Source organism: Melanostigma gelatinosum (assembly GCF_949748355.1).
Source record: "Melanostigma gelatinosum genome assembly, chromosome: 9".
NCBI classification, from domain to species: Eukaryota; Metazoa; Chordata; class Actinopteri; order Perciformes; family Zoarcidae; genus Melanostigma; species Melanostigma gelatinosum.
This window is the reverse complement of record NC_136642.1, coordinates 9,788,151-9,842,883: the sequence shown is the minus strand read 5'-3', so window position 1 is coordinate 9,842,883 and position 54,733 is coordinate 9,788,151. Positions and strand designations below refer to the sequence as shown.

General features: G+C 46.5%; 1 protein-coding gene across 1 annotated transcript; it reads left to right on the top strand.

The window, feature by feature from the left end:
* The first annotated feature begins 43,789 nt into the window (after positions 1-43,789).
* Positions 43,790-50,832, top strand: LOC306781862 (ubiquitin carboxyl-terminal hydrolase 54-like). The gene is made up of 4 exons (XM_079274920.1): positions 43,790-43,910; positions 44,171-44,298; positions 44,395-44,556; positions 50,707-50,832. Exons 1-4 carry the CDS (start codon positions 43,804-43,806, stop codon positions 50,736-50,738), a joined length of 429 nt encoding a protein of 142 aa, XP_079131046.1. The 5' UTR covers positions 43,790-43,803; the 3' UTR covers positions 50,739-50,832.
* Positions 50,833-54,733: the final 3,901 nt, after the last annotated feature.

The window sequence follows — 54,733 nt, the reverse complement described above, 5'->3', positions numbered from 1 at the left end:
GCTGATCACAGCCCATATGAGGAATATAAGGACATGCTTGCAAAGAGCAAGCTGGGATTTCATCGCGGATGCCGTCCAAGCGCATCGGAAGAAGATACTGAAGCCTGCAGCTGATGTATTGAGGGCTTCGTCTCTGTTCACGGAAAAGAGACCTCTGTTCGTGGACATTGAGATTAAAAGACGAAGGTTCTAACTCTCCCCACCGCTCGCCTCTTAAACATCTGGACAACTGAGAAGCCGCAGCTGCCTGAGAAAGACTTTGTACTGAGTTTTGGGGACTGCTGAACGGGCTCCGTTGCGGAGCGGGAGGATCGAGGGTCCGGCCGGCCCTTCGCTCCTAACAACTCCAAAAGAACTTTTTTCATCGCACCATTGAAAATCCAGCTCCAACCGAGCCGTCTCGGCAACTAAAACTAATGAGTATAATCAGAGAAGAAAAATAAATTAACGAATCAAGTGTAGTGACATTTTATGTGAGCTGTAGCTTTAACCCTTGCAAACTAACCAAATATAACCTGCAATAAATATCTAATCTGCATTTAAAGTAAATTTCTCAAGTGCATTCATTTGCTCAAGTAGTAAAAAGTTCCTCGTGGCAGTAAAAAGTTAAAGCCATTGTATGTCTAACAACTGAGTTCTGAAAGGTTATCCTAGAGACTGAATCCACTTAACAATCCCTTACGGTTTTAGCAAGAAGTAATCCTAGCCGTTAAAACCTAACCTGGCATTTACCAAGAGCACGGATCCATAAGAGGGAAGCTGCCATAACCGACGCGACTGGTAGGAGCGCCCGGGGTCAGGGTGGCCCCTCGACCGAGTGCACTCAGACCGGAGGAAGCAGGGTAGACGTCGGGAGTAACGGCAGTTAGAAGAGCCAGGCGAGTTCCCTCGCAAGAACACCAGCTCGACAATCTTTTAACAGAGAGCTGAGTCAGTAAGTAGCCCCGTATCGGGCCAGAAGTATACCAGGATCTAACATGTGGCGCCCATAACGTGGGGCTCGACGGAAAAGGAGTACGTTGAGTCCAAAAGAAGAACCCCGGCAGCCAAGAGAGGCTGTCGTTCGTGTACGAAAAGACCTGAGGTGAGGCGTTGGGTAGAAAGTAAAGCTGCCCAAGCCACAAAGAAGTCCGATGGCGAGACATCCACGCATCGAAGCTGTGTGTGGTATTTACAAGCCAGCACAGGAGAAGCCGCAGGCGACGGGGAGCATCGACCAGACTCGCCCGACCTGTAGAGGGGCCAGAGCCTGATCCCATCCCTTCCTCAACGCGCGACGAGAGGCTTTGGGAGGAAGGCGACTCGAGACAACAAAGACAAAGACAAAGTCCAAGATGCAAGTGCAGCAGAACAGACCAGATGTTCCAGGGACCGGCCGGCAGACGGAGGCGACCCAGCGGGACGAGCCAGCGGCCCTGATGAAGGAATCGCCACCGGACGGCAGAGAGGACCCGATGGCGACGAAGGCAGCCCGCAGACGACGACGACTCAGCAGGACGTGCCAGCGACATCGACCCAGGACCCGGCAGCAGACGGCAGCGAGGACCAGGAGGAGGACGACGCTGGAGCACGCAGAGCGGCATCGGGAGGACCGACGCTGGATAAAGACGACAGAGGCAACGTCCCACATCAGGTCATCCTGTACGGAAGAGGATGGACCACCTGGGACGCTGCCATCCAACAACACCTAACCGACCTACATCAAGAAGAAAGTAGGGCATCGGTTAAAGGAGAGAGCGCTAAAAGTAAAAAAGTGGCTCATCAAGACCTATGGAGAAATATAGCCGAATTACGGCTAAGCATGGAGCTCGAAGTGGTGCACCAGAAGGCCCACACGCGAGAAGAAATTCACTGGCAAGGAAACGAAGAAGTGGATCGTTTCGTCCAGATGACACAAATTGTCTTTGTTGGGATCGAGAAGTGGGAAGAATTGCCCAAAGGAAGGGTAGTCCCAGAAGAGAGCGTGGAGGAGGTGGTGCAGGCAGTGCATGGCGCACTAGGATATGCAGGCACCGTTCCAACGCAAAGGGAACTGGAAAAGCAGCGACTCTGGATTCCTGAAAAAGAAGTCCGCAGAATCCTAAAAAAACTGTGAGTTGTGTGGTCGATACAACGCAGGAAGGAGAGGACAAAGGGAGGGGAGGACTCACCATTAAGAAAAGAGGAATCCAAGGAGTGGGGCAGCTGAAGCCGGTTCCGCATTAGGAGAAAACCAGGAACTCAAGAATGGCCACCAACATACAAGATTTACCACCCTACGTCAGAGTGGCCAATGTCAAAGGGGTGGTTAACATGAGAAGGAGTACTACGGGGCTCTGGGCAGGAAGAGCCCTGAAGAAGTTAGAATATGCGAAGAAAGGCTTTCTCTCGGAAGAGAAAGAAGTTTTAACATGGAGAGAAGTCAAGAATAACTGTGTGGTCTGCATGGAACCGACCACCCTGGACCTGATATGGCAGGGACCCGGAAACCAGAAACCACTCCGGGTCACAGGCCGAAGAAAAGAATTTTACCATATGACCCATAAACCAGTGAAGGTTTTGGATGCATATGTATGCGGTTTTTGTCGTATAGGCATATTACCAAGGTTGCACTTCGTCGTCCAGTGGGATCTACGTGGGACGAAGCTGAACCTTAAGGACTGTGTCTGCCAATGGGATGGACACAGGCTGCACCTCTGTGCGTATTGTTCCGTACTCCAGCAAAATGGAATGCTGGTGCGTGCTGGAACAGCCGACGGATGGCAAGTGAGGAAGTTTCTTCAGCCAATACAAACCCTGGCTCCCGCCTCTTGGGAAGGAGAGGGTGCTGCCGCTCCGGTTGACATGATTCCCGACGCGGAGCCTGGGACACCATCGGCACCATCTATGAGCCCACTCGACGGTGACCCACACGAAGCGAGTGGAACCCGTAGTGATGTCCCCATGAGATCCTGGTGGGAATCAGTGCAAAGGAACTGGCCATACAGCCCAGATCAGGCTGAAGTTACCAACCCACCGCTGGCTTCCGTACAGATCCCAGCGGCCTTCAGGGTCTTTCGCAACCCTGATGACCCAGGCTACGCAGCCACTGCTGCATCCTTACCCGATTGCCGCTTACAGATGGCAACGAGAGAGGGATGGATGGGGCCCTGGGAACTTACAACCTGGCGTCTGTTAATCGAAGATGTGTTTTGTGATCCTGATGTGCCAATACATGAGCTTGCCCCGGTGCCAACAGAAGCTGGTGCTCACGGCACAAATCTCCAGTATACCATCACGGATCTGGATGCCTTCCACCACACCGGGGCCAGGACCAAGGAAAAGAGTAAGATTTTCACGGTCACCCCAGAGGGGTGGCGCAGAGACGGTGTTATGCAACTACCGGGCTCCTGGGCGGCCAGAGCGCCATCGCCTACATGGGAGGCCAGCACGATGCGCGTCATGGTGATGCTGAAAACCGTGATGGTTCCATTCGACGGTGTGTACTCCGTCGGGGTGGAGCTGACCAGAGCGGATGAGGCGGTGCCTCCTCCAAACCCACGCGCAGACGCAAAAGGTTTGACCGCTTGGGCACGGAAGTCATTTCAGAAACTGCAGCGGGGTAGAAAGCCTCGCAGTAGCAGCACTTAGAAAAGTATAGCTGCTGGAAAAAACGGAACTTGATTGTCAACATGTCGCTGCCATACCCACCAAACAAAGATTGCAGGGAACTAAAAAGTGTCTCTCTGTCTCTCCTCGAACAAAATAGGCCATTTCTGCAATTGCCTAACGAAAGTGTCTGTTTAGACAGACCCCAACGCGATTTTGCATACCGAAAGGGCCTCTGTGGATCCGGCGCCTATTTCTGCAGCAATGGCGAATATAGGCGCTCGTTTGACCTGTCAATACCCGGGAAGGCGGAATTACTGACTGCTTTTCGCACAGGATGGCAACTCCAATATGACAGAGCCATGGTCAATTGGACCCATCCGTGGTGGCTGCAGCCAGTCCTCCCTTGTCCTGACCAGTCCCCCTGGATCCTGAATACCGTTTTCATCACAGTTATGGGTCTACGATTGAAGTTGCGCTGGGGTCCTAACTATGCTGACTATTTGCAAGACGACTATGTTGATCTTTGGCTCGGTGAGAACTTACTCTGGACCACCAGCCCGGTCATGCAGCGTCTCATAGCGCTCCACGTGAAAAACAGCGCGCGCTGTGTGATTGAGAACCAAGACATGCAGTTGCATACGTTGCATTACCGCCTGCCAGGCCTTGGCCCACCGAACCCGGACCCATGCCTGAACATGAGGGCATTGCCTCCTTCCCGATTGCGGTCTTGGGGGTTTGCCCTTCACGAACCCTCTGCAGCATGGGCTAAAGTAACAGAGCTCCAGACGGACGACGGCCAGCCATTATACGCATCTCTTGCCAAAGTCCGGAACCTTATCGACCCGGTGGACAGGCAGGTGTACGCATGGCTGCGGCTCCAAAAAAATGCTGGGAACGAGGGTTGCTTTGGACCCCCCCCCTGCTCCCCCTCGTTAATCGTCACCTATTACCAATGGGTGTGGAGGGGGCTGGACTTAGCCATTGGCAGATACCCATCGGTGCTATATCACCAGCTACTGAAGGGCAGGATTAGTCAGTGCGATCCTGACTCTCCCCCGCGCCTCAGCTCCGGATGCCTAGCTCCTCTTCCAGAAGTGCTGCCGACCAGAGCACTGCAGAACCCGAGACCATGGATCTCCCGCTACTTCACGGGAGAGTTCATGAATTTAGGCGATCCTCAACCTTTACCCCCGTCTCATTAAGACGCCCCGGCAAGCGACTGGACCAATCAAGTGAACGACCTCGGAATGGAAAACGACTATGGCTTTGCTTAATGGCTAAAGTAGTAGCAGTATTAACAGGACTATGCCTTGTCCTGGCTATACTGTACTACTATGGTAGTATCCCATGGGCCCTCACCCATGTGAGGGTGTCCTACACTACCACAAAGAAGTTCGACCAGACATGCTGGACGGTCGACTCTGGAACGATCGTTCTCTCTCAACTCGCTGGACAGAAGCGCGCCTCGCCCTGGTTGGACCTTGAGGTTGGCTCTAATGCAACCCGTCAAGTCCAAGAAGGGGGTGGGACGGCTCCGAACCTGACAGCTACTATCATCGCGTGGATGACTATCTGGGAACAGAAAATCAACGATTCGAAAATCAACGACACGGGTGAAGAAACAGACTGGGCAGGCGAATTCCAGAAGGTAATAGAGAATTCGACATGGAGGATAGATGAAGTATCTACGCTGGGAGCGGAGATGAAGATTACGGTAATGATGAAGAAAGCACAAGAAGAAAAACGGGCACAGTGTAATTGGATCTACCCCGAAAACGGTGTCCCAGGCTGGTACTGTTCATGGGCATGTGTCTCATGGGCAGAGCAAGGGAACGAGGGATACTGGAAACCCGAGGTAACCTATGCAGCGAGCCATCGCAATGATACGTGTTTGATGATTTTACCGGCAGACGGAATGTTCTGGGGACACTACAATCTCACCTGTGAGGCCACACAACCGCGGCGAAAACCACGACGGTTTAAAGCTAAAGTGAGGCCACTAGGTGACACAGGAAACACCACACTAGGTAACTCCACCGACTGCCAGCGGCACAACCTCACCAGCCGAGCCGTGAATGTCACGCAGGAGAAGGAAGAAGAAGAAGAGGAAGTACAACCTACGGCTCAAGAGGACAAAGAAGAGCAGCCGCAGCCGCCGCCGCTATTCAAGTCAAGTGACAGTCTTCGGAGAAATAGAAGCAGGAAATGGACGCAGCATTGTAAGAAAAGCAAGCTCCCTCTCCTAGATAAGTGCTTCTGGAATGTGTTCTTTTATTGCGAAGGTCAGAATTACTTCGTAATAACTCCGGTAAACAAACCACAGTATCAGGCTCATAAGTTCATCTATCTACCCGAACCTAATGCACGGCACGAGGCCTGGCTCAACAACACCCTGCCGTGGATATGGATAACCGAGCTGAAGCATTTCAAAGGAGCCTTCACGGAGGGATACTCCAGAGCCAGCTACGGCCTTTTGGGACCAAGGACGACCGACATGTATGTACAAAAGCTGCCGAAACCCGAGGATTTAATGACAGCCCCAAGAGGGGATTTCCAAAAGATTGACACTTGTGTGACCAACAAAATGTTCATCGCTCTGAACGGAACAGAGTATCTAGCCGACGGCGCCTCCCCGAGATGCACACTCTGGCAAGAGTGGTATCGGGCTTGGGGAACGTGGCTATATGACTGCACAGGCCTGAAGACGAACAAGACGATCAAAGGAACCCTGCAGGCATGGAAAGAGGCCCACACCCGGGACGACAGTTCAACCTGGTGGGGCCTACAGAAGGATGAAGTGTTAGAATGGGTGGTGCCATGTCTAACTCAAACCGACAACTACTGGGTGAAGTATCAGTACCTGGCCACAGTGTACTCGAAAGAAAGAGACATCTGGCCTGGTGCTTGGAGCCGACCAGAACCATATGTGGGCCCGCGGCCCTGGAAGATGGAATGCAATCGAGGAAACACGACCTGCAACATCAGCCTGGCCGGGGGACATTGTGAGACTGTGCCAGGATGGGAAGACCATTGCCAGACCCACTATGGAGCAGAATATGAAACCCACGTGCAAGAAGTAACCTGGGTGAAGGATAAAGACAAGAAATGGAGACGGTCAGGGCCTCTGACCAGCAGCTGTACCAACTTAATCCTGGGCCATCGCATGAAAGACAGAGTGAACGTGAACGGCCAAATCATTCCCCCAGTAACCGACCCTACAGTCTTTCTAGCTGAGGGCCACGCCTTCAGGAAAAGCCTCTGCGAGGGTAAAGAAGACAAAGGATTTGAATGGGTAGGAGCTAACCGCCTCTACGGGAACGGAACATGCTACGAGCCAGAAGAACACTGGCTGAGTTGCGGGAGCGGCCGACGAGAACACGAGTGCAGTTGGATCGAACTAACGGGCGCCTCCATAGCCGGGACCGCAACCATCGTAGTGGAAGAAGTGGCAGGGAAGATTGGAGAAGGATTCTCGGTCATAAAGGGATGGATGGGGAGTTTGTTCTCCTGGCTTTGGCCTTATTTGTTGATGATAGTTGGAATTGTGATCCTGGGCCTGATAATCTGTGCCGCCATTAAGGGTGGGGTAGCAGCCACTGTTGCCTCGTGCTTTAAGGGGAAGTTGAAGGAAAAAGGAGAAGTGAAGAAGGGACTCCTCCCACGAAGGAAGGAGGAGTCCACCCACCTATAAAGGGTGAACAACAGGAGCGCCATAGCCATTGCAGACCCGGGACCTCAACCAAGAGCCTCATACTGAAAAAAGAACGAATAAACCTAAGAAAGCCAAGATGACCAACATGACCAACACCACAACCATTGCACCTCCAGGCATGAACACCACTTATCCCCCAGGCATGACCACCTTCGGAGTGAGTATGACCAACACCACAACTATTGTACCTCCAGGCATGACCACCTTCGGAATGAGTGTAACTGAAGCGTTACAGAACTCCTCCGACACAGCACGCAGATGCAGGCCATTTATTCGCTTAACCGACCTGGACTTTTGGGTCCTTGAGATCATATGGTTCTTCTACTGTTGCATGGGCGAATGGTCCATGAATCAGCCGCTAAGAATACTGGCCCTGGCTGTAGGGTGTCTGAAAACAGCGATTGAAAACATCTATCGAGGATCACTGTGGCTTACCCTGACATGGTTCGCTACATACCTCCTGGGGAGAATCCACATCGACTCTACTCGCTGCGGTCTAGTAAAAGGTGGAATGGTGATCATCTGGCTGGGAATCGACGTCGCTGCAGTTTTCTACAACCCCCTAAAGATGGTCTCGGCAATCGTCGAGGCCTTTCTGGCGGTTGCGGCCCTGACATATCTCGTGGTCATGACCATGGCTATGAAAGAAAGAGGAAGAGGGCGTTGGCTCCACAAGATCGGCGCCATTGCTCTTTGGGGCATAGGTTGGGGCATAACTGTCGCCATCTACTGGTCGGGTTCTGAATCATCAATCGGGATAGCAGCCTGGCTCATGCTGTATGAGCCTTTGTTTCCAAGAAGGGTTAGGCCTACAAGCCCAGGCCTAACACCTCCTCCAATGGTGTTGGCATCTCCATGGCTGCATTCTCTGGCTCAACGGCGCTCTGCAAAGCGCTCCAATACTGAGAGGGGGCCTTAAAAAAGAATGAAAATAAGACCACCCCCTGCTTGCTAAAGCTTGGCTTGTAAAAATTGCGCTGAAAATGTAATGATTAATGAAGTCTTTGTGTTCAACAACATTCAGGAGGAGGTCTGCTGTGTCCGCTGTGGGATTCCTCCGGAGCTAATGTTGCACCTGTGGGAGGTAAACCAAGCCCTATGGTGCACCCAATGCTACCTGGGGCAATTCCCGGTAGGAGCAGCCAGCGGCCTCTTCTGCAAAGGAAGTACCCCTTATATGCCTGCGATGAATGTAGTCGACTGTATGGAATTAGAGGCTAAAGCAAAACCAGTGTGGACTTCCGCTGGAAGAACCCCACCGGAGGTCCTGCTCTATGCTGATGGTGTATACTGCCCAGTATACACAAAAATATGGGCGTATCCTGATGGCATCCGGGTGTCCAGCACCCACCTCACCGATGGCCGCTTCGTCGTCATTGGACCACGCCTGCCCGCCCTGCAGTATCCAGTACCAACTCCAGAAGAAGACAACGACACGGCAAGCATCACGGGTGTGGAACACCGAGACGTGGGTAGCCAGACGATGCTCGCAGGAGTAGTACCAAATCTAATGGGGATGTGGGGATACGACGAGGACTGCGGCGAGCTGGTGGAGGTAATCCCTGAAGGATTGATAGTTCCAGGCGAGGATGAGGACAAAGCATCAACCAGCCCCGTCCCTACTCCGGCCTCCCTCTCCCCTGACAGCATTCTGAACCAGAATGTGTTGGCCCTGGTGCTGAGCCTGGACGAGCAGATGAAGGATGCCATAGATGACGAGGAAGATGACAACGCCCTCCTGGATTTCCAGCCACCAGGTCTGGAAGGCCTGGTGGTGCTCGACAGCTGGCAACACGAATCCGAGCCGGAGGACGACGTTCTCATCATCACCGCCGAGGACGACGATGAGTTCCTAGAGGATTACCTGGGGCACGGTGCGGCAGCTTGAGACCTCAAGAAGGGGGTGTCAAGAAGGGTTGACCTCTCAGAGCTGCCTCGGTAACATGTCGACACATTCAAGGGAGAAGTAGTCAGGCTATAAACGCACAAAGCATATATTCAACGTTGAAGTGTAATCAAACAGATAAAAATGTATGAATAATATAACGAAATGTTCTAATCAATTGTGTAACAAATGTTTAACTGCATAGAAGTGATTTAAACAAATGTAATGAATGTTTCTGTGTGTTCTGTGGAGCTGAGATAGATGTATTGGGCAAGAATGACATTGCTGTAATCAAGACCAGATGTTGGGTGTAGTCAAGAGAAAGATCTAGAAACTGATGTAATAGTTGAGTCATACAGGCAATGTTCGGCTTAACGCCCTTTCCAGAGGGAGGGGGGATGAGTAATGGACCAAACAGGTGGGGGCTGATCACAGCCCATATGAGGAATATAAGGACATGCTTGCAAAGAGCAAGCTGGGATTTCATCGCGGATGCCGTCCAAGCGCATCGGAAGAAGATACTGAAGCCTGCAGCTGATGTATTGAGGGCTTCGTCTCTGTTCACGGAAAAGAGACCTCTGTTCGTGGACATTGAGATTAAAAGACGAAGGTTCTAACTCTCCCCACCGCTCGCCTCTTAAACATCTGGACAACTGAGAAGCCGCAGCTGCCTGAGAAAGACTTTGTACTGAGTTTTGGGGACTGCTGAACGGGCTCCGTTGCGGAGCGGGAGGATCGAGGGTCCGGCCGGCCCTTCGCTCCTAACAACTCCAAAAGAACTTTTTTCATCGCACCATTGAAAATCCAGCTCCAACCGAGCCGTCTCGGCAACTAAAACTAATGAGTATAATCAGAGAAGAAAAATAAATTAACGAATCAAGTGTAGTGACATTTTATGTGAGCTGTAGCTTTAACCCTTGCAAACTAACCAAATATAACCTGCAATAAATATCTAATCTGCATTTAAAGTAAATTTCTCAAGTGCATTCATTTGCTCAAGTAGTAAAAAGTTCCTCGTGGCAGTAAAAAGTTAAAGCCATTGTATGTCTAACAACTGAGTTCTGAAAGGTTATCCTAGAGACTGAATCCACTTAACAATCCCTTACGGTTTTAGCAAGAAGTAATCCTAGCCGTTAAAACCTAACCTGGCATTTACCAAGAGCACGGATCCATAAGAGGGAAGCTGCCATAACCGACGCGACTGGTAGGAGCGCCCGGGGTCAGGGTGGCCCCTCGACCGAGTGCACTCAGACCGGAGGAAGCAGGGTAGACGTCGGGAGTAACGGCAGTTAGAAGAGCCAGGCGAGTTCCCTCGCAAGAACACCAGCTCGACAATCTTTTAACAGAGAGCTGAGTCAGTAAGTAGCCCCGTATCGGGCCAGAAGTATACCAGGATCTAACAATGTATATCCTTCAAATGAGCAGAAAGTAATTGTTAATGATGAAGTCTGGGAGACTAATCACGATATGTGATGAATTACATACGTTCATGGAGCATTTCTGACAAGTTTGACAAAGAGGAGAAGATATAATATATCAGCTATAGTCTCTCAGATCCATAGTAATGTGCTTTTAAGCAGATTAGTGTTGATTAGTAGCATTGAGTAGTTTGTGTGTTCAGAAAAGTGACTGAATTAATTTAATGCAACAAAATGAAAAGTAATTGCAAACACTTGAGATGGTTAATTCGACACACAAATTGAAGGAAGAAGCTGTTCACTGCTGCACAAAACCTGAGATGAATTGTAGATTGTGGTGAAACAGCTCCAGAGAGATCACAAAAGAAAACAAAAATAGCATACAACATGAAGTATTATATATTTGTGACATTTATTTGACAGCGACATTCTTATTGCCAGTTACACTCGGAATGATGTCCGGCGGTTTACGTATTGTACAATTTCCCTTTAATGCAAAATGGTGTCATATGTTGATTTTGTGAATGCTTATTTGAAAACGTGATCATTGTTATCAATGAGACAATGAGAATGAAAATCTGAAGTCTGTTTCCAATCCTCTGCTCTGTGTTTATTCTGACCCGCAGGGCTCTCTGGAGTCGCTGGTCACCTCCAGACAAGGAGGTCTTCCACATACCCGGCCTGTCTCCGGACATGATGCAGCTCATCATTGAGTTTGCGTACACCGTGGGGGTGACCGTGGCGCACTGAGTTAAGAGGTCGTCCGTGAACCGGAAGGTTCACGGTTCGATCTCCCACTTGGATGTGTCAGATGTCGAAGTGTACCTGAGCAATACACTGAACCCCCGGCTCCCCGGGCGCCTGTCATTGGCAGCCCACTGCTCCCTATATACAGGGATGGGTCAAATGCAGAGACAAATGTCCCCCTTAAAGGGATAAAGATAGAATGAATTCTATTCTATTCACCGGCTTGGTCTCTGTGACGGAGGAAGACGTGCAGGAGCTGCTGCTGGCAGCCGATCAGCTCAACGTCATGGGCGTTGTGCAAACTTGCTGCGACTTCCTGGGCGAGCAGCTCTGCCCAGAGAACTGCATCGGCATCTTTCAGGTCACCGACACCTGCTTGTCCATCGAGCTGCGGCTCAAGGCCTACCACTTCATCGTTGACCACTTTGAGAAGGTGGTTTTGTCCGAAGAGTTCCCGCAGCTCTCCGTGCAGCAACTCGCCGACATCCTCGGTAGAGACGACCTCAATGTGAGCGAAGAGAGCCATCCTGTGCTGGATCTGCGGTGCTGAGTCGCGAGTGCCCGTCAAAACCTCCCGTGGCGTAGATGCACTCGCCCAGCACAGCGATGCTCACGTAGCATCGGCGGTGGTACATGGGTGGCCCCTCGTGCCAGGTGCACGTGCTCACGTCAAACCTGCGCACGCTGTTGAAATGATCTACCCTGTTGAAGCTGCCGACGCAGTAGATGCTCCCGTTGAGGACGGCGGTGCCGTGGTAGGCGCGAGGACCCACGTCTTGGTCTGTCACCTGCATCCAGAGGTCGGTGCTGACGTCGTACGACTCGATGCTGTTCGTTGGATCGGCGCCGCTCCAGCCCCCTATGGCCAACAGGAGGCCGTTTGCCAGGCGAGGGCGGACGAGAGGGTTGCTGAGATGCGCAGAGGGTCTGAACCTCATGATGGGACTTAGGATTTCGATGACTGCCCTGACCATGTGCAGGCACTCAGCGTTGTTCTTCACCAGCTCATTGGACATCACGTTCAACCTCAGGTAGTCCTTACTCAACACCAGTCGCACCTACACAGAGACCGCAGCACCGCAGCGAAAAGCAGACATCGCAGTGCTCTTGTCTAAGGTATATGTTAACCTTCTGTCACCAGATTTAGTTAAGACCATATCCTCACTACTCCGTGTCTAGTTGGCTGGTTACATGGTTGAAAAAGATACAGTCCGCAGTAGTGCGGTCATGGTGTTCTTTTTGCTGATACTGTTTCTTGCGTACCGTCTCCTTGGTACAAGGCTTTAGGAAATCCAACCTTGTCCGGATATGTCTGTGAAGAAACAGATCAGCCGGGGACTGTCCAGTAGTGCAGTTAGGCGTAGTCCGATATTGTAGCAGGAACAGTGAGATCTTGTCCTCAATGTTCAGTGAAGCAAGCTTTTTCATACCTGTCTTGAACGTCTGAACATATCTCTCTGCCAGACCATTTGTTGCTGGATGTCCAGGTGCACTTGTGGTGTGCAGAATCCCATTCTGCTTGGCAAAAGTCTGGAACTCGTCTGATGTGAATGTCGTCGCATTGTCTGTCACAATTTGTTCAGGGAGACCGTAAGAGGCAAACAGTCTCCTGAGCCTGGTGATTGTTGCTTGAGAGGTGATCTGTGACATACGAAACACTTCCATCAGCATTACTGTGCTCTTCTGATTTGCGATAGACAATGTGGTAGTCATACGCTGACAATATAATCGCCCACCTCTGAATGCGTGCTGCGGCCAGTGTAGGCAGGCTCTTGTTCTCCCTGTATGTACCCCGTGAAATGATACTCCTTGCAGCCCCAGTATCTATTTCCATCTCTAACCTCACCTCAGCTACAGTGAATATTTCTTTATACAGGTCAGCATCTTCACTTGTGACAGTCAAAATTGTGAACACACCCAATTCAGCGTCTTCTTCAGCTTCCACATATTTTGTGTGTTTCTTTCTTCTGCCCCATGAATGCCTTTCACTCTCTGCCTGTGCCTTGGACCGACATGCCTTTTTAATATGCCCAGTCTTGCCACAGTTATGGCGTTTAGTCTCTTTAAAACGGCACTCATCTGGCTCGTGATTCTTTCCATTGCACCTGTAACAGTTCCTTGTCCGCTGTGGCCTCACCTTGTGAATGCTTGCCGCCCCGACACTTTCACTTTCCATCCCTCTCAACTGACGTGCGTCTCTGTCGGCAGTCTCCATGTTGAGCACGATCTCAAAAGACTTTGCAAAAGTAAGATCATTTTCCGAAAGTAGTCTCCTCTGGCAGCCCTCGTTTCTTATTCCACTGACGATCTCGCAGTGATGCGTCCAAGTTGGCGCCGAACTCACAGTTAGATGCGCATTGTTTCAACTCTGCTACATACTGAGCCACCGGCTGGTTAGCTTTTTGGTTACACCGGTTAAAGCGAAACCTTTCAGCTACTAATAAGGGCTTGGGCTCATAATGTTCCTTTAGAACGGCCACTATTTCGTCAAACGTCTTATCTTTTGGCTTCCTGGGCTGCACCAGATTTCTCAAAAGCCCATAAGTAGCCGCACCCATGACACTGAGAAGCGTAGCTACTTGCTTATCTTCGGCTACGTCGTTAGCTTCGAAGAATTGTTCCATCCGTTCAATGTACGCGGACCATTGTTCATTTTCTGGCTTGAATTCGTCAATTCTCCCAAACAGGGCCATCATACTCACTAGTACTGACACCGAGTGTCTCTCCTACCCTGCGAGAACGTAGTTTTATCCTCGTCGCCAATTTCTGTGATGTATTCTCGAGGCGGACACACACGTAGCGTTGTTACTTTTATTTTTAATGCTGAAGATGCAAGTCTAAACTAAATCTGGTGACAAAAGGTCAACATATACCTTAGACAAGAGCACTGCGATGTCTGCTTTTCTGTGTAGGTGTGACTGGTGTTGATGAGTAAGGACTACATGAGGTTGAACGTGATGTTCAATGAGCTAGTGAAAAACAACGCTGAGTGCCTGCACATGGTCAGGGCAGTCATCGAAATCCTAAGTCCCATCATGAGGTTCAGACCCTCTGCGCATCTCAGCAACCCTCTCGCCCGCCCTCGCCTGCCTAACGGCATCCTGTTGGCCATTGGGGGCTGGAGCGGCACCGATCCAACGAACAGCATCGAGCCGTACGACGTCAGCACCGACCTCTGGATGCAGGTGACAGACCAAGACGTGGGTCCTCGCGCCTACCACGGCACCGCCGTCCTCAACGGGAGCATCTACTGCGTCGGTGGCTTCAACGGGGTCGAGCATTTCAACAGCGTGCGCAGGTTCGACGTCAGCACGCGCACCTGGCACGAGGGGCCACCCATGTACCACCGCCGATGCTACGTGAGCGTCTCTGTGCTGGGCGAGTGCATCTACGCCACGGGAGGTTTTGACGGGCAGCGCTACAGGCCCGAGACCAGCCAGTGGAGTCTCATCGCGAGCACGAGCATAGGGGGCATGTTGGAGCTGTAACGGCTGTAAATGAAATAAATGTTTATTGTGCATTGAACTGCTGTTCCTCCAGAGATTTTCTTTTCAACTTCTCAGTTTGTGCAACTTCTAAGTTTTATGTTCTGTGAGGGGGGTGCTGTGTTCCACCTGCAGACACACACGGGTTGATCCAGAGTGCATCATTGTAACATTAACGCCTTAATACGACAAATACGAATTGCTGTGTTTCATGCGTTCAGGTTTTCACATCGGCCACCGTATTTCTCCTACTCGCTTGGCACAGCTTGAAAAAGTTTAGCTGGTTGCAATCTGCATCCTCCCCGCTTGATGTCGGCAAATCTACCAAATGCACAGAGTACCTTTTCAATACATTGTATTCATATTTGAAATCACCTTGTTCTGAGAAGTCAAAAAATTGCCTTTCTGCAGTGTAATCAAAAACAAAATTGGTGTTACAGTACATCTAATATCAGTTGTCACATCATTTCAACACTCTTTTGTAGTTCTCATCGGGTAAAGTATAAAGCAGGGGTATTCAACTCAAATTCCAAAAGGTCCAGATTGAGAAAATCTCCTCGGACAAAAACATTACAATAATATCGAACTCGCGCTATTTACTGCCATATATATATATATATATGAATATATTCAAGAAGCCTAATAGTAGTAACAACGTCTCTGTCTGGTCAACAACTGTCAAATCAAAAAAAGTACACATCAATTATATTTTCACAAGTTATTACTCTCAGTTTTCTAATTCAACTGGATGGATTATAAATAACACATAGACATACATAAATAACTGTTCTTCTCATTTAAAGTGAAATGAGGTCTGGATTAAAGGATATGAATATGTGTTTGACTCCGTAAGTGTGTGTCGATGTGTGAATGAATGGCTTCATGCAGAGATGCATGCATGTACAGCACTGCAAACTTCAACGTCAATAATAAACACACAGTTGAATCAACACCTCTGTGAAAGTTTTTTACAAAAACTAAACATTGATATCTGAGCTGTTGTAGTGGATTGTATTAGATTATATAGTGCCTAACAAAGTGACCAAGGAGTTTAAACTAACAGTAAAATGACTGAGTTGCTTATTTTACTGGTGGACATCTGTAATACATGTAAAACATAATATGTTTTACATATGTTTTTTACATTATGTTTTACATATTATGTAAAACATAATGTAAAAAACATGTAAAACATAATATGTTTTACATGTGTTTTTTACATTATGTTTTACATATTATGTAAAACATAATGTGCACCATTCAGTGAAATGGCTTCTGTCAAAAGCAAAATGACACTGTTTACAGTGTGGATTATATGCAAAACATAGCAACATTTATCATGTTTTTGCCACTTCGGTGAAACACCACTGTCAGATTGATGTAGGCTACATGTAAAACACAAAAAGAAAACTAAGTTACAGCAATAAATACTGCATAACTTTATGCTTGTATGACAATCGCATGGTCTACAGGTTGAATTGGAGGATGTCAGTTCATCAGTGATGTCATAGGTCCAGGATTCCATTCAAGAATGGAATCCTGACTAGAATTCTAGCACCTGACCGTGATGTGTGGTCAGTGTCTCTCTTTTGACTCAAAAGACCTGTTGAGACCCTTGAGACAAGTCATCGACCAAATAGCTCTCTCAGAAAATGAAGATGAGCTACTGGAACGAATCTTCACTCGGGTCAAGCGCATTGTTGATTTCTCCCCGTCTGGAGGGAAAACTTTGCGACTCAGTCGTTAAAGTCGAGGACGTAACGTTTGAGATCAACAAGGTCTTCCTGTGTCGAAGAAGCACGTACTTCCAGTGAGTTGGCTATCTGATGTATATATACTGTGAATATATCCTTCAAATGAGCAGAAAGTAATTGTTAATGATGAAGTGTGGGAGACTAATCATTACATACGTTCATGGAGCATTTCTGACAAGTTTGACAGAGGAGAAGATATAATATATCAGCTGTAGTCTCTCAGGTCCATAGTAATGTGCTTTTAAGCAGATTAGTGTTGATTAGTAGCATTGAGTAGTTTGTGTGTTCAGAAAAGTGACTGAATTCATTTAATGCAACAAAACGAAAAGTAATTGCAAACACTTGAGATGGTTATTTCGACACACAAATTGAAGGAAGAAGCTGTTCACTGCTGCACAAAAGCTGAGATGAATTGTAGATTGTGGTGAAACAGCTCCAGAGAGATCACAAAAGAAAACTAAAATAGCATACAACATGAAGTATTACATATTTGTGACATTTATTTGACAGCGACATTCTTACTGCTAGTTACACTCGGAATGATGTCCGGCGGTTTACGTATTGTACAATTTCCCTTTAATGCAAAATGGTGTCATATGTTGATTTTGTGAATGCTTATTTGAAAACGTGATCATTGTTATCAATGAGACAATGAGAATGAAAATCTGAATTCTGTTTCCAATCCTCTGCTCTGTGTTTATTCTGACCCGCAGGGCTCTCTGGAGTCGCTGGTCACCTCCAGACAAGGAGGTCTTCCACATACCCGGCCTGTCTCCGGACATGATGCAGCTCATCATTGAGTTTGCGTACACCGTGGGGGCGACCGTGGCGCACTGAGTTAAGAGGTCGTCCGTGAACCGGAAGGTTCACGGTTCGATCTCCCACTTGGATGTGTCAGGTGTCGAAGTGTACCTGAGCAATACACTGAACCCCCGGCTCCCCGGGCGCCTGTCATTGGCAGCCCACTGCTCCCTATATACAGGGATGGGTCAAATGCAGAGACAAATGTCCCCCTTAAAGGGATAAAGATAGAATGAATTCTATTCTATTCACCGGCTTGGTCTCTGTGACGGAGGAAGACGTGCAGGAGCTGCTGCTGGCAGCCGATCAGCTCAACGTCATGGGCGTTGTGCAAACTTGCTGCGACTTCCTGGGCGAGCAGCTCTGCCCAGAGAACTGCATCGGCATCTTTCAGGTCACCGACACCTGCTTGTCCATCGAGCTGCGGCTCAAGGCCTACCACTTCATCGTTGACCACTTTGAGAAGGTGGTTTTGTCCGAAGAGTTCCCGCAGCTCTCCGTGCAGCAACTCGCCGACATCCTCGGTAGAGACGACCTCAATGTGAGCGAAGAGAGCCATCCTGTGCTGGATCTGCGGTGCTGAGTCGCGAGTGCCCGTCAAAACCTCCCGTGGCGTAGATGCACTCGCCCAGCACAGCGATGCTCACGTAGCATCGGCGGTGGTACATGGGTGGCCCCTCGTGCCAGGTGCACGTGCTCACGTCAAACCTGCGCACGCTGTTGAAATGATCTACCCTGTTAAAGCTGCCGACGCAGTAGATGCTCCCCTTGAGGACGGCGGTGCCGTGGTAGGCGCGAGGACCCACGTCTTGGTCTGTCACCTGCATCCAGAGGTCGGTGCTGACGTCGTACGACTCGATGCTGTTCGTTGGATCGGTGCCGCTCCAGCCCCCTATGGCCAACAGGAGGCCGTTTGCCAGGCGAGGGCGGACGAGAGGGTTGCTGAGATGCGCAGAGGGTCTGAACCTCATGATGGGACTTAGGATTTCGATGACTGCCCTGACCATGTGCAGGCACTCAGCGTTGTTCTTCACCAGCTCATTGGACATCACGTTCAACCTCAGGTAGTCCTTACTCAACACCAGTCGCACATACACAGAGACCGCAGCACCGCAGCGAAAAGCAGACATCGCAGTGCTCTTGTCTAAGGTATATGTTAACCTTCTGTCACCAGATTTAGTTAAGACCATATCCTCACTACTCCGTGTCTAGTTGGCTGGTTACATGGTTGAAAAAGATACAGTCCGCAGTAGTGCGGTCATGGTGTTCTTTTTGCTGATACTGTTTCTTGCGTACCGTCTCCTTGGTACAAGGCTTTAGGAAATCCAACCTTGTCCGGATATGTCTGTGAAGAAACAGATCAGCCGGGGACTGTCCAGTAGTGCAGTTAGGCGTAGTCCGATATTGTAGCAGGAACAGTGAGATCTTGTCCTCAATGTTCAGTGAAGCAAGCTTTTTCATACCTGTCTTGAACGTCTGAACATATCTCTCTGCCAGACCATTTGTTGCTGGATGTCCAGGTGCACTTGTGGTGTGCAGAATCCCATTCTGCTTGGCAAAAGTCTGGAACTCGTCTGATGTGAATGTCGTCGCATTGTCTGTCACAATTTGTTCAGGGAGACCGTAAGAGGCAAACAGTCTCCTGAGCCTGGTGATTGTTGCTTGAGAGGTGATCTGTGACATACGAAACACTTCCATCAGCATTACTGTGCTCTTCTGATTTGCGATAGACAATGTGGTAGTCATACGCTGACAATATAATCGCCCACCTCTGAATGCGTGCTGCGGCCAGTGTAGGCAGGCTCTTGTTCTCCCTGTATGTACCCCATGAAATGATACTCCTTGCAGCCCCAGTATCTATTTCCATCTCTAACCTCACCTCAGCTACAGTGAATATTTCTTTATACAGGTCAGCATCTTCACTTGTGACAGTCAAAATTGTGAACACACCCAATTCAGCGTCTTCTTCAGCTTCCACATATTTTGTGTGTTTCTTTCTTCTGCCCCATGAATGCCTTTCACTCTCTGCCTGTGCCTTGGACCGACATGCCTTTTTAATATGCCCAGTCTTGCCACAGTTATGGCGTTTAGTCTCTTTAAAACGGCACTCATCTGGCTCGTGATTCTTTCCATTGCACCTGTAACAGTTCCTTGTCCGCTGTGGCCTCACCTTGTGAATGCTTGCCGCCCCGACACTTTCACTTTCCATCCCTCTCAACTGACGTGCGTCTCTGTCGGCAGTCTCCATGTTGAGCGCGATCTCAAAAGACTTTGCAAAAGTAAGATCATTTTCCGAAAGTAGTCTCCTCTGGCAGCCCTCGTTTCTTATTCCACTGACGATCTCGCAGTGATGCGTCCAAGTTGGCGCCGAACTCACAGTTAGATGCGCATTGTTTCAACTCTGCTACATACTGAGCCACCGGCTGGTTAGCTTTTTGGTTACACCGGTTAAAGCGAAACCTTTCAGCTACTAATAAGGGCTTGGGCTCATAATGTTCCTTTAGAACGGCCACTATTTCGTCAAACGTCTTATCTTTTGGCTTCCTGGGCTGCACCAGATTTCTCAAAAGCCCATAAGTAGCCGCACCCATGACACTGAGAAGCGTAGCTACTTGCTTATCTTCGGCTACGTCGTTAGCTTCGAAGAATTGTTCCATCCGTTCAATGTACGCGGACCATTGTTCATTTTCTGGCTTGAATTCGTCAATTCTCCCAAACAGGGCCATCATACTCACTAGTACTGACACCGAGTGTCTCTCCTACCCTGCGAGAACGTAGTTTTATCCTCGTCGCCAATTTCTGTGATGTATTCTCGAGGCGGACACACACGTAGCGTTGTTACTTTTATTTTTAATGCTGAAGATGCAAGTCTAAACTAAATCTGGTGACAAAAGGTCAACATATACCTTAGACAAGAGCACTGCGATGTCTGCTTTTCTGTGTAGGTGCGACTGGTGTTGATGAGTAAGGACTACATGAGGTTGAACGTGATGTTCAATGAGCTAGTGAAAAACAACGCTGAGTGCCTGCACATGGTCAGGGCAGTCATCGAAATCCTAAGTCCCATCATGAGGTTCAGACCCTCTGCGCATCTCAGCAACCCTCTCGCCCGCCCTCGCCTGCCTAACGGCATCCTGTTGGCCATTGGGGGCTGGAGCGGCACCGATCCAACGAACAGCATCGAGCCGTACGACGTCAGCACCGACCTCTGGATGCAGGTGACAGACCAAGACGTGGGTCCTCGCGCCTACCACGGCACCGCCGTCCTCAACGGGAGCATCTACTGCGTCGGTGGCTTCAACGGGGTCGAGCATTTCAACAGCGTGCGCAGGTTCGACGTCAGCACGCGCACCTGGCACGAGGGGCCACCCATGTACCACCGCCGATGCTACGTGAGCGTCTCTGTGCTGGGCGAGTGCATCTACGCCACGGGAGGTTTTGACGGGCAGCGCTACAGGCCCGAGACCAGCCAGTGGAGTCTCATCGCGAGCACGAGCATAGGGGGCATGTTGGAGCTGTAACGGCTGTAAATGAAATAAATGTTTATTGTGCATTGAACTGCTGTTCCTCCAGAGATTTTCTTTTCAACTTCTCAGTTTGTGCAACTTCTAAGTTTTATGTTCTGTGAGGGGGGTGCTGTGTTCCACCTGCAGACACACACGGGTTGATCCAGAGTGCATCATTGTAACATTAACGCCTTAATACGACAAATACGAATTGCTGTGTTTCATGCGTTCAGGTTTTCACATCGGCCACCGTATTTCTCCTACTCGCTTGGCACAGCTTGAAAAAGTTTAGCTGGTTGCAATCTGCATCCTCCCCGCTAGATGTCGGCAAATCTACCAAATGCACAGAGTACCTTTTCAATACATTGTATTCATATTTGAAATCACCTTGTTCTGAGAAGTAAAAAAATTGCCTTTCTGCAGTGTAATCAAAAACAAAATTGGTGTTACAGTATATCTAATATCAGTTGTCACATCATTTCAACACTCTTTTGTAGTTCTCATCGGGTAAAGTATAAAGCAGGGGTATTCAACTCAAATTCCAAAAGGTCCAGATTGAGAAAATCTCCTCGGACAAAAACATTACAATAATATCGAACTCGCGCTATTTACTGCCATATATATATATATATATGAATATATTCAAGAAGCCTAATAGTAGTAACAACGTCTCTGTCTGGTCAACAACTGTCAAATCAAAAAAAGTACACATCAATTATATTTTCACAAGTTATTACTCTCAGTTTTCTAATTCAACTGGATGGATTATAAATAACACATAGACATACATAAATAACTGTTCTTCTCATTTAAAGTGAAATGAGGTCTGGATTAAAGGATATGAATATGTGTTTGACTCCGTAAGTGTGTGTCGATGTGTGAATGAATGGCTTCATGCAGAGATGCATGCATGTACAGCACTGCAAACTTCAACGTCAATAATAAACACACAGTTGAATCAACACCTCTGTGAAAGTTTTTTACAAAAACTAAACATTGATATCTGAGCTGTTGTAGTGGATTGTATTAGATTATATAGTGCCTAACAAAGTGACCAAGGAGTTTAAACTAACAGTAAAATGACTGAGTTGCTTATTTTACTGGTGGACATCTGTAATACATGTAAAACATAATATGTTTTACATATGTTTTTTACATTATGTTTTACATATTATGTAAAACATAATGTAAAAAACATGTAAAACATAATATGTTTTACATGTGTTTTTTACATTATGTTTTACATATTATGTAAAACATAATGTGCACCATTCAGTGAAATGGCTTCTGTCAAAAGCAAAATGACACTGTTTACAGTGTGGATTATATGCAAAACATAGCAACATTTATCATGTTTTTGCCACTTCGGTGAAACACCACTGTCAGATTGATGTAGGCTACATGTAAAACACAAAAAGAAAACTAAGTTACAGCAATAAATACTGCATAACTTTATGCTTGTATGACAATCGCATGGTCTACAGGTTGAATTGGAGGATGTCAGTTCATCAGTGATGTCATAGGTCCAGGATTCCATTCAAGAATGGAATCCTGACTAGAATTCTAGCACCTGACCGTGATGTGTGGTCAGTGTCTCTCTTTTGACTCAAAAGACCTGTTGAGACCCTTGAGACAAGTCATCGACCAAATAGCTCTCTCAGAAAATGAAGATGAGCTACTGGAACGAATCTTCACTCGGGTCAAGCGCATTGTTGATTTCTCCCCGTCTGGAGGGAAAACTTTGCGACTCAGTCGTTAAAGTCGAGGACGTAACGTTTGAGATCAACAAGGTCTTCCTGTGTCGAAGAAGCACGTACTTCCAGTGAGTTGGCTATCTGATGTATATATACTGTGAATATATCCTTCAAATGAGCAGAAAGTAATTGTTAATGATGAAGTGTGGGAGACTAATCATTACATACGTTCATGGAGCATTTCTGACAAGTTTGACAGAGGAGAAGATATAATATATCAGCTGTAGTCTCTCAGGTCCATAGTAATGTGCTTTTAAGCAGATTAGTGTTGATTAGTAGCAGTGAGTAGTTTGTGTGTTCAGAAAAGTGACTGAATTCATTTAATGCAACAAAACGAAAAGTAATTGCAAACACTTGAGATGGTTATTTCGACACACAAATTGAAGGAAGAAGCTGTTCACTGCTGCACAAAAGCTGAGATGAATTGTAGATTGTGGTGAAACAGCTCCAGAGAGATCACAAAAGAAAACTAAAATAGCATACAACATGAAGTATTACATATTTGTGACATTTATTTGACAGCGACATTCTTACTGCTAGTTACACTCGGAATGATGTCCGGCGGTTTACGTATTGTACAATTTCCCTTTAATGCAAAATGGTGTCATATGTTGATTTTGTGAATGCTTATTTGAAAACGTGATCATTGTTATCAATGAGACAATGAGAATGAAAATCTGAATTCTGTTTCCAATCCTCTGCTCTGTGTTTATTCTGACCCGCAGGGCTCTCTGGAGTCGCTGGTCACCTCCAGACAAGGAGGTCTTCCACATACCCGGCCTGTCTCCGGACATGATGCAGCTCATCATTGAGTTTGCGTACACCGTGGGGGCGACCGTGGCGCACTGAGTTAAGAGGTCGTCCGTGAACCGGAAGGTTCACGGTTCGATCTCCCACTTGGATGTGTCAGGTGTCGAAGTGTACCTGAGCAATACACTGAACCCCCGGCTCCCCGGGCGCCTGTCATTGGCAGCCCACTGCTCCCTATATACAGGGATGGGTCAAATGCAGAGACAAATGTCCCCCTTAAAGGGATAAAGATAGAATGAATTCTATTCTATTCACCGGCTTGGTCTCTGTGACGGAGGAAGACGTGCAGGAGCTGCTGCTGGCAGCCGATCAGCTCAACGTCATGGGCGTTGTGCAAACTTGCTGCGACTTCCTGGGCGAGCAGCTCTGCCCAGAGAACTGCATCGGCATCTTTCAGGTCACCGACACCTGCTTGTCCATCGAGCTGCGGCTCAAGGCCTACCACTTCATCGTTGACCACTTTGAGAAGGTGGTTTTGTCCGAAGAGTTCCCGCAGCTCTCCGTGCAGCAACTCGCCGACATCCTCGGTAGAGACGACCTCAATGTGAGCGAAGAGAGCCATCCTGTGCTGGATCTGCGGTGCTGAGTCGCGAGTGCCCGTCAAAACCTCCCGTGGCGTAGATGCACTCGCCCAGCACAGCGATGCTCACGTAGCATCGGCGGTGGTACATGGGTGGCCCCTCGTGCCAGGTGCACGTGCTCACGTCAAACCTGCGCACGCTGTTGAAATGATCTACCCTGTTGAAGCTGCCGACGCAGTAGATGCTCCCCTTGAGGACGGCGGTGCCGTGGTAGGCGCGAGGACCCACATCTTGGTCTGTCACCTGCATCCAGAGGTCGGTGCTGACGTCGTACGACTCGATGCTGTTCGTTGGATCGGCGCCGCTCCAGCCCCCAATGGCCAACAGGATGCCGTTAGCCAGGCGAGGGCGGACGAGAGGGTTGCTGAGATGCGCAGAGGGTCTGAACCTCATGATGGGACTTAGGATTTCGATGACTGCCCTGACCATGTGCAGGCACTCAGCGTTGTTCTTCACCAGCTCATTGGACATCACGTTCAACCTCAGGTAGTCCTTACTCAACACCAGTCGCACATACACAGAGACCGCAGCACCGCAGCGAAAAGCAGACATCGCAGTGCTCTTGTCTAAGGTATATGTTAACCTTCTGTCACCAGATTTAGTTAAGACCATATCCTCACTACTCCGTGTCTAGTTGGCTGGTTACATGGTTGAAAAAGATACAGTCCGCAGTAGTGCGGTCATGGTGTTCTTTTTGCTGATACTGTTTCTTGCGTACCGTCTCCTTGGTACAAGGCTTTAGGAAATCCAACCTTGTCCGGATATGTCTGTGAAGAAACAGATCAGCCGGGGACTGTCCAGTAGTGCAGTTAGGCGTAGTCCGATATTGTAGCAGGAACAGTGAGATCTTGTCCTCAATGTTCAGTGAAGCAAGCTTTTTCATACCTGTCTTGAACGTCTGAACATATCTCTCTGCCAGACCATTTGTTGCTGGATGTCCAGGTGCACTTGTGGTGTGCAGAATCCCATTCTGCTTGGCAAAAGTCTGGAACTCGTCTGATGTGAATGTCGTCGCATTGTCTGTCACAATTTTTTCAGGGAGACCGTAAGAGGCAAACAGTCTCCTGAGCCTGGTGATTGTTGCTTGAGAGGTGATCCGTGACATACGAAACACTTCCATCAGCATTACTGTGCTCTTCTGATTTGCGATAGACAATGTGGTAGTCATACGCTGACAATATAATCGCCCACCTCTGAATGCGTGCTGCGGCCAGTGTAGGCAGGCTCTTGTTCTCCCTGTATGTACCCCATGAAATGATACTCCTTGCAGCCCCAGTATCTATTTCCATCTCTAACCTCACCTCAGCTACAGTGAATATTTCTTTATACAGGTCAGCATCTTCACTTGTGACAGTCAAAATTGTGAACACACCCAATTCAGCGTCTTCTTCAGCTTCCACATATTTTGTGTGTTTCTTTCTTCTGCCCCATGAATGCCTTTCACTCTCTGCCTGTGCCTTGGACCGACATGCCTTTTTAATATGCCCAGTCTTGCCACAGTTATGGCGTTTAGTCTCTTTAAAACGGCACTCATCTGGCTCGTGATTCTTTCCATTGCACCTGTAACAGTTCCTTGTCCGCTGTGGCCTCACCTTGTGAATGCTTGCCGCCCCGACACTTTCACTTTCCATCCCTCTCAACTGACGTGCGTCTCTGTCGGCAGTCTCCATGTTGAGCGCGATCTCAAAAGACTTTGCAAAAGTAAGATCATTTTCCGAAAGTAGTCTCCTCTGGCAGCCCTCGTTTCTTATTCCACTGACGATCTCGCAGTGATGCGTCCAAGTTGGCGCCGAACTCACAGTTAGATGCGCATTGTTTCAACTCTGCTACATACTGAGCCACCGGCTGGTTAGCTTTTTGGTTACACCGGTTAAAGCGAAACCTTTCAGCTACTAATAAGGGCTTGGGCTCATAATGTTCCTTTAGAACGGCCACTATTTCGTCAAACGTCTTATCTTTTGGCTTCCTGGGCTGCACCAGATTTCTCAAAAGCCCATAAGTAGCCGCACCCATGACACTGAGAAGCGTAGCTACTTGCTTATCTTCGGCTACGTCGTTAGCTTCGAAGAATTGTTCCATCCGTTCAATGTACGCGGACCATTGTTCATTTTCTGGCTTGAATTCGTCAATTCTCCCAAACAGGGCCATCATACTCACTAGTACTGACACCGAGTGTCTCTCCTACCCTGCGAGAACGTAGTTTTATCCTCGTCGCCAATTTCTGTGATGTATTCTCGAGGCGGACACACACGTAGCGTTGTTACTTTTATTTTTAATGCTGAAGATGCAAGTCTAAACTAAATCTGGTGACAAAAGGTCAACATATACCTTAGACAAGAGCACTGCGATGTCTGCTTTTCTGTGTAGGTGCGACTGGTGTTGATGAGTAAGGACTACATGAGGTTGAACGTGATGTTCAATGAGCTAGTGAAAAACAACGCTGAGTGCCTGCACATGGTCAGGGCAGTCATCGAAATCCTAAGTCCCATCATGAGGTTCAGACCCTCTGCGCATCTCAGCAACCCTCTCGCCCGCCCTCGCCTGCCTAACGGCATCCTGTTGGCCATTGGGGGCTGGAGCGGCACCGATCCAACGAACAGCATCGAGCCGTACGACGTCAGCACCGACCTCTGGATGCAGGTGACAGACCAAGACGTGGGTCCTCGCGCCTACCACGGCACCGCCGTCCTCAACGGGAGCATCTACTGCGTCGGTGGCTTCAACGGGGTCGAGCATTTCAACAGCGTGCGCAGGTTCGACGTCAGCACGCGCACCTGGCACGAGGGGCCACCCATGTACCACCGCCGATGCTACGTGAGCGTCTCTGTGCTGGGCGAGTGCATCTACGCCACGGGAGGTTTTGACGGGCAGCGCTACAGGCCCGAGACCAGCCAGTGGAGTCTCATCGCGAGCACGAGCATAGGGGGCATGTTGGAGCTGTAACGGCTGTAAATGAAATAAATGTTTATTGTGCATTGAACTGCTGTTCCTCCAGAGATTTTCTTTTCAACTTCTCAGTTTGTGCAACTTCTAAGTTTTATGTTCTGTGAGGGGGGTGCTGTGTTCCACCTGCAGACACACACGGGTTGATCCAGAGTGCATCATTGTAACATTAACGCCTTAATACGACAAATACGAATTGCTGTGTTTCATGCGTTCAGGTTTTCACATCGGCCACCGTATTTCTCCTACTCGCTTGGCACAGCTTGAAAAAGTTTAGCTGGTTGCAATCTGCATCCTCCCCGCTAGATGTCGGCAAATCTACCAAATGCACAGAGTACCTTTTCAATACATTGTATTCATATTTGAAATCACCTTGTTCTGAGAAGTCAAAAAATTGCCTTTCTGCAGTGTAATCAAAAACAAAATTGGTGTTACAGTATATCTAATATCAGTTGTCACATCATTTCAACACTCTTTTGTAGTTCTCATCGGGTAAAGTATAAAGCAGGGGTATTCAACTCAAATTCCAAAAGGTCCAGATTGAGAAAATCTCCTTGGACAAAAACATTACAATAATATCGAACTCGCGCTATTTACTGCCATATATATATATATATATATGAATATATTCAAGAAGCCTAATAGTAGTAACAACGTCTCTGTCTGGTCAACAACTGTCAAATCAAAAAAAGTACACATCAATTATATTTTCACAAGTTATTACTCTCAGTTTTCTAATTCAACTGGATGGATTATAAATAACACATAGACATACATAAATAACTGTTCTTCTCATTTAAAGTGAAATGAGGTCTGGATTAAAGGATATGAATATGTGTTTGACTCCGTAAGTGTGTGTCGATGTGTGAATGAATGGCTTCATGCAGAGATGCATGCATGTACAGCACTGCAAACTTCAACATCAATAATAAACACACAGTTGAATCAACACCTCTGTGAAAGTTTTTTACAAAAACTAAACATTGATATCTGAGCTGTTGTAGTGGATTGTATTAGATTATATAGTGCCTAACAAAGTGACCAAGGAGTTTAAACTAACAGTAAAATGACTGAGTTGCTTATTTTACTGGTGGACATCTGTAATACATGTAAAACATAATATGTTTTACATATGTTTTTTACATTATGTTTTACATATTATGTAAAACATAATGTAAAAAACATGTAAAACATAATATGTTTTACATATGTTTTTTACATTATGTTTTACATATTATGTAAAACATAATGTGCACCATTCAGTGAAATGGCTTCTGTCAAAAGCAAAATGACACTGTTTACAGTGTGGACATTTGTTTTCTGTCTGTTTTGGATGTGAAGCCGCACAACTGCTCTGTAAAATACAAGGCTTTATTCCCCACTTGTTTTCGGCTGCCTTGCTTTCGTTCTGTGCATGTAAACGTTACATCCTGGTTTTCAGACACCTCGGTTAAAACAGCTCGAGTATTCTGAGAGGAACCAGGAAACTGACAACCTGATCCAGGTTTCTGATGTTCTGGTGTTCCATGTGAGGATGATAACATGTAAATGCTGTGGTGTGGCATTTGAGACGGTTTCTGGTTGACTTTTCACCATCAATTAGTCACATGACAGCTCTGGAATGCTCTGCCTGCAACTCTACGCCGCGCAGATACTTTTAAGAACCAGCTCAAAACCCACCTGTTTAGGCTGGCGTTTGAGTAAAAAGTAAACCCATGTCCCAGACCTGCTCTTAAAATATGTTTTACATTTATTATTTTTTATTATTTTTTATTTTTCTCTGTGTATGTAGTTTATTGACCCTAGGGTCACATTGTGTTTTTTATGCTTTTAAATGTCTGCTCTGTTAAGCACTTTGTGATACTATTGTCTGTGAAAAGCACTGTATAAATAAAATTCATTCATTCATTCATTCATTCATGACTGGAGAAGACTGTAGACAAGAGGAACATAAATTACCATAAATACAAGATATACAAAACCATACAGGTCTTTCTTTTACAAAATAAAATATCACGTTTTTTATCCATTATTGGGTAGAAAAGGTTGAACCCTGTTCATACAATAACAACAATAACTTTCACTGCTCTTTAAATCTAAGTTTGTGGACAGTTGAAATTGAATTGAATAAATAACGGTTCACCTGGAAACATCCCTATTTTGATGAAATGCACTGTACTCACTGTATGCAACAGATACCCCCAAACAATATGCTGATGGTAGAATATTTTTGCACACATGTTACTGAAGTCAATTTTGTGTGGATTTTCTATATCATATTCGATATATCTTGCGCTCCAGTCCTGTTCTGGAAGAGATGTTTTGGTGTGATGTCAAATCACATTACCAAGAACTTTACGTTCAATTTCAGCCACATTTAAAAGTTCGCAGAGATAAATTAGAGGACATGCCTATAAAATTATATGAAATAAAAGACATTTAATTGATTCAACTGAAATGGTGCAGCAATAAACATGACATCTTGTGTTTAAGCAGTTCACTCAACGAGTGTATCGGTTCGGCGAATGTTCTACGTTGGAAACGTCAGTGTTCTAGTGAAAAGCTTCGACCGAAGAGCACACGGCATGCTGTTTAGAGCACCAGTGGGTTTGTGTTTGGACCTTCTGTCGCCCATCAGAAAGGCTCAAGTAGTTTAACCCTTGAACCTCTCAAAATGTTTGAATTTGAGGCGCACCTTCATGCTGATGCGACCTGTTGTCTCCTGTCTCGTCTCAGGAGCTGCCGGGCAGTGCGGGGAGTTTCTGGCTGTGTCTGACGGGCGTCAAGCTGTCTTCTGACCAGAGTCCCGCTCTGCTTCACTAATGTCTCACAAGCGGCCACCTCCGTGTCGGGGGGGGGAGGAGGGGTCAGCAAGCAGCGCCGGCATCCTGGACGGGGCCTCGCCTTGACGGACCTGGAATCGGCTCGGGAGGATCCAGCTCGACTCGTATCCTGTTCCTCCTCCTTGTCCCCGCAAACAACATGCACACGCAAACACATGCACGCACACATGCACATCTGCACTGACGTAGAGCCTCCCTCAGCGCCTGCAGCACCCCGCTTAGCCTCTCCTTGCCTCCCTCCCTCCCTCCCTCCCTCCCTCTCTTGACCTACTATTCTGTCTATGCAGTCACTCTGACCCCCAACTACAACCTCAACCTTCCCCCCTTACTTCCCGGGACTGTTGTTTCTTGTCTCCCCCCCTGGGTTTTTAAGAGGGCTTCCCTATGCAGTCAGCCTGGCGAGCATGCCGCTGTCAGTGGTGTCGTCGGCTTGGCCGCTCACTCGGCCGGGTCTGACGGGGACCTGAGCTCCCGGCAGACTTGTCCTCCATCCTATGGGACCCTCAGCTCAGGGGGGGAGGGGACTCTTACCAAGTAGCTACGCCTCTTCCTCTTTCTTCACGGGCCTTTCCTGTTGGACGCACACATAGCAGAACTGGGTCTATTTCAGATGGACAGCCATATTTTTTCGTTTCTTTCGTTTCTTTCTTCCTGTGTGCGCGCACAGTAAACCCGCCCGAGACCGAACTCACTAATTACTAAACGTCATGTGCAGAAACACTCATGTATGAAACCTGTATGTTAATTAATAAGACCTTATGGAATGTTGACAATGATAATTAACAAATATTGATGAACTTAAAGTGGTAATTCCTCATGTCTGCATTTCAAATAGGAGTGGAGTGCACTTCACAAGTGTCTAGCAGGAGTTTCCACCCCCCCCCCCCCCCCCCACCCCCAAACCGCTCGCCGACCTAATGACAGCTCTCCCGTTTCTACCGGGAGATTAAACAAGAAAAGCGCTTTCTTTTTCTCTGCTTCTTTCCTCGTTCCCTTTTTTCCCTCTTTCTCGCTGTCGTTTATTCGCGCTCTTTCTTTATTATTTCCAAACAGGAAACGGTAGCACTAGAAATAGGCCAACAGGGGAGGAAAGTCACGACGGAATGAGACGTATGTAGGTTAGGAAACCCTTCTCTTAGGCTTTGTCAATGAATGAAAGAGATGACTCAAGTGCGCTTTACAAGGTTACTCGGCAGAAGTGCACTTTCCGAAGGCTATTTGACTGAGAAGCAGCTGGAGAGAAGTCGATGGCGTTTGTTTTACTTAACGGCCTCAGGTGAACTTTAGTGGCACTTATCAATTCACACTTTATTATTTCTCCCTCAAACTGAAACTGGTTTTGAGACCTCAGATGTGAATAGAAAATGCTCATCTTCAGCCGGACAGTGACATGTCCAATATGAATATGCTTTATATGATATATATGTATTAGAGGTATATTTTCAGCCAGTGAGCTATCTTCTTCAGAGATGTCAACCATTCCTCAGTTGTATGAACAGTTATTATAAAGTGTCGAACAGTTATAACTTAATTCACCCCCTTTACTGAGGAGCATTTTGACATGTGTAGAGTACATTTATTATATACTTTATTCTAATTAATATAATATAACAGAGTCCTTATACAACAATTGGCCAATATAAAGTTCTTTAAGAATTTTAATGATGTTGATTGATCGTTGTAACTAAACCAAAGGTTGGCACTTAACTCAGAGAGCGTATTTAACATTGCTGTTTTTATTTTAAATTTAGGTTCAGATTTTGTTGTTGTTGTGTTTGTTTGTTTGTTTGTTTGTTTGTTTCTTGGGTTCTGGATGTGGGAGAATGTAGCCAATTGTAGCGCATGAGTCCGCTATGCAAATCAACCTTCCCTCACGATCCTGTATCAGAGACAGTCAGGAGGCAGACACACCCACCCACGGGCGCTCTCATGGACTCTGGCAATGGCAGGCAGAGGTGCAGGAGATCTCATGTTTAATGCTGCTGGGGAACTTTGTTGTTCTGCAATCTAACTGCTAAGTTTCAACCGACGGAATGCAAAAAGAGAGCAACAAGTAGGGAGCGAGCAAAAAAAGGGAGAAAGAGAGCGAATGAATGTAAGCCAAAGGATGAAAGTGTGTGTTTGCGAATTAGTCCTGCGGCATAGCAGACCAATTGTTCAAATTGTTCTAAAAGCACCAAAATTGGCACACATGTAGATTAATATATTCTAAACATTTTTGGATATGGAGGCATTCAAGATTAGCCATGTGGAAGATATGGCGCCCATTGTTCAAAATGGCCGCCATTTACCATTTATTTTTTTACATCAGAATTAACATCAATAAGTGTTTAACAGATATTTAGATGAATCTTCTCAAAAATGGCTCCCAAACTTGCCGCCATTTTGTGGAAAAAGTAGACATTTGATGAAGATTTCAATACTTTATTTCAAAATTCAATTTTTTTTTCAAATTGCTGGCAAAATTGCAATGGAATGGTAGTCAAAATAATACACAGAGTACGGGGAGTTTACAGTATGGTCAAATTGTAGTTATATAGTCGACCAGAAGCCGTCTCTAGGCACAGTACTTACAGTTATACATTTATGGATAGATCTAATATAAATGAACAAATCTAAGTGGACACAATAAACAGTTGCCAATACAATAACTTTCAGTATTGTGTAATCCTGCAGTACATACATGTAATACAATAACGTAGATTTTGCCACACTGATTCTGAACTTTTCAAATCTGGTCACCAGGATTATGAATGTCTACAGATCATAATGTTGGCTAACAAGTTTTCCGACTTTGTTTGACACTGTTGAACTTGAGAAGCTGCGCAATGGAAAGAGCTGCTTGTGTCGAAGAGGAATGGCTTTGGTTCTTGATGTTGGGGCCATCCAGCACCATATTTACCATTGCAACTAGTACGTTTGGCACAGAGTCCTCCTGACAACCGCCCGGGAATGATCCACGGAATCGGCCAGTGTCTTCAAACATATATCGACGAACTATCTGTGCAGCACGCGCAAGGTGAACTGCCTCAGTGTCACAGTCTTGCTCACAGGCTTTGCCTAGCGCTTCAGCAATGTCTTCATCAAACGCTAGTAGAACATCCCGGCCTTTGCTCTGGGATCTCAGGCCTGGTAACTGGGCTAACAGGCGCTCTTTCAGCCTTGTGCTATTAACTTTCTTGCACAAAGCAACCCCGAGCTGTTCCATTCTTGTCGTGTATAGCTTTGCAAGATCTGCGAGTCTGAAGACTGGGGCGGTGCCCTCTTCTAGGTGGGTTTCCTCGATATACAGGACCAGTTCAGCCAGTACGATTCTTGACATCACACCTTCATGGTCAGTTTTCTGCTCGGCTTCTACAGTGGTCTTTGCACGATAGTAAAGAGCCAACAAACACTTGGAATGGTACTTGGCCTCCAGAGCCACCATATCACCCATGCTGAGCCTGGCCATGAGTTCATTGTCCCCAACTTGCGCTGCACACTTCCGTACGCGTGTGTCCACCTGGAAGGTTGCTACTTCATGTAGGGTCTCTGTGCCAGACTTTCCACAGAAAAAGCAGGAGGTGTCGCTGGTAGTAGCTTCTGAAGAGTGTGTTCTGGCGCGCTTGCCTGGGACATTGTCAGTACTACCAAATGCTGAGCTGCTTGCGATGAGTCTCTTCTCTGCTCTTCATAGCATTGTGTTATTGTATTTGAGCATACATGTTTTATGCCACTTGGCCTGGTGGGCAACCATTGTCGCCTCAACACCTTGTCCTTCATCTAGTCTCTGTAACTGAACAGTTCTTGGCAGTTTTCCTAGTTCATCAAACTTGACCAAGTTTGCAGCCATTGTCGTGTATCCACTCCCAGGGTCTTGGCGTTTAGACAGTACTGGGCAGACAAGTGACTCTGATGTCTCCTCTTGACATACAAGACACAGCTTCCAGTTTGTCTCAGTAGGTGTTGTGGGAGTACGTCGCTCAAAAGTATCGACCAGTTGGAACTTCTTTGCCATGGCTGCAGTCTGGAACAACGCGTCTCTGATGTCAGGTGGTGGTGCTGCTGCAAGGTGGTGCTGCTGCTGCTGCTGTATCAACGCCTCACCTGCAAAGACACAAAACAACACCATGTTAACACAAGCTACTACTACAAGTACCATGACTATCAACACTCAACACTATACTATTACTGCAGCCGCCGTCACTGCCACCACCGCTGCCGCTGCAAAGTAAAACTCATTTTTCTTGTAAAATGGTAGCCATTCTATTTGGTAAGCACACAAGTATGTGTAATTGTACAATACTTATCACCTCTAGCACACTTATCACCTCTAGCATCCACAAAAAGACAAATTATGGTACATATTCAATGACGCTAATGGTAAATAGCGGCCATTTTGAAAAATGGCCGCCAAATGTGCTACGGGGAGAATCTTGAATGCCTCCATATCCAAAATTGTTCAGAATGTATTAATCTACATGTGTGCCAATTTTGGTGCTTTTAGAACAATTTGAACAATTGGTTTCGTATTTTTTACTATGCCGCTGGACTAAATGCTGTGGTGGTCAGAGACGAGAGAGGTTTGGAGAATGCAGACGGTTCACCGTATGTGGGTGTGTGTAGACTGTGTGTGTCAGTTGTGGGGTGGTGTTGCTCGGGGAAAGAGGGAACCTGTATTTTTGCAATAAAGTTATTACCAATGCACTCCCACAGGGGGCGTAACCACCGTACAACGTCTGTCTCGTCATTTGTTGGTGGAAAGATCAGGAGTAAAGATGATGTCCACCTGTTTCAGCCTGAGAACTGCAGTGACCTAGTACAAGACAAACAAGCATGTTCCACTTTCTGTTTGTGATCATTTATAAAAATCAATGACTTTATTTCTGCATGGAATGTTTACAATACTGCATTTAGTTTATTCTCTGAGGAATCCTTTAATACATTGTCATGGTGTTTGTCATTTCACACCACACAGGTTACTTACATTCTAGAGCTCAGAAAAAGCTCCTGCCTAAATATTTGAACAGGTGTCAGCGCTTACACATGAAAAATTACCTAAATTACATGTCACATCACTCATTTCTGTAGAAATAGTATGTTAGAAATGACAGGTATTAGAAATGTAAAATTAAAGAAAGCGCTCGGTTGTGGGCTGTCTCAAGGGCCTTGTGTCGTGATAAGAAACAATATCAATCATATCTTTGAAAAATGCACATGCACACAAAATATCCAGATGTTTTCTTAATTAGCCATTGTACTTAACTCCTATTGTATTCGGGGAGTGATGGCTGCTTGGGCAAAGACATACAATTCTAATTTAATTACATAGTTTTCATGATACAAGTAATGCCATTTATACTTTTAATTGGACAAAATGCAACATGCTGAGTCCTTTTCTTCATCCTCCACAGCTGAGCCACCCACGCCCGCCACCACATACTCTTTCTGACGGGACGTACCTTCCAGATTTTCCTTTTAGTTACCATCATTACAAATATTTGTAGCCCATTTTATTGCAGTGTCACCTAATTTAAAGTGCTTGCAGGTTCATTAGTAGCAATTTGATGAACAGACGTTGGCGTTAACCGTCTTTCTGCAGCAGGTACGCACAGTAGAGCAGAGCTGCTTTTTAGCGGAGGACAGGAGGCAGAGCCTGGAGGACAGATTGCAAACTGTTGATAAGGTTGTGAAGGAGGTCAAATGCTGCGTCCTTACCCAGAGTAAGGGAACTGGTTACAGTGAGACATTGTGGTGTATCTTGAGATTCATATTTCTTAGGATATCAGTGATTTCAAAACTGTGTGCATTTGGTATTTGTTTCAGTGCAGAAAAGTATCTCATTGATTGTAAAATATATTGTATGGAGATCACTGGCTTATAATTTAGAGCAGACCTACTGTGTAATTATGCACAATATTTTTTGAATTATGAAAAAACACAATCGGCAACTGTAGTTTAAAAACAAAATGTCAACAGTTTGCAAATGTAAACAACTTTATTAAAGCGTGCTGCAGACTTTATTTTCCAAGGTTAATTGGAGCATCAACGATAGATATTTTGCTTGATCTTAAGCATAGTCCGTGTATATACTGGACATAATGTTGGTCTAAAGCAGGGGTATTCAACTAAAATTCCAAAAGGTCCAGATCGAGAAAATCTCCTCGGGCAAAGGTCCGAAACATTACAATAATATCTAGCTTGCGCTATTTACTGCCATATATATATAAATATAGTCAAGAAGCCTAGTAGTAGTAACAACGTCTCTGTGTAGTCAACAACTGTCAAATCAAATAAAGTACATCAATTATATTTCAACAAATTATTACTCTGTTTTCAAATTCAACTGGATGGATTATAAATAACACATAGACATACATAAATAACTGTTCTTCTCATTTAAAGTGAAATGAGGTCTGGATTAAAGGATATGAATATGTGTTTGACTCCGTAAGTGTGTGTCGATGTGTGAATGAATGGCTTCATGCAGAGATGCATGCATGTACAGCACTGCAAACTTCAACGTCAATAATAAACACACAGTTGAATCAACACCTCTGTGAAAGTTTTTTACAAAAACTAAACATTCATATCTGAGCTGTTGTAGTGGATTGTATTAGATTATATAGTGCCTAACAAAGTGACCAAGGAGTTTAAACTAACAGTAAAATGACTGAGTTGCTTATTTTACTGGTGGACATCTGTAATACATGTAAAACATAATATGTTTTACATATGTTTTGTTACATTATGTTTTACATATTATGTAAAACATAATGTAAAAAACATGTAAAACATAATATGTTTGGTCCCCCAATCGCATGGTCTACAGATTGAATTGGAGGATGTCAGTTCATCAGTGACGTCATAGGTCCAGGATTCCATTCGAGAATGGAATCCTGGACCTATGACGAGAATGACGAGAATGACGAGAATGGAATCCTGACTAGAATTCTAGCACCTGACCGTGATGTGTGGTCAGTGTCTCTCTTTTGACTCAAAAGACCTGTTGAGACCCTTGAGACAAGTCATCGACCAAAAAGCTCTCTCAGAAAATGAAGATGAGCTACTGGAACGAATCTTCACTCGGGTCAAGCGCATTGTTGATTTCTCCCCGTCTGGAGGGAAAACTTTGCGACGCAGTCGTCAATGTCGAGGACGTAACGTTTGAGATCAACAAGGTCTTCCTGTATCGATGCAGCACGTACTTCCAGTGAGTTGGCTATCTGATATATATATATATATATATAGATATATGCTGTGAATGTATATCCTTCAAATGAGCAGAAAGTAATTGTTAATGATGAAGTCTGGGAGACTAATCACGATATGTGATGAATTACATACGTTCATGGAGCATTTCTGACAAGTTTGACAAAGAGGAGAAGATATAATATATCAGCTATAGTCTCTCAGATCCATAGTAATGTGCTTTTAAGCAGATTAGTGTTGATTAGTAGCATTGAGTAGTTTGTGTGTTCAGAAAAGTGACTGAATTAATTTAATGCAACAAAATGAAAAGTAATTGCAAACACTTGAGATGGTTAATTCGACACACAAATTGAAGGAAGAAGCTGTTCACTGCTGCACAAAACCTGAGATGAATTGTAGATTGTGGTGAAACAGCTCCAGAGAGATCACAAAAGAAAACAAAAATAGCATACAACATGAAGTATTACATATTTGTGACATTTATTTGACAGCGACATTCTTATTGCCAGTTACACTCGGAATGATGTCCGGCGGTTTACGTATTGTACAATTTCCCTTTAATGCAAAATGGTGTCATATGTTGATTTTGTGAATGCTTATTTGAAAACGTGATCATTGTTATCAATGAGACAATGAGAATGAAAATCTGAAGTCTGTTTCCAATCCTCTGCTCTGTGTTTATTCTGACCCGCAGGGCTCTCTGGAGTCGCTGGTCACCTCCAGACAAGGAGGTCTTCCACATACCCGGCCTGTCTCCGGACATGATGCAGCTCATCATTGAGTTTGCGTACACCGTGGGGGTGACCGTGGCGCACTGAGTTAAGAGGTCGTCCGTGAACCGGAAGGTTCACGGTTCGATCTCCCACTTGGATGTGTCAGATGTCGAAGTGTACCTGAGCAATACACTGAACCCCCGGCTCCCCGGGCGCCTGTCATTGGCAGCCCACTGCTCCCTATATACAGGGATGGGTCAAATGCAGAGACAAATGTCCCCCTTAAAGGGATAAAGATAGAATGAATTCTATTCTATTCACCGGCTTGGTCTCTGTGACGGAGGAAGACGTGCAGGAGCTGCTGCTGGCAGCCGATCAGCTCAACGTCATGGGCGTTGTGCAAACTTGCTGCGACTTCCTGGGCGAGCAGCTCTGCCCAGAGAACTGCATCGGCATCTTTCAGGTCACCGACACCTGCTTGTCCATCGAGCTGCGGCTCAAGGCCTACCACTTCATCGTTGACCACTTTGAGAAGGTGGTTTTGTCCGAAGAGTTCCCGCAGCTCTCCGTGCAGCAACTCGCCGACATCCTCGGTAGAGACGACCTCAATGTGAGCGAAGAGAGCCATCCTGTGCTGGATCTGCGGTGCTGAGTCGCGAGTGCCCGTCAAAACCTCCCGTGGCGTAGATGCACTCGCCCAGCACAGCGATGCTCACGTAGCATCGGCGGTGGTACATGGGTGGCCCCTCGTGCCAGGTGCACGTGCTCACGTCAAACCTGCGCACGCTGTTGAAATGATCTACCCTGTTGAAGCTGCCGACGCAGTAGATGCTCCCCTTGAGGACGGCGGTGCCGTGGTAGGCGCGAGGACCCACGTCTTGGTCTGTCACCTGCATCCAGAGGTCGGTGCTGACGTCGTACGACTCGATGCTGTTCGTTGGATCGGCGCCGCTCCAGCCCCCTATGGCCAACAGGAGGCCGTTTGCCAGGCGAGGGCGGACGAGAGGGTTGCTGAGATGCGCAGAGGGTCTGAACCTCATGATGGGACTTAGGATTTCGATGACTGCCCTGACCATGTGCAGGCACTCAGCGTTGTTCTTCACCAGCTCATTGGACATCACGTTCAACCTCAGGTAGTCCTTACTCAACACCAGTCGCACCTACACAGAGACCGCAGCACCGCAGCGAAAAGCAGACATCGCAGTGCTCTTGTCTAAGGTATATGTTAACCTTCTGTCACCAGATTTAGTTAAGACCATATCCTCACTACTCCGTGTCTAGTTGGCTGGTTACATGGTTGAAAAAGATACAGTCCGCAGTAGTGCGGTCATGGTGTTCTTTTTGCTGATACTGTTTCTTGCGTACCGTCTCCTTGGTACAAGGCTTTAGGAAATCCAACCTTGTCCGGATATGTCTGTGAAGAAACAGATCAGCCGGGGACTGTCCAGTAGTGCAGTTAGGCGTAGTCCGATATTGTAGCAGGAACAGTGAGATCTTGTCCTCAATGTTCAGTGAAGCAAGCTTTTTCATACCTGTCTTGAACGTCTGAACATATCTCTCTGCCAGACCATTTGTTGCTGGATGTCCAGGTGCACTTGTGGTGTGCAGAATCCCATTCTGCTTGGCAAAAGTCTGGAACTCGTCTGATGTGAATGTCGTCGCATTGTCTGTCACAATTTGTTCAGGGAGACCGTAAGAGGCAAACAGTCTCCTGAGCCTGGTGATTGTTGCTTGAGAGGTGATCCGTGACATACGAAACACTTCCATCAGCATTACTGTGCTCTTCTGATTTGCGATAGACAATGTGGTAGTCATACGCTGACAATATAATCGCCCACCTCTGAATGCGTGCTGCGGCCAGTGTAGGCAGGCTCTTGTTCTCCCTGTATGTACCCCATGAAATGATACTCCTTGCAGCCCCAGTATCTATTTCCATCTCTAACCTCACCTCAGCTACAGTGAATATTTCTTTATACAGGTCAGCATCTTCACTTGTGACAGTCAAAATTGTGAACACACCCAATTCAGCGTCTTCTTCAGCTTCCACATATTTTGTGTGTTTCTTTCTTCTGCCCCATGAATGCCTTTCACTCTCTGCCTGTGCCTTGGACCGACATGCCTTTTTAATATGCCCAGTCTTGCCACAGTTATGGCGTTTAGTCTCTTTAAAACGGCACTCATCTGGCTCGTGATTCTTTCCATTGCACCTGTAACAGTTCCTTGTCCGCTGTGGCCTCACCTTGTGAATGCTTGCCGCCCCGACACTTTCACTTTCCATCCCTCTCAACTGACGTGCGTGTCTGTCGGCAGTCTCCATGTTGAGCGCGATCTCAAAAGACTTTGCAAAAGTAAGATCATTTTCCGAAAGTAGTCTCCTCTGGCAGCCCTCGTTTCTTATTCCACTGACGATCTCGCAGTGATGCGTCCAAGTTGGCGCCGAACTCACAGTTAGATGCGCATTGTTTCAACTCTGCTACATACTGAGCCACCGGCTGGTTAGCTTTTTGGTTACACCGGTTAAAGCGAAACCTTTCAGCTACTAATAAGGGCTTGGGCTCATAATGTTCCTTTAGAACGGCCACTATTTCGTCAAACGTCTTATCTTTTGGCTTCCTGGGCTGCACCAGATTTCTCAAAAGCCCATAAGTAGCCGCACCCATGACACTGAGAAGCGTAGCTACTTGCTTATCTTCGGCTACGTCGTTAGCTTCGAAGAATTGTTCCATCCGTTCAATGTACGCGGACCATTGTTCATTTTCTGGCTTGAATTCGTCAATTCTCCCAAACAGGGCCATCATACTCACTAGTACTGACACCGAGTGTCTCTCCTACCCTGCGAGAACGTAGTTTTATCCTCGTCGCCAATTTCTGTGATGTATTCTCGAGGCGGACACACACGTAGCGTTGTTACTTTTATTTTTAATGCTGAAGATGCAAGTCTAAACTAAATCTGGTGACAAAAGGTCAACATATACCTTAGACAAGAGCACTGCGATGTCTGCTTTTCTGTGTAGGTGCGACTGGTGTTGATGAGTAAGGACTACATGAGGTTGAACGTGATGTTCAATGAGGTAGTGAAAAACAACGCTGAGTGCCTGCACATGGTCAGGGCAGTCATCGAAATCCTAAGTCCCATCATGAGGTTCAGACCCTCTGCGCATCTCAGCAACCCTCTCGCCCGCCCTCGCCTGCCTAACGGCATCCTGTTGGCCATTGGGGGCTGGAGCGGCACCGATCCAACGAACAGCATCGAGCCGTACGACGTCAGCACCGACCTCTGGATGCAGGTGACAGACCAAGACGTGGGTCCTCGCGCCTACCACGGCACCGCCGTCCTCAACGGGAGCATCTACTGCGTCGGTGGCTTCAACGGGGTCGAGCATTTCAACAGCGTGCGCAGGTTCGACGTCAGCACGCGCACCTGGCACGAGGGGCCACCCATGTACCACCGCCGATGCTACGTGAGCGTCTCTGTGCTGGGCGAGTGCATCTACGCCACGGGAGGTTTTGACGGGCAGCGCTACAGGCCCGAGACCAGCCAGTGGAGTCTCATCGCGAGCACGAGCATAGGGGGCATGTTGGAGCTGTAACGGCTGTAAATGAAATAAATGTTTATTGTGCATTGAACTGCTGTTCCTCCAGAGATTTTCTTTTCAACTTCTCAGTTTGTGCAACTTCTAAGTTTTATGTTCTGTGAGGGGGGTGCTGTGTTCCACCTGCAGACACACACGGGTTGATCCAGAGTGCATCATTGTAACATTAACGCCTTAATACGACAAATACGAATTGCTGTGTTTCATGCGTTCAGGTTTTCACATCGGCCACCGTATTTCTCCTACTCGCTTGGCACAGCTTGAAAAAGTTTAGCTGGTTGCAATCTGCATCCTCCCCGCTAGATGTCGGCAAATCTACCAAATGCACAGAGTACCTTTTCAATACATTGTATTCATATTTGAAATCACCTTGTTCTGAGAAGTCAAAAAATTGCCTTTCTGCAGTGTAATCAAAAACAAAATTGGTGTTACAGTACATCTAATATCAGTTGTCACATCATTTCAACACTCTTTTGTAGTTCTCATCGGGTAAAGTATAAAGCAGGGGTATTCAACTCAAATTCCAAAAGGTCCAGATTGAGAAAATCTCCTCGGACAAAAACATTACAATAATATCGAACTCGCGCTATTTACTGCCATATATATATATATATATGAATATATTCAAGAAGCCTAATAGTAGTAACAACGTCTCTGTCTGGTCAACAACTGTCAAATCAAAAAAAGTACACATCAATTATATTTTCACAAGTTATTACTCTCAGTTTTCTAATTCAACTGGATGGATTATAAATAACACATAGACATACATAAATAACTGTTCTTCTCATTTAAAGTGAAATGAGGTCTGGATTAAAGGATATGAATATGTGTTTGACTCCGTAAGTGTGTGTCGATGTGTGAATGAATGGCTTCATGCAGAGATGCATGCATGTACAGCACTGCAAACTTCAACGTCAATAATAAACACACAGTTGAATCAACACCTCTGTGAAAGTTTCATTGTTTCAGCTTTGAAGCTCTGACCTTCAACCCTGTAATCCAACTTCAGCGTCTGTATACTGCAAAGCCTGAACTTGTTTCCCTGCCTTTGACTGTAACCATATGGGGACGCAGGATTAACTGAAAGGTCGTCTCCCTTTCCCTCGTTCAGGTCGGGAGCCGTCCATATCCAGCGATACTCGTACCGACTCTTCGACGGAGAGCTCGAGTCACCGCACCTCCCGCAGCCGATCCCTCCACCAGTCCACGGGCAGCCACCTCTCCAGCGAATCCCAGACCACGGTGGTCTGTAATCACGACGCCGGAACACCGCCGCACGGTGCTGACGCCGGAGGTAATACTGCAAAAGTTAGCGATACAAGTTACCATGTGCTCACAGAGTAAAGCTGCACCTTTGGTAAAAACACCCTGACAGCTTCAAACAACTGCAAATACACAAGTGACTGCAGTGTTTTCAGGGAAAGTACTAAACTGCGGAACTTGTTTGAGGAACCAGTAAGAGCAAACAGCGGTAATGAAGTGAGTTGTTTGTGCTTGGTCCCTGCAGACTCTTTAGGTTATCCGCCTTGTTACTGGTTATTCTCATGTTTACTTGCACTGCTGCCTACATAATTGGCCCCTGTGGGATGAATGGAAATGTTATTTGGTTTACTTTTTCTGTCTTTCTCTCCCACGTTCAGAGTTAGCAGTGGAGGGTCCTCCCCGCCCTCCCTCTCCTCCTCTGCAGGAGACGGCCGTCTTCCTCCTCTCCTCCCGCCGGCCACTCACCGCCTCCTCCTCCTCCTCTCGTGCCCTGTCCTCCTCCTCTTCGTCAGGAGTTGGGGGCTGTGAGGGCGGGGCTGGGGGACCCCACTGGGAGGATGAAAGCACCAGCAGTGAGAGCAAGTCCAGGTACTGCGCCACTGAGACACACGAACACATCAACTTGAGGCACGCTGCCTTTTGAATTCCCATTCAAACCGTGTAAAGTTGCATTTCATATATTTTTTTTTATCATTTCATTTTCTGACTTGAGCAAAGATCAGAACACCTTGCAGTGAATAAGTGAGAAGTCCTCTACCTTATGCAAACAGATGTAAAAGTCCTGCTCTCAAAATCTTACTGAAGTTATTGTACTATTAAGAATAAAATGTACCATGTGCAACTTTTGAGTATTTCTCACCAGTCAGGCAACTTATATTTGGCGAGGACATAACATCATTCTTTATCTCCTGAGGCCGTGTAACACCTCATGTAACATCTTCCTCCCTTGCTTTGTAGTTCTTCTGGAGGACGCTACAGGCCAACCTGGAGGCCCAGAAGAGAGGCCCTGAACATCGACAGCATCTTCACCCGACCGAAAGGCTCCTCTGTGGGCTACAACACCCTGCCTGGTCCCTCTCTCTCTCCGGAGACCCAGGACTTCCTTCCCTTGGCGGGACCCGCTCCACCCTCACAGCCGGGGCTGCAAGAGGCGGAAGGGAGGGAGGCTGGGGAGTTGGAGGCGGGGTTCGGGCTGGTCGGACAGCCCAGGTCTCTGGGCAGCGGGCGGACAATGGGTCCCCCTCCACCTCTGAGAGGGGTGGAGCACCAGCCACGTCTGATTCAGAGGATGGAAAGTGGCTACGAGAGCAGTGAGAGGAACAGCAGCAGCCCCGACAGGTAGGAGACTCACCAATAACAATTACTGTTCCTTCCTTTCCGTCTCTGTCGTTCATTGTCTTTCCCTCTCGGGGTTTCTCCGTCACATTCAATTTCCCTTCATCAGCTTGAAATACGAATGTGAAAATGAACAACAACAACATGTCCAACAATCCATAACAACGAATCAATCAACGGACAGATTTGTCAAGAGACATATGATCTGCACTCAACATTTCTTCCTCTTTTGTCTCTTTTTCGTGCTCTCTTTCCCTCCACAGGGAGGTGGGGCAACAGAAACGGGTGCTGATGTCAGGACCTTCATGGCGTTCGGTGCCAAAGTCAAAGAGCAGCGGTGCCATCCTGCAGGAGCTGCCCTCGCCCAGCTGGGGCGGCGGCACCAACACAGGTGTGTATTACTGCGTGTGCTTTCATTCATCTACTGCAACCTGGATTTGACCCGATTGATCGTTTGCATCTTCTTTTTTTTTGTGTGTTTGCTCAGGTGGAGCAGGGCGCAGTGAGCTGGACGAACTGCAGGAGGAGGTGGCGAGGAGAGCCCGTCAGCAGGAGCAGCAGAAGCGGAGGGAGGCAGAGCGGGAGGCTGCCATGGGATTCAACCCCAAACCCAGCAAATTCATGGACCTGGACCAGCTCCAACACCAGGGTATGGAAACGGAAAGAGGGACGAAGAGAGAGACAGAAAGAGACAAGTGGGAGGGCGAGAGGGTGGAGGAGAAAGAAGAGATGGGAGGTTAGAAGTTATTTAAGGAGAGCGAAAAAGAACGGTTCACCCAATTTACAGAACACATCTTCTCTCACGTACCTCCAGTGGTATCTAACGATGCAGATAGTTCCTGTTTTTGATGCCAACGTTTTATAATATTCGTCTTTGAGATTTCTGTCTCTTTTTCCACACAATTGATGGGAATAGAATTACATTTTTGATTCTTACAGCAGTTCATACGGACAATTTCTTCTCTGGAAATTAGTTCCGATGCAAACTGTGTCTGCATGCCATGAATCAGTCAGTGAAAATATGTTTTTGTATATTTGTGTGAACTGGCCCTTAAACAGCGGCATTAAAAGCTGCACAGGAAAACCTTTTTATGTTTAAAGAAGAAGAACCACTGACTTATTGGTCAGTTTCAATCTCAATTTTCACTCACACAAAGTAAAAGCAGGGCAAATGTGTGGCATTTTCAGTTGAAGGGTTGTGAGGCTGTTTTAGGATCGGGGCTAATAAAGTGTATTTTTATGTTAAAATCTGGCCCGGTGCAGATTCAAGGTCACATTATCACCTGTTGTCTAGTTTAGTCACAGTCACAGTGACTTATACGTTCTGTCTGACCTCTTTGTCCTCATTCCCATCTGTTCGTCTGTCTCTCCATCTGTCTCCCTCCGTCCGAATGTTTTATTTGTCTATTAGTTCAGTGTGTGTGACTCTTAGTCGTACTTTATATATATATATATATATATATATATATATATATTTTTTTTTTTTATTTTTTTTTTTTTTTTTTTATTTTTTTATATATTTTTTGTGTCATCCATAAGTCTTGTATGTCAGAATAAGTGTGTGTGTGTGTGTGTGTGTCTTTGACATTTCCAGTTAGCAAAGTTCAGGAAGCAAATCCTGGTCAGATCAGGTTTTACCGACATGACTCCTGTGGGACGTTTACTGACCAACAATAAGAGTTGGAAACTTTTCAGGATCATTTCCATTCAAAGTCACAAACCCAGTCCAAGTTCAGAGCTCTAGGGAGTTCACAATGCTCGTGAGTTTATAGTTTGCATATTCCGAGTGTGTGTGTGTGTGTGTGTGTGTGTGTACACCGTTTGTGTCTCCCTCCCTGTGTATCTGTGTATCTTTAAGTGTGTGTGTGTGTGTGTGTGTAATGTTGTGTTTTTCAGAGCTTTAGATGTGAGACTTAAGACAAACTTAAAGGGACACTCCACCAATTGTACATGTCAATGTCAATTTACTAGAATAACGAGACTGTAATGCCTTCTGTGGCTCTGGAGGAGCTTCTGGCGTAATTTACATCAGATGAGTAATCTCATTTTGGGCTTTGGGACTCCTCATTTACGTCACAATGGGGCCATGGAGTTATGAAATATTTAGTCACATACCAGGAATGGAGGGTCTAACGAAAAACGTATAGCGGTGCATTATGGGAAGTCCGTTGTTTTGGGAGCTTGACTCATACTAGAGACTAGAAGCTGGTAGTTGCATACATTTCTTCTTCAGCCCCTACCAGCTCTGTTGGTGCACCAATTTGGTCTCGATTGAAATATCTCAACACCTATTGGTTGGATTGCTTCGATATTTTGTTCATACATTTGTGGTTCGAAGAGGATGAATCCTCCCTGACTCTGTTGATCTCCTGACTTCTCCTGCAGCGCCTCAACATTAGAATGTGTCCAAACTAATGAGTTTTCCCATCAACCTCAGCTGTACTTGGTGTTTTTACCATGTGCTAACATGCTAACACGCTAAACAAAAACGCTGAACAATAGACCTGGTAATTATTTTTAGCTCGAAGCTCCGCTGGGCCTAAGTACAGATCGTCACAGAGACGCCAGCATGGCTGTAGACTCTTACTCTCGTTTAATCTGTCTCTGGCAAGTCCCCCAACCTTGTGGATTTGCAGTACTAAATACACAATCAGGACTTGAGACTTGACTTGGACTCGATTGCTGTGAGCTGACGTATTTCAGACTTAAACGTTCAGATACAAAAACACTTCAACAGCAACATTGTCATGGGTAGCATTCAGACACTTTAAAGATCTATAGCTTGCAATTTGCAGACTTGTGACTTGACGTTGACATGACCTAAATGACACGAGACGTTTATCAGGACTTACTCTGACAGACTTGACACGTGGCTCTGGCATGGTCCACATTCCTGTATGTGTGTGTTTTCATGCGTATGTGGTTCTTGCATCCGCACGTTATATGTTTCTGTGCCTGTGTTACTATTTTAAGAGAATACGTGTTGGTGTGTGTGAGAGCCTCGTCTGAACTGCAGGTGTGCAGGTTTTCCCCTCCAGCTCAGCACTTACTAAATCTATATCAGGGATTATCATGTTGTGTCCTGTCTGTCCTACTGTGTGTGCTTCAATGTGTTCAGCCTCACGTACCTGACACACACACACACACACACCCCTGTGAGTACACTCAACCTTGATGAAGTGAAAGGACGACTTGCGAATGAACAGATGGCATCACTATCAGTGCCATTACGTAACAGAATTTGGTTTCCCACATCCGTATCGATGGTTTCAGCCGGACTCTAAACAATCTGCCTCAGTGTTTTCGAGGATGTTACAGCCAATGACAACAGAGCTGCCGTCTACTGTCCTTCATTCTGTCTCTATCAATCAAAAGTCTGTAAAGTCAAGCCAGGATGGATGATGGCTGCTCTTTTATTGTCCTCTTCTGCATCTTTTCTGACAACAAACTAACACCATTCAGGGTGCGTTCAAAAGGCTTCGCACCATAGAAAGCTGAGTACTTCTGTAGACACCCTGTCTGGTGTCTGTGGCTTCATCAACGTAGCCTTTACGTTGCTCCTCATGTATCTAATCTTGACTTTTTGACTTACTAACTACAGTCCCAAGTTTACAGATTGATGCATTTACTGTAGAGTTGCAAAGTGGCGAGTGATGCTGTGTTTGGGAATATTCTTCCACCCTGTAAAGTCTTAAGTTTCCTGATAAATGTTATCCTCAATGTTGGCCAACACAATTGGTTCAACTAAGTGTGACAGTAGAGTAGCACAAGTAGAGAAGAGTCACTCAGAGAACAGACTGAGTGCTGTTTGTTATACTGGACAGAAATATTGAATATGCTAACATGAGCTGACATTAGCCATCATAAGCTACTGGTCTCACCAGACCAGGTCATAATTGAGCATTATGATGTGATGTATTTCTTATGGATGCAACTTTTCATTTGTAAGAGTATAAATATCTCAAGCGTTACATGATCTAGTTTTAAAGATGCTATAAGTGGGTCATCAACACATCGATATCATGGTGTTTTGTATGTACTGTTCAACCAATCCAAAGAAGTTCTCCAACTGTCACACAACATTGCCACTGCGTAGACGCCCGACAGTAACTGCAACTGTAAACATGTATAAAATAGACACGCACTGACATACAGCAGAGGAGCGTATTGCATGCCGGCCCCCTCATAACCACTCCCTCTGCTCTGCTTCTATTGTCTCTGTCTCCTTCTGTCTCAGCTGTTCTTTCATCCTCATACGTTGTCTCTGTCTTCATCTTTTTACTCCCTCTCCTTCTGGTATTCTTCTTGTTCGTTTTCGTTGCTTTCGCGTTCCCTCGCTCTTTCGTTCTCTCGGCCACTCTGTCGTTATATCTTCCTGTCTTTTTCTCTTTTTTATCTCCCACTCTGTTGTTAACATCCTCAGCTGTGCTCAGACCCCTGCATGAGGCTAACGCTCATAGCGGATTGGTTGTAGCTGCGTGCATGAGGAGCACTGGGGGCCCAATCAAACGCAGGCAGGAACAGGAAATGGAACGGGAGACAGGAAGCACCCGCCCACAGGGGCCTCGCAGGTACCACCACTGTCCCCCCTTATGTGTCCGCAGCGGTGCCTGTCTCAAAACCACCTCAGACCCCCTTCCTCCCTTCCTCCCTCCCTCACTTGGTGTGTGTCCTCGGCTCAAGCGGTCCTTAAACCCAGCCCAGGACTCCTCTGTGTGTGTCCTCTGGGTACTGGCTGTCTAAAAACACCTCAACACCCTCATGTTTGTGTCTTCAGCTCTGGCTGCCCAAAATCCCAGAACCCTTTTTTTGTTGTGAATCCAAGCACTGCACTCTCCCATCCTGCTGTGTGTGTGTGTGTGTGTGTGTCTGAATGTGTGTGCGTTCTCAAGCACACACACTTGACTATATACAGTAACTTCTCATCCCCTTTGTGTTTGTGTGTTTGTTGCAGTGCAGTAAAAACCTGCTTTGCTCGGCTCTGTGTAGCCATCGAGAGTAAAGAGAGGGAGACGCTCTCTGCTTTTCCGTGCTTCACTGCTTCCCTGCGCTGCTCTTTGCATGGCGCTGATCTGTCCCTCTGTGCAGTCCGTCGCTGTGTTTCTGTCCCGTGTGCTGCCGTGCGATTGTCGTCACAGATCCTGTGCTGTGGCTTGTTGTTTTGTTTGTTTTGTTTGTTTTTTTGCTCTGTGTTTGTGTGTCACAGTAAGTCAGTCCGCTTCCCACCTGATGTGTTAGTTTGGCTGTGTGAGGAGGGGAAAGAGAGCTTCAGCAGTGAAGTTTTCATAACAAGGGTCATATTTAACATTTAAATAGAGTGAGGCAGCTTATCTAGAAGCTGATATAAAGAATAAATCACATTTAATAGAGTTAAATAATAATATTTCGACATGCAGGCAAGTATCGGGCCCAAGCATCCCATGGATTTAATTATTAGTTTATTTATACCTTTGGGTTTTGGACTGTTGGTCACACAAAACAAGCTATTTAAAGATGTCAACTGTTTTACTGACCCATTTATTATAAATTAATCGAAAAAGAAAATGCATCGATCATAGAAAATGATAATAATAATACAATTTAAGGAAATTAAATAGAATAAAAATGTGATTGATAAAAGTACTAATGCAATAAAACACAGACAGACACAGAATAAAAACTATTTAAAAGCTATTTTGGAAAAAAATAAAATATTTTAATTGCAAAGGCCGAGTCTCCTCTTTTTTTAATCACAGGGGATCTCGGGTTAAACTCATATGACTTTAGCAAGTTTGAAATATAGACAGAAGTGATGGTGATAAGGTAAGACAATGATTGATTTACTTAATTAGTCACGTTAATGTTGGGTTAAGTCTTTGTTTCAATCAAACTCAATTAAAACTGCAGCGAAATTAGTAAAAAATGTATTAATTGTAAATCCAACAGCAGGAAGGAGGGATGAAGGAGGAGGTAAAGCTCAGCGCTCAGCCTCTTTTATTACCTTCCTCCTCTCCTCTATTGATCAACACAAGCCTCAGATTTATAGCTTGCTGCTGCAAAGCCTGCTGGGTAATTACTAAGGCTGAAAAGAGACAGGAGAGTTTAGTGTGGGGGATGGGGTCTGACACTCACGTAGACACAGACAGGTTAGCGCACACGCTCTTTAAAAATAGACCCACACATTTACAGACTTGTTCACACACAGTTTACCACACACACACACACACACACACACACACACACACACACACACACACACACACACACACACACACACTGCTCCACTGATAGAGTACAGAATCTCTGCAGAGAGGATCCACTAATGTTCAACATACATCATGTCCTCCACATATCAATGGATGTAAATCAATAACGTAATATAGTGGCCCGCCAAGACTGAATTACTCCAGACTGTAGAGGCCACATTTATTTTCCGTGTTGATCTACTGCATCAGCGCAGATAGATTGCTGTTTTGAGAATGAGATTAAATTCTTCAAGTCTTTGGTTGTTTGGGGATGTGGATGTGTTCGGATCAGAGAGTGAAGTTTGGTGAATCTGCAGCGAGCTGTCAGTCTCCGGAGCTGAGCTTGTGCCTCACTCATGAACAGCATGGCTGTGAGATCCCACACACAAAGCGGCATCATTGTGTTTGTAGCTGTTCGCTCTGTATGAAAGTGAGCTTGTGTGTGTGTGTGCGTCTGTTTTCTGCTTGTTTATCCTGGTGTGCTGTTGTGACCTTCCCTCTATGCAGTAACTCACCTGACGTTTTTGTTCCGTGCTGCTGGCTGACTGACACCCTCCTTCCCTTGTGTCCTCCAGTGAACAGCCTGGCCCGGTCCAAGTACTGCTGACGCCCAATCAGGAGGAGGAAGAGGACCAGGCAACGCTCAACCAGGACGCTGCTCTGGGCCCGGACCCGCCCCCTCCACCCTATCGGCCCGCTCCCCCTCGACCCCCGCTCACCCTCAGCATCCCTCACCCTTGCGCCCCTTCCAGCCAAGGGGGGGAGGAAGAGGGTGCGTGCGCGGGGAGGAGAGGGGAGGAAGGCGAGGATGGGAGGGAGGGGACGGGAGTGAGGCTGTGCGAGTTGCTGCAGGCAGGGGGGGTGAGTGTCAGACCCCTGGGGAAGTACTTAGCCATCTCTCTGCCCTCGCTTCCTCTGCGTCTCTGGGATACACACACCACACACACCGCACACTCCACACACCTTGAACCCACACGCACACACCCTCCCCCTCCGCCCCCGCCCCCTCCTCCTCCCCCATCTTCCCCCCTGGAAGCTTCTGGGCAAAGGAAACCTCTCACGCCTCTCTGGCAGCCCCCCCAGCTCCATTCCACCACCGGTGCCGCTCAGCATTGGCCGAGGCACGAAGCTGCCGGCGACAGCGGCACACGCCATTGGTCCTCCTGGAGTTTGGACCGCCCCGACGCCGTGGTGACGCCGTATGACACGCCCCCCGACCGATGTGTCCCCATCAGGCCGCAGGCGACCAGTCAGCACTACAGCTACAGTTGCCAGGCTTCTCCAGGGCACTACATCTCCCAGCATGCCCCAGGGCAACACGGGGATCCCTGCTGTGACTGTGAAGAGGCTGAGCTGTCTGAGCTTGACTCCCTTTACCAGGCCAGTCTGCAAGCTGGAAAGACAGGTACACACACACACGCACGCACACACACACACACGCACGCACGCACGCACGCACGCACGCACACACACACACACACACACACACACAGGCACAAACAACATAACTCAGAGCTACCACGGTACAACTTCTAAAATATATTACAATGAACATTTATGAACAATTATTACATTACAGTTTCATTTGAATATGAATCACTAAATAAAAACAACATTTTTTTATAGTAGAGCTGAAACGATTGGTCTATTAATTAATTAGTCAATTGTCAGAACATTGATCAACAATTTTGATGATCAATTAATTGTATGAGCAATTTATCAGAGTTACCTTTCGTTATTAACATCGTTAATAGAAAATGTCTGATTGTCGAATAAAACAGTTTAAAGACACCTGAGAGCCTGAGAACTTTGTGATCGGGATTTTTCACTGAATGATGATTAATGAATCAACCAACAAGCAACAGATCAATTGGTAATGAAACTGTTGCAGTACTATGGTACTGTATAAAGTTTACTGTTAATTCTCAAACAGAAATTCTCCTTAATGTATGTTCCTATAGAGACAAAGCTATTTTGAAATGTATTTCAAACCATGTTTAGAAATTGAGAACAAGCTAAAAACCTTAACTTTGTCCCAGTTCTATCCTACTCTGCATGCTAATTGTGAGAATGTTTGTGAGTGTGCATCGTGTTCACGCTGTAAAGGTGATGGAGTTATACATGGGAATGGATGAGCTGCTCACGGCTGCAAAAAAAACCCTTCAAAATATTAAGAGCATTAAAGTTTTTCGTAAAACAAATACCATTTTAACTTTAATTGGTAGTATTGCATGATGTCACTATACCTGATAGTATAAAACCGATGTATGTTGATATTCATGTTGAATAAATATTAATGTTTTACATCGGATATGTAAGGGTAGCTATAGATTTATGAACATCGGGAGTTTTTTGAAAGCTTCCACTAATGGCAGACAACATGTTTTAGAGACCATCCTTGTATGTTCGTGTGTTGACCTCCAGCCCTGCTTTGTGTGTGTTTTCAGGCTGCAGCCCATCAGAGAGACTCATATCAAGGGTGGGAGGCCAGGCTCGCTCCAAGACCCCCAACGCAGACATGGAGAGGAGTGTGTACGGGACGGACTGCCCCCCCACCTACCTCAACAAGGTAACGTCCACGTCTTTTTCAGCCCCTCGCAGGTCATCTGATCCATTTTCCAGCGTCTGACAGACACGTTCTCCCTCTGCAGCCAATGATGTTGCGGGATCTGCGTTTGGGGGCGGAGCCTGATGATGGGGAAAACCTGAGACGAATCGGACGCAGTCTGAGCGGCACAGTGGTGACCTCGCGCCGCAGCCGCCTGACTGCAACGCGCAGCTTTGTGAGTGTGACTTCCTCTGCTCTGCCGCCTCCCTGTGGCCGTGCCGTTCAACTGCACCTGCCCGACGTCCCGTGGCCGTTGCACTTTACACTTAGCTTTTCCCCGGGCTCCTCTCCCCCGCTGTTTGTCTCATTTCTCCCTTTTGTTTCTGCTTTTTCGACTTCCAATCTGTCCCCCTCTCTCTGCTTCTCCTCCCACTCTTTCTCTCTCAAAGGTGAAGCAGGCTTATGTCAGTGCCTCTTGCTTACTTTCTCTCTTCTGAGTCCCTGTTGCTATTCCACCACTATCACCTCCTCCATCATCATCATCATCATCACCTTCTCATCACCACCTCCCTCCACCGCTTCACAGGTAAACACTGCGCTGGGCACGTCTGACGTTACTCTTTTGATCTTTTAAGGGAAATACAGTACCACTCATCTGTTTAGGACTTGGAAGAGTGTACTTATTTCCTTGGTTGAGCTACTTTGAGTGCTAGAGGAGAGAGTGTGTGTGTGTGTGTGTGTGTGTGTGGGAGAGAGAGAGAGAGCAATTTCTAAATCAGGTCAGAATAGCAAAGTCAAATTATTTCCTTGGTATGCTATTCATTTTTTTGGTGAACATTTTCATTTTTGGCAAACTCATCTGGCACAGAAGTAGGTTAAGCCCCTATTTGCACATAGCTATATCCTGGGGATGGGATGTGCATTCATTGAATAACTGTGAGGACCCAAAGGTTATTTACACCCCTCTGCAAATGTGTCATGTGTCAAATTTAGTTAAACTCTCCAACAGAAAACAGCTTCTATAAAAAACCACGATCTATCTATACCATCATTCTTCTTTAAGGATCACAAATGAGTTGTCATTTGAATCCGCTCAGAAACAACGCCGGCTATTTCTAACTTTCGTAGCTCTGCTCCGCCAGAATGACGCATTGAAAAACTGCTGAGCTGTCTGGTTTGTTTGAGTCAATAAAGGTCTCTCTTTTTAACAAGTCTTTTTATCATCCGCGCCATCTGCCGTGTTTTTACGCTTCTTCAGTTTCAGTGTGCGAATATCGCTGCGGGAGCGAAGACCAATGCGCATCGATCTGAAATATTTGTCGAAATATTCTTGTTCTCTACAGTAGAACAACTGTTGAATATTATAATTAGTAATAATTCCATTATTTTGCCCTAAACGACAGCTTGGAACAACTGTCTCTAGCCCGAATGAAGGCACTGCTGCTTTGAAGAAGAAAGTCGTGATTTATCACTGAACATGTCAGTTCTCTTCAGCAGCTTCCGTTTGTAGCGGAAACACTGACAACAGAAAATACTTTTATTTATCCCACACAGATATGTAATACATCAAACTGAAACTCCTGCGGGGGAAGCTGCCTGAGGCACCCAAATAATAAACAACCCCGGAAACAGTGATATCACAAATACAAAACAGCGAGTCGACGCTGACTCATAACACCTGTCACATTTGTTTTCTGTCTGTTTTGGATGTGAAGCCGCACAACTGCTCTGTAAAATACAAGGCTTTATTCCCCACTTGTTTTCGGCTGCCTTGCTTTCGTTCTGTGCATGTAAACGTTACATCCTGGTTTTCAGACACCTCGGTTAAAACAGCTCGAGTATTCTGAGAGGAACCAGGAAACTGACAACCTGATCCAGGTTTCTGATGTTCTGGTGTTCCATGTGAGGATGATAACATGTAAATGCTGTGGTGTGGCATTTGAGACGGTTTCTGGTTGACTTTTCACCATCAATTAGTCACATGACAGCTCTGGAATGCTCTGCCTGCAACTCTACGCCGCGCAGATACTTTTAAGAACCAGCTCAAAACCCAC

What these genes read in the sequence shown, in the direction of transcription:
- LOC306781862 (XM_079274920.1), top strand. Translation starts at nt 43,804, where the DNA reads ATGGGTCCCCCTCCACCTCTGAGAGGGGTGGAGCACCAGCCACGTCTG. An exon ending in GGGCGGCGGCACCAACACAG is followed by an intron (nt 44,299 to 44,394) that starts GTGTGTATTACT and finishes GTGTTTGCTCAG; the next exon opens with GTGGAGCAGGGCGCAGTGAG. An exon ending in GGACCAGCTCCAACACCAGG is followed by an intron (nt 44,557 to 50,706) that starts GTATGGAAACGG and finishes TGTGTCCTCCAG; the next exon opens with TGAACAGCCTGGCCCGGTCC.